Here is a 72,089-nt window from a genome sequence, read left to right on the forward strand (position 1 = left end):
TGGAAAGGACAAATGAGTTTATATGGCTATGAGTCTCCAAAAAGAGCCGGGAGGTTATCAGAGGGGTTGCCCTTATGCACACCTCAGCAGAGTCCCAGAGACAGATAAAGTAGATACAACCCCGGGTATTGGTTCTTCTGAGGGCTACAGAGAACCACAAATTCTATGGTTGTGGCAGATGGAGTTCAGTGCCATGTCAGTTGGCCCTACTTTGGAGTTTGTGTTTCTGTGTGATGGAGCTGGACTCAGAAGTGACCTTTGGTCACAAGCCTTTCATGTTACTTTTACCAGAACTGTAGTTGGTGCTGGGGTTTAATATATACCCAGGAGACCTGAATCTCTGAACTGACCATGTGATAGCCAGGCCCAGAGCCTCAGCAGACTTCAGCTCCTACACTCTGGTTTATTGGACTTACCCCACTCATGGAGGTGAAGAAGGTCAACCACCACACCAGGATGCCAAGAGTGCCTACAACTGAAAACAGGAGGATTGCATCCAGCATCCATGTGGAATCTAAGCCCCATCTTGCTATAGATGTGGAGTGGATACAACCATCCCAAGGTCCACAGGGTGGGGGAATAGAATATGGATTAGAGTGGACTTACTGATATTCTATTCATGAAATATTGTGATTAGTAATTGAAGAAAATGTGGCATTGGTGTGGAGAAAATGGCCATGGTGGCTGCTGGGGGTGGGGAATGGGAGGAAGAGATGAGGTTTGGAGGTGTTTTTGGGACTTGGAGTTGTCCTGGGTTATGCTGCAGGGACAGTTACCAGACAATGTATGTCCTCCCATGGCCCACTGGGTGGAGTTAGGGCTATGATGTGGACTTTTGACCATGAGGTGCAGCGGTGCTCAGAGATGTATTCACCAAATGCAATGAATGTCCCATGATGATGGAGAAAATTGTTGCTATGGGGGGAGGAGTGGGGTGAGGGAGTTGGGGGGATGTATGGGGACCTCATATTTTTTGAATGTAATATTAAAAAATAAATAAAGAAAAAAGTTTTAAAAAATAGTATGAATGCAGTCATGCTATCATAGATATGCTTTCTTAATACATAGAGGTCCATACAATAGACAACAAAATATTAAACTCCCCTCCTGTGCAGTCCTGATTCTTTCTAAATAAATAGGCAAAATTCTATGGAGCAGAGAAGTAGATGTGGATGAAGAGATTGAGCTCCCACCCATTACATGGGAGGTCTTAGGTTCAGTTCCTTGTGCCTCCTGGAGAAGATGAGCAAGGCAGCAAGCTGGCATGATGGGCAGGTGGGGTGAGCTGACACAAGATGATGCAACAAGGAGACACAAAGAGGAAAGACAATGAGAGAAACAACAAAACAGGGAGCTGAGGTGACTCAAGTGGTTGAGCGCCTTTCTCCTACATAGGAGATCCCAGGTTCAGTTTCCAGTGCCTGCTAAAGTGAAGATAAGCAGAAAGCACACAACAAATGGACACAGAGAGCAGGCAAGTGCAGAATAATGATGGGGGATAAATAAATAAAAATAAATCTTAAAAAAATCAGTGGAGCATATAGGTGTTGGAAACTGAGGCACAGTGGTCTCACAAGGAGAGATGTGCTGTCTCCATGCTAGTGCTGTCTCCATGGCTACACTTGCAACCTAAGGAATGTGGTAATTAAGAGTTCCTGGCAAATGGGATGAAGCTGTTAAAGGCTGAAAGAAAAGATGAGCACATACCTTTTGTAGTGAATAGAACACTTAGACTCTGTACCTTGAGGTAAGATTTTTAAAAATTCCTTAGACTATGGGTAATGCTGCTTGATGTCACATAGGCTATGTGTTTTTGCTTATTGTCATGTAGGCTACGTGTTCCTGCTTGTCAGGTACACTGGGGTATTTAGAGAGCCCCTTGTAAACATTAAAGTTGTCTGAGGAGTTATTACTCACAGACCACCTAATCTCAGCTCTCTCACTTGTTCCTTCCCCCTTTTCTCTTTCTTTCATTCCTGATACCCTTCAGGTCCAAATCTCCAACATCTGGTGCCCAACGTGGGGCCTGAAGAAGTTAGTGAGTCTTCCAAATCAGTACTGGGAACCGCAGAAAAGACCTCGTTGAGGGTCGTGTGATGTCCAAAGCAGTGTGACTCAAGTCTTCTTTTAGGTAAGTAACATTTTCTGCAAAGTCATCAGGGTAATGGGAAATCAAACTGAACGTGTGGAAGAACATTCACAAGTGTTAGAAATCTTATTGAAAGCTAGTGAGGTGCCTGTAAAAAGTTGTGAGTTAAAAGAACTGTTTGCTTTAATACAAAAGCATTGTGGTTGGTTTTGGTCTCGGGGATATAATGTCTTAAATTCAAAACAGTGGAAATGTGTAACAAAGGCTTTATGAAGAGCATATCAGAAAGGGGAATCCATTCCTTTAGCTGTGAGGGTTTTGTGCCAGCAAATTGCTGCCACCTTAGATCCTTTACAATCAGGTAAAGATGAAGAAGAAGAAATTCTATTTTCAAAACCCATAGGCAAAAAGAAAATGGAGGGCCATTTGAAAGAACTAAATTCTGAACCAAAAGGTGGAGGAGAATCTCCTGGCTTTAATGTCTAATTCCAGTACTAATCCTTTTATAGATAAAAAGACAACTGTCTGCTCTAATGAAATATCCAATCTCCATATATCTCATCCAGGTGCTTATCCTAGCTTATATTCAGTCCAACCTGCTGGGCCTGATGAGCCACTGCTTATGGCTGCCCCAACCTCAGTCCCTGGAATTTTTTCAGATATGGCAGACACTATACCCTATGTTAAAAAGATAGTTGTTTCCAACCCCACTCCTCAAACACCCTTGATGAGCTGTTTATTGCAAGGATCTCGACAAGGGGATCTGGAGGCCATGCAATTTTTATCAGGTTTTCTGGTTATATCACAACCAATTTCATCAGATGCTAATAATCCTCAGGGAGGTGCTGAGTCCCATCATGAACCAATACCTTTTAAACTATTGAAAGACTTAAAACAGGCTTGCATGCAGTATGGGGTTAATTCTCCATATACGTTTGGCTTAGTTCAGGAGTTCAGGGCATGGCTCAGGCAGATAGACTGATTCCTTGGGACTGGGAAATGTTAGCCCATACTGTTCTTAGCCCTGCTGAATTTCTGCAATTTAAAACTTGGTGGACCAATGAGGCTAATATGACTGCCCGGTGAAATGCTAATCAAGACCCTCCAGTGCTTATATCGACAGAACAGGTATTGGGAAGAGGAGCTTGGGCAGGAGTGAGCAGACAAATGCAGTATGATGATGTAGCAATAGTTCAAGTTAGAATGTCCTGCTTAGCAGCTTGGAGAAAAATTTCAGCCCCGGGGAAACCTGTACAACCCTTTGCTAAAGTTATCCAAGGAGTAAATGAGCCATATGTAGAGTTTGTAGCTAGGCAATCAGATATTATTCAAAAAACTATAGAAATTTTGTGCTGGAGACTTGATTTTGTTAACTCTTACATTTGAACAAGCAAACAGTGAATGCCAAAAAGCTATTAGACCCATTAAGGCAGGGAGAGGGTCAATACAAGACTATATTAAAGCTTGCCAGGACATAGGGTCCACCACCCACCAGATGGCAATATTAGCAGCAGCAATAAGAGGCAATCAGAGACCGCAGATTAAAAGAGAAAGTTGTTTTAAATGTGGGAAATCTGGTCATTTTCAAAGGGATTGCAGAACAAATTTCGCTCAGCCACAAAATAATGGAGGAGGAAAACCCCCCTCTAAACTGTGCCCTATATGTCAAAAGGGCTTTCATTAGGCTAATGAATGTAAATCTAGATTTTCATAAAATTGGCTCGCCCATTTCACCATCGGGAAACTGCTTTGCGGGCCTAACTCAAGGCCCTCAGACAAACAATATGAGCCTACAGGAAAGATATCCAGTCAGCAATGGCCAGCAGCATGCAGCCCAGTTTCTGAATTAAGGGCTGCTACTTGAGGGAACACTGCTGTTGATTTACCTTCTACAGAAACTAAACTTATTACTCCTGCTATGGGTATGCAGACTATATTTACAGGCGTAAAAGGCCCATTACCTCCTGAAACTGTTGGCTTAATTGTAGGTAAGAGTAGTTTAACTATGAAAGGACTGCTTGTACAAACTGGCATTATAGACAGTGGTTATAAGGAAGAAATTAAGGTTATGGTGCAAGCTGTTAATCAAGTAGAAGTTACTTTGGGGCAACATATAGCTCAATTATTACTCCTACCCTATTACAAACCATGCACTCTTCCTTCTGCTAGAAATGGGGGATTTGGGTCTACGGGGAATGAAATTTATTGGCAAACTTTTGTAGGCGATGATTGGCCTGAAGTTACTATTACTATTGATGGAAACGTGTTTTTGGGATTAATAGACACAGGAGCTGATGTGTCCATCATTGCTAAATGATATTGGCCTCAATCATGGACGTTACAAAAAGTCCCAACAGTCTTTACTGCCATTGGCGCTATGACAGATATTTATCAGAGTACCTCTATTTTTGATGTATTAGGACCTGGTGGGCAAAAATCTATGCTACAACCTTATGTGGCTGATATTGGACTTAATTTATGGGGCTGTGATTTACTTAGTCAGTGGGGAGCTTTTGTTCACATTCCTACATTATCTGAGCAGGTAAAAGCTTTATTTATGGATATGCAGTATAACCCTAACATATGTCAAAAAGGGGATCATAAAGGACTTGGATCTGTTACACTGAGACAGGATTCAGAGATGCAAAATTTAACATAGGGACCTTTGCAATAAAGGGCATTACTATTCCCATAACGTGGCTTACAGAAGCACCAGTGTGGGTTGATCAATGGCCCCTGTGTGGAAAAACTCAATGCCTTTCATAGTTTAGTAAAAGAACAATTATCTCAGAAACATATTGAGCCCCCAAATAGTCCTTGGAATTCTCCAGTGTTTGTAATAAAAAAGAAATCTGGAAAATGGTGAATGGTAACTGACCTAAGAGGTGTTAATAAGGTTATGAGCCCATGGGGGCACTGCAACCAGGGGTTCCACAGCCCTCTATGGTTCCTAAGAATTGGTCTTTGATTATTATAGATTAGAAAGATTGTTTCTTTACTATTCCTTTGCATCCTTCTGATAAAGAGAAATTGGCCTTTTTTGTTCCTGCTATAAATAATCAATCCCCCATGCAGAGATATCAGTGGTGTGTGTTGCCTCAGGGCATGATGAACAGTCTTACCATGTGTCAGTTATTCATTTATCAGCCTCTACAGGTGCTAAGAAGAAGGTTTCCAAAAGCTATGATTATTCATTACATGGGTGATATATTATTTGCACATTCTTCAGATGACAAGTTACAGCAATTGTTTCAGTATGCTGAAAAGGTGTTTCCTGAGTATGGGTTACAGATTGTCCCTGAAAAAGTTCAGCAGAATGCCCCTATTGCTATCTAGGTATGCAATTGGCAAATGGATGCATATGCCCACAGAAAATACAATTGAGACGTGATAAATTAAAAATCTTAAATAAGTTTTAAAAACTTCTGGGGGATATTAATTGGACTCATCCTACTCTAGGCATTCCTAACTACATGTTGCAGTACCTATTTCAAACTTTAGAAGGAGAGCCTGTCCTCTTAAGTCTGAGAAAATTATCCTCAGAGGCAGAAAAGGAATTAAATCTCATTGAAGAATGAATTTCACAGGGACAATTGACTCAAATAGATCCTGACAAAGCCATAGACGTGGTGATTTTTTCTACCCCGCAATCTCCTACCGCCCTGTTCTGGCAAGATGGCATATTAGAATGGGTATTTATCCCCAATAATAAACAAAAAAGATTGCAAACATATTTACAAAAACTTATTAATATTATTGCTAAAGGACGATTACGGCTCATGCAACTTAAAGGGACTGATCCTTATTGAATAATATGTAGTCTCTCTAAAGATTAAATTAAACATCTTTATGCTACAAACACACAATGGCAAGTTGCCATTAGTGATTTTCAGGGAATTATTGATAATCATTACCCCACTTCTAAGCTGTTAACATTCTTATGGAGAACAACTTAGATTTTACCAAAAATAGTTGTCATTTCCAATTGAAAATGCACTTACCATTTTCACAGATGGTAGTAGCAATGGCAAAGCTGCTTATGTCACTCCTTTTACAGAAAAGGTTTGGCAAACACAGCATACTTCTGCACAACATACAGAATTATCAGCTGTTCTCATGGTCCAACAAACTTTTAAAGAGCCTCTCAATATTATTTCTGACTCTGAGTATGTTTGCTTAATTGTTGCTCAAATTGAAACTGCTAATATCTGTAACTGATGAGCTTTCTCAAATGTTCCTGCAATTGCAGGCACTCATTCATCAATGACTAAATTCTCTGTATATTACCCATATTCAATCACATTCTGCTTTACCTGGCCCCTTATCCACATATAATGTGCAAGGAGATATTCTGGTAGGGTCTATACAGGATGCTGCCAAATATCATGCTCTAACTCATATTAATACTAAGGGATTGCAACATAAATTTCCATCTTTAACAAAATTACAAGCACAAGATATTATAAAACATTGTTCTATCTGTGGCCCTCTCGTATTATCACCATTTGATAAAGGCGCTAATCCCCAAGGGCTAGCTCCAAATCAGATCTGGCAAATGGATGTCACACATGTTCCAACATTTTGTAAATTGCAATATGTTCAAGTTTGTATTGATACTTATTCTCACTTTGTCTGGGCTACAGTGCACAGTGGGAAAAGATTTTGTCATGTTCATTCACATTTGTGGTCTGCATTTGCAGTTATGGGATGCCTTACAAAAATCAAAACTGATAATGGTCCAGCTTATTCTGGCAAACAGTTTGCAACATTTTGCTCTAAATATTCCATTGCTCATGTCACAGGAATTCTTTATAATCCTACAGGTCAAGCCATAGTTGAACAGTCGCATCATACCCTTAAGCAAATGTTATTAAAACAAAAAGGGGGAGATGATGGCATTATAGTACCAAAGGACCAATTAGCAAAAGCTTTATTCACTTTAAATTTCCTTAATGTATATGATTCAATAACACCTGCTGAACAGCATTATGCATTGAATAAGAATAAAGAAAAGGTATTGTGTGACCCAGCTAAATATCAGCCAATATATTGGGAAGATGTACTAATTAATGCTTGGCAAAAGGGAAAGGTTAAAGTATGGGGGTGAGGATATGCTCTTGTCATTACAGAAGATGGGGGACAAGTTTGGCTGCCAGCTCAATGGATTAAACCATGGATAGAGAAGAAGAAAGAGAATTTTGATGATGATTTCTCCTCTTCTGGTCATGTTAATGGTAACTCTGTGTCCTGCAGGTGAAAATCACACTTATTGGGCATATATTCCTAACCCACCTCTAGTACGTGCTCTAACATGGAGAGACCCATCATTTCCTGTATTTTTGAATAAAACACATGTGTTTCCTGGGCCTAGAGATGACAGACTATGCTTAAAACCTGATGAAGTGGTGGCAGATTTGGCCCAGTGGTTAGGGCGTCTGTCTACCACAAGGGAGGTCTGTGGTTCAAACCCTGGGCCTCCTTGACCCATGTGCAGCTGGCCCATGTGCAGTGCTGATGCGTTCAAGGAGTGCTGTGCCATGCAGGGGTGCCCCCCTTGTAGGGGAGCCCCATGCACAAGGAGTGCACCCTGTAAGGAGAGCCACCCAGTGCAAAAGGAAGTGCAGCCTGCCCAGGAATGGTGCCACACACACGGAGAAGTGATGCAACAAGATGACCCAACAAAAAAACACAGATTCCCATGCCGCTGACAACAATAGAAGCAGACAAAGAAAGAACACGCAGCAAATAGACACAGAGAACAGACAACTGGGATGGGGGGGCAGGGAAGGGGAGAGAACTAAAAAAAAAAAAACCTGATGAAGGAAATATATAATCTTATCTGTCCTTTTGATCATAGACCATTATGTATTGGAAAAAGTCCCCCTTGCATGCAAACAAAAAATTGGACTATGGTTACCATGAAAAATAATGGTACAAAATTATTAATAACTTTGTTTCCTTCATATAATCCTTCAGTAACTAAAAAGCAAAATTATAATTGTCCACCCCAAAAACCTGAAAAGAAAAAGGGATGGCAAGAATTCTATATAGAAAGAAGATCTGTCATTTTTAATGATTCCTATGGAATAGTGTGGGAAAGTGCTCCTATGGGGACCCCCAAAAAATATAACAGCAGATTTATATGGTATGGACTTAACAACAAGGGTCAATGAGTTAGTGATATGCAATATCCTTTTTCAGAACCTCTATTCTTGGGTGAACAAGTGGTATATACTAGCAATTTTACTATTTGGAAATGTAAAGGAAAATGGTTACCAACTCCTTGGATTAATGACACCTATAATCTTAATATACAAAAATCTTGTGGAAAGTGTTTCTTGGAATTGCCCCTACTTATGAATGGATTGGTAATTACAGTCAAACGGGTCAATATCTACAATTAAATCAAACCTATCAATTGAAAGCATATGTCAGGGATCCTTTCATATTCATTACTGGAAAAGTAACCATAAAAGATAATGCCTTGTTTTATAAGAATGGTGCCTTGTATACATGTCTGTCAGAAAGTGTGTTGCAGGATGGAGACACTGTCACGATAGCCAGAAGACGACGAGGTATATGGATTCTCATCTGAATGAACTAAATATGGCAGTCATCACCTGAAAGTCAACTATTGCTCCACATGGCTCAAGAAATCATGAAATGGACAAAAAGATTTATTGGACTCCTAATAATTAGTATAATGGGACTAATTGGAATTATCACTCCTGCAACCACTGCTGTCACCTTGCATGAGACTATTCAGACTCAACAATACGTGCATGATTGGCATAAAAATGCTAGTGATTTGTGGCATAGCAAAGAGCACATTGATGAACAGTTAAATAATTGGGTTAATGATTTAGAATCAGCTTTTTTTTGCATATTGGAGATCAATTGTATAATTTAAACTTAAGGGGATTGAAATGTGATTGGAATGAAAACAACTTTTGTATTATGCCTCTTGCCTATAATTAATCTGATATAGAATGGGGGAAAATTAAGAATCATTTGCTAGGCCATAAAAGTAATCTCTCTCTGGAAATAATGGAATTACAAAGAAAAATATTAGAAATGTCTCAAAATCAAATTCATATAGCCAATGCTAAGGATATTTTCTCAGATATGATTTCACATATTACAAAATTTAACCCAATTAATTGGTGGCAATCACAGCATTTCTTATCAGCTTTAGGAATAGGGCTAATCGTATTTGTTCTATTCCTCATGATTCTTTTCTGTGCCAGACAGTGCTTTTGAAGAAAATTGTAAAGTGTAACAGCCATGGGACATGCAAATAACCTGGTGCTAGCAAAAGCACTTCAATAATTTCCCCAAGTCAAAGAGCTTGGCTGGCAGTCAATGACGGGTAAGATTCTCAGAGGAGGGCAACCTAAGACAGGCACTGTCACCTCGACAAAAACAAAAAGAAGGGGGAGATGTTGGAAACTGAGGCACAGTGGCCTCACAAGGAAAGACATGCTGTCTCCATGCTAGTGCCATCTCCAGGCTATGCTTGCAACCTAAGGAATGTGGTAATTAAGAGTTCCCAGCAAATGGCAAATGGGATGAAGCTGTTAAAGGCTGAAGGAAAAGATGAGCACATACCTTTTGTAGTGACTAGAACACTTAGATTTTGTACCTTGAGATAAGATTTTTAAAAATTCCTTAGACTATGAGTAATGCTGCTTGATGTCATGTAGGCTATGTGTTACTGCTTGTTGGCACATAGGCTACATATTCCTGCTTGTTGGCATGTACACTGGGGTATATAGAGAGCCCCTTGTAAACAATAAAGTTGTCTGAGGAGTTATTACTCACAGACCCCCTAATCCCAGCTCTCTCGCTTGTTGCTTCACCCTTTTCTCTTTCTTTCATTCCCGATACCCTTTGGTCCAAATCTCCAACATATAGGCAGTGTGTAATAATAGAAAACAGGGTAATATGCCAAGCACTCAATCTTAATGTCTGTGCTTCGGACCCTTATTTCTGTGAAAATGAAACTTAGCTGAACTATAATTAATGCATAAAAGAGTTACCTCCTGAAAACTTGTTTCTCAAAAGTGGTTGCCAAACTCTCTAAGCTAAAATCAGCAAATGAATTTACTACTTTTCCCCTAAGAGGGGACAAGACTCCCGGGAATGTCTCCCTGGCACCAAGGGATTATTACCAAGTACCAACAGCAATGCATGTAGAAATAGACCTTGATCAAAAGGTGGAAGCATTAAATAAAAGACAGTTTTTTTGGCTAAGAGATTTCAAAGTTAGTAGGGAGGTCATTCCAGAAATTATGCTTATGCAGGTCTCAGGCAGATTTCACTAACTACCACAGTAAACAAAACCTTGAAAACTTTTTTAAACTTTATTTTTAAAGAAGTTTTAGATTATAGAAAAGTTACATAAAAAATATAGAAGATTCCAATATACCTCACCCCCACCATCTCTCACATTTTCCCCTATTAATAACATCTTACATTAGTGTGGTACAGTTGTTAAGAAAGTGCAATTGCAATATCATGCAGAACAATTCCAATGCCTTAAAAATACCATGTTCCACCAATTCTTCCCTCCTGCTCCTCTCAGGACCAAGGGTAACTGGTTGAGGCATGACTCCTGGGGATGATCCTCTTTGCCCTGCAGGGATTAATACCAAGTGCCAACCAGCAATGCTGGGCTTTGTAGACTAACTCTTCACTCACTGCTATAAAGCATGAACTTAACACATAGAAAATATTATACCTGGATTAATTTCAGGTATTTTAACTTTATAGTATTAAATGCAATGAATCCTTTCTCCTTATTTTCCATTATTCTGAACCTAAATTTAAAGTAGCTGTGCTAGATCTTTGGATTCCACTACTGCCACAGAAAAATTAAATGGAATTACTTGGTTTTAAAGTGCTTAGTAATAACATCAGTATAAAACTAAGAAGTACTATGAAAAGTGAATCACCAACATTTAACTGTTGGCACTTAGATTTTGCCCCTGTTGTGGTCTAAAAGCCAATTTCACTGAATCATATTCGTGAAAATGGAATTAACACTCCTAATATCTTTTCAATCTATTAATATGATTCTGGGCAGAGATAAAATAGCCAGTGAACCAAAGCCTACAAGTGTTCCAGAAACAGCTTTTACCTGCACCCACGCAGAAGGCCAGGGAGGTAGTAAAAGAGTAACTTGATCACACAGCTGTAGCTCTGTAGCACAATACAGAAGAATGCAATTTTAAAATGCATTAAGGCAAGCGGACTTGGCCCAGTGGTTAGGGCATCAGTCTACCCACATGGGAGGTCCGCCATTCAAACCCTGGGCTTCTCTGACCCATGTGGAGCTGGCCCATGTGCAGTGCTGACATGTGCAAGGAGTGCCCTGCCACGCAGGGGTGTCCTCCGCATAGGGGAGCCCCACGCGCCAGATGTGTGCCCCGTAAAGAGAGCTGCCTAGCACGAAAGAAAGTGCAGCCTGCCCAGCAATGGCGCTGCACACATGGAGAGCTGACACACAAGATGACTCAACAAAAAGAAACACAGATTCCCATGCCGCTGACAACAACAGAGGTGGACAAAGAAAAATGTGCAGTAAATAGACACAGAGAACAGACAACTGGGGGGGGGGGCAGAGAGGAGAGAAATAAATAAATAAATCTTAAAAAATATAAAATAAAATGCATTAAAGTTGCTCTTGTAAATGCCTCAAATGTATATGCCAGAGTTGTTGCTCATACTGTTATAGACCAGCGATACTGACCAGACTCAGACTTTGAATATAGTTCCAATTGAGAGCTTTATTAGCCGTACGGCGACTGTCTCATTCCTCTGCAGAGGAGAGAGCAGCCCCGAGTCTCAGGGAAGGGGTGGTTTTATAGCTTTTTAGGAAGGTGGGCATCTACTAATAAGCGAGCAAGCAAGCAGCACAGAAGCGGAACGCTGTGGTTGGCTGAAGATAACGTATCTATGTTTTTTTTTTCTTTTTGAAAGGCTTCTTCTTGTAAGCAGTCCCATATATTTATTGGCACTCTCTTTACAGGCTGTCTTGTTATTTATTGGCACTCTCCTTACAGTCCATCCTAAGTTATTTATTGGCACTCTCTTTACAGATCATCTTAAGTCATTTATCTATTTGAAGGCACTTGCAATTCCCACCTCCCAATGTAGTTCTATTCCTATTTTCCCAATGTGGCCTTACCTTTACATTTCTCCCTTTCTTTCATGATAATTCAAATCTTTGAATTTCTTCGTGAGTAGGCACTAAGTAGGGGGCATTTAAAATTATATATTTAACAGTTTGGAATTTTTTATATGGATTATATATGGGCCACAGGTAAGCAGTACAAGGTACAAGGTGGATAAACAGGGGTCATATTTGGTGACCTGGTTCTGGTACTTTTAACAAGTTGAAGAGCTCCCTGCCTTTAAGCCGCAGATAGTTATAAACCTGGGGGATTATATTTATTAGGACACAGAAATTGTTGGAGTTGGGGAGAATACAAGGGGTTAGACCTGAGACGCAGGCAAACTGAGTTCCTGGAGGAGCGGCAATCAATATTCAGGATTTGTTTGAATTTGTCCGGTTTGTAGTTGCATGGTGTTTACAGGAATCAGCAGAAGTTTAGAAGTTTTTATTTTGAACAGCAGGATCTTGGGGCAGGGTCCCCTGCAGTCATCTTGGGGCCACCGGCACTCATGTGGATTTTTAGTCAGGCTCCAGATCTATCCATTAATTTTGTTTTACCTTTAAAGAGTTTACACCTTTAATCTTACAGGGATGCTGAAGGGAGATGATTTCTTTTCTGTAACTGCTTTCTGCTGGCCAAGGGCTGTAGTCATTGCCTAACAGGGTGTAAAACTCTTATTTTATTTTAACTGGAGGAAGATGGATCTGGCATTCTGTACGAAGTTGGATGAAGTTTTCATATGGTTAATAAGATGTTTACTCTGAAAGAAACAAACTTAATTAGAGACTTAGAATACTCATTCTTAAAAGAGGACACTGGGTTACAGAGGTAGACAAGGTTAGGTGCTTATAGATGGCACCCTTTTTAAAAGCCGGTGGGAACAATATATATATATATATATTTTTAAATTTATTTATTTTCAGAGAGAAATTGCAACAGATACTTAGCTTTGTTTGAAGACACATTTCAAGCTGTTTAATGATTGGCACTTGTACTCTGTCAGATGTTCCTGGTGAACTGGCACCCTTTGGGCAATTGGTTTCATTCAGGATTAGTATACCAAGTTGGAAATTTTCTTCATTTTTAGCTGTGGGAGTGATTAGAACTACAGAATAAAGGTTTTTATATTTTGGTTTTAATTGTATAATTTCTGGTAATTTTGACTTGTTTAATAGGTGACTCATTATTAATAAGCAAGCTTCATTTTTGCTATGCAGTACAGTAGAATTGTAAGTTGACTGAACCTGGTTGAGACTGCCATTTTTTTTTTTTTAATTTTTTTATTTTTTATTGACTTTGTAATAATATTACATTAAAAATATATATGTGAGGTCCCATTCAACCCCACCCCCCCACCCCCCTTCTCCCCCCCCCAACAACACTCGTTCCCATCATCATGACACATCCATTGGATTTGGTAAGTACATCTTTGGGCACCTCTGCACCTCATATACATTGGTTCACATCATGGCCCATACTCTCCTCTATTCCATCAAGTAGGCCCTGTGAGGATTTACAATGTCCGGTGATTACCTCTGAAGCACCATCCAGGGCAGCTCCATGTCCCGAAGACGCCTCCACCTCTCATCTCTTCCTGCCTTTCCCCATACCCTTTGTCCATTATGTCCACTTTTCCCAATCCAATGCCACCTCTTCTATGTGGACACTGGATTGGTTGTGTCCATTGCACCTTTATGTCAAGAGGAGGCTCAGATTCCACATGGATGCTGGATGCAATCCTCCCATTTTCAGTTGTAATCACTCTAGGCTCCATGGTGTGGTGGTTGTCCTTCTTCACCTCCATCTTAGCTGAGTGTGGTAAGTCCAATAAATCAGATTGTAGGTGCTGGAGTCTGTTGAGGCTCAGGATCTGGCTTTCACATTGTCAGTCCAGAGATTCAAATCCCCTAAATATATCTTAAACCCCAACATTAACTGCACCTCCAGCACATTAGCATGAAAGTCTTATGAAGGGAGATCCCATCTAAGTCCAGATTCATCACACATAAACACCATTTCCAAAGAGGGGCCATCTGCCCTGGTGAGACTGCCATTTTATTTCATAGACATGTTTATTAACTGTTTAGAAAATGAATTTATTAGGAATCTAAAATGTTTAATATGCTTTTGCACTTGATCTAAAATAGAAAATATAACGTTATAATTATTAGGCATATATTTAGTATAGGATAAAAGTACAGCACTTAATATTAATTAATGTATTACTTAGTGCAAAGGATTCAGAGTTGCACTTCATAGTTTTAAGTTTTAGGTTTGTAATACTTTACATGTTATCCCTCTATGAGAGCAGGCTATAATGCTAATTGTGTTTAAGTTTTACTTACAGTATTCTGGTATCATGGTTCCACTTAACATGTTCTTTACATAGCGAGTAAGTCGCAGCATCGTTGATCCTAGAGAGTTTCCAGTATATTACTGGCCAGGTGCATAGTGCTCTCTGGCACTATGGAACAGTGCCAGTCTGGAGGCAATATCTGTTGTACACTTGGTTGTACCAAGTTATCACTGGCTGCTGCAGGAGCTTGAAACTGCAAAGTAGTTTCCATCGACTTCAGGAGCAAAACCAGAGGCTGATAAAGCAAATCTTTCTAATTGAGGAGTCAGTGACCAGCCTAGCCAATAACTCACATGGAGAGCCAACCTGTAATGTATTCAAGGCCTGGTTTGAATGCACAAAAGAGTTAGACAATGTTAAAGTTTATTACTTGTTTTTATATATTTTTAAACACTTTAATGCAACACATTATATATTAAATGACTGTTTACCTATACAATTTTACTATGAAGATAATGGTAAGTATTTTACTTTAGTAATAGAGGGAAAAACTATTTTTCATTGTTAAAATGAAAACAGAAGATTCTCCATAGAATCAAGATAATTTTTTATTACTATTTATTTAAATATGTACCTTTTGGTGACTTTCAGACACATTTTATTATCACGAAGTTATTCTTTGCAACTAATATCAATCCAAGATTTTAGTTAACAATGACTTTTAGAGCTATAATTATTTAAACATTTTCAGCTTGAAAGATGTTCTACAAACTTTTTATAATTGACCATAACCACACTGATCAGTTACTTTATATTTTAATAAACTTATTAAATTACAATTATTAACCAAAGAAATTTACTTTATTTATTTAAGAGAGCACATGCATAATCTTTTTTAGCTTAATTTTATTAACGTAAATTTATAATTTTTATTATTCAAAAGACCCTGTACATACAATATTAATTTATTTAATGGGTACTTCATAAACCAAGGGAGATTACACTCAAGCTAAACAAAATTGAAACCACTATAGTTTATGCAAGGAATGGTTTTTTTTTTCTTTATAGGAAGCGAAAACTTCTTTTTTGTTTAAGTTATGAAAATGAATAATTTTCAAAAGCATACAGATTACCAGGTTTTAAAACACATTATATAATTGTTTAATTTGTTTAATTATAATCTCGGAAAGATTTTTCCATAGTTTTAATGGACTTTTTTACTTGTTGGAAACTGAGGTATGGTGGTTTCACAAAGGGAGACGTGCTGTTTTCATGGCTATGCTTTTAACATAGGAATGCAGGCATAAATAACAGGATAGAGCTGTCCGGGGCAGGGAGAAATACTAGTAAACACACTTTGTAGTTTGAAAGGAATACTGAATCTTTGTACTTTGAGACAGGTTTTTAAATTTACGAGTCTTGTTATTGTGTAGTTACACTGTTTGTTATCTTTATAGTTTGAGTATATATAATGCCACATGTAGAAAATAAAGTTGTTTGAGGAGTTATTACTCGCAGATTCCTTGATCCCAGCTCTTTAGTTTTTTTTGTTTCTTCACCCCCTTTTTTCTTTTTTACATTCCTGATACACTTTGGGTCCAAATCTCTAACATTTACTTACTGAAATTTGTTAACAGAACTATTACTTACTTTTATTTTATGGCTGTTAAAGGTTTAAACTGGGAAATTACAGGGCAAACTGATTTTTAATTTTTTAGCTTAATAGATAGGTTTAATATGTTACACTTAGTCCTGCCCTTAAAACTCTTGCAGAGAGGAGGCTCCTTTTAATAGTTTTTATAATTAGATTTTATAAGACTTTTTTCATCTTGCCCAGTTTAATTTGGGCTCCAAGAATATTTATTCACATATATAACTGTGCATTTAATATTTTAATAATTTGAACAGAGCCTTTAAGAATTCTCACTTGTTAACTTGATACTATCATCCTGATGTATGAAGACATACACCGAGCAAACAGGCAGACACAAATAAGAGTTAGATACAGGAACACAATTTATTGATGTTACTTATAATTTGCATTATTTTATATACTGTTTAGCTTAATTTGGGATTTAGAACTATTTATTATTTATATAACTGCCTATTTAACTCCAATAACCTGAGCAGATAGGCAGACATGAAGAGTTTGTTACAAAAACATAACTTTAGTTACTTAAAACTTTCATCTTTTTCAAAAAAGTGTGACTGCAAAACATTTTAAAGATTCCTGAAACTTTTTAAATTTGCACTATGACTATGCAGTTTTGCACAAGAATTTTGTTTTTTACTAATGGTTTATAACTAAAATGTTTCTAATGCTTTAGCACTATTTTTTTTTGTTTCAGAACTTTACATTTTACTTTGAACCCAGCAGAATTTTGGATAAGTAATAAGACTAATTTCATGTATATTTACCGAGGCTATTTGAAGCTTCAGGGAGACAGACTGGTTTCTCTCATGAATTACTACTCTTAGGAATACTGACAGTTAAAGCAGGAGATTTTTTTATTCTTCCCAGTCCTTGGAGATAAAAAAATTCCAGTGGTCATTTAATTCTTAGTTGCAGTTTTTATTAATTTTTTTAAACTTGTTAATTTTATAACACTTTTAAACACTTTTCATTTGACTTATAGCATATTAAATGAACTTAACTATTACTTTCATTAATTTTTTAAGGTAAAGGAACAAATCTCTTGCAGTTAGTTTGAAGCTATTTTTCAGGATTTGATTTTTAGAAAGCAGGTTTGAACATTATTTTCCTTTAAAAGAGATAAGACCCTTTCTTTTTTAAACACTGAGGAGATGATGAGATTAAAGCACAAGAAGCTAATTTCAAAAAACAGACTTTCTTTGTATACTGATTATTCATGAAATTTTTACTAAAACAAACTAATGATTTGAAAGAATTTGAGAAAGAACAAAATTTTTAACTTTGCATCAGTATACTACTTGACACTAAACCTTTTAAAACTTTATAGACAGACCTATCAAATCTTACTCAAGTTTAATCACAAAAATTTCTCTTCCACAAACCTTCTACACTTTCAGTATTCATTTAGGTTTTGTCCCACACTTTATTCTTTCCTAACAATCAATCATTTTTATCTTAGGACAAAATCATCTCCTGTTTCCTTAACAATAAAAACACACACATTCCATATATCCCACATACTAAGTTACCAGGCAAACTCTTCACAACATATAATTGCCATCAACACTAAATAAGTTTGTTAAAACAATGAACCATTCTTCACTTTAAATACTTAGCAGCATGTAATACCAGAAACAGTTTTTTAGAAGCAAGGTGGCAGGGGAGGCTGGCCACCAACAAATTTCCCTGTTATAAAATTACCTTTTATTAGTAGTATTATTAATTCAGGTTTTGTTTAATAAAGACTTTTTGGAATTAGCCATTTAAATGCCTTAATTTAAACAATGCTTCGTTAAACTTTTTATAATTATTTATAATTTTAAGACAAATTTTATCTTCATAGAACACATTCCCTTACTTAAAGTTATTACAATACCTTGTACAACTTGCCACATGCATCAGAGTTCCAAGAGTTCATGAAATCAGCCATCTTATTTTAGGACAAAACACATCCTTCCAGAAAAAACTCATTAAATTTCAGTCAGCATTTCCACAAACTTTTAACTTTTTTAATATTCATTTAAGTTTTACATCCTTCATTTTATCCTGTGAAGAAAAATATTCATTTTAATTTAGACAAGAACTATTTTTTAATGAAAAGACATAGTAATTTTGTTAAGACTTAGAATTTTTGTTATTGTAGAAATCCCATTAACATTCAAACTTATGTATTAATATAAGAGCTTATTTTATATTTGGCCATTTGAATAGAGCTCTTTTTTAAAAAAATTTTATTCATTAATTTATATCACCATCCGGAGGTACCAAAATATACACTGACATTGAACAGGCAAACACAAAACAATTACAACACATTAGCAGAAACGTACAGTTTACAAATGACTCATAATTTTTCACAAATTACACAGAACAGAAATACAAAAAGACAAACAAGACAGACGAAAAGACAAACCAGACAACCTGAACCCAAGTCAAGAGCGACATCTCGCTCTGACCAGTGGGTGGGATCTATGTGCTGCGTCCAGCAGATCCACTTCCCCACAATCCACAGACTCTGCAGAGGTTTTCCAGAAAACAGATTCACCGAGGGACGTCCCGTTTGCTGATCCTGGGCCCAGGAACTCCTGACGCTCTCCAGATAGAATTTAGGTGGAGACAAGTTCCAGGGCCTGGCGGCGTTCGGGGCGGAGGAACGTCCCTCCCAGGCCTTCCCCTAGACTGCCAGTCCCACCCGGAATGTACCTGTCTCCCTGAGTCTGAGGAGATCAGCCCTGCTGGAGTGGGGGATCTCATTGATCCATCTCGCTGGGGTCTCCAAATGTTATAGACCAACGATATTGGCCAGACTCAGGCTTTGAATATAGTTCCAATCCAGAGCTTTATTAGCCGGGCGGCGACTGTCTCATTCCTCTGCAGAGGAGAGAGCAGCCCCGAGTCTCAGGGAAGGGGTGGTTTTATAGCTTTTTAGGAAGGTGGGCATCTACTAATAAGCGAGCAAACAAGCAGCACAGAAGCGGAAGGCTGCGGTTGGCTGAAGATAACGTATCTATGTTTTTTTTTCTTTTTGAAAGGCTTCTTCTTGTAAGCAGTCCCATATATTTATTGGCACTCTCCTTACAGGCCGTCCTGTTATTTATTGGCACTCTCCTTGCAGTCCATTCTAAGTTATTTATTGGTGCTCTTTTTACAGACCGTCTTAAGTCATTTATCTAATTGAAGGCACTTGCAATTCCCACCTCCCAATGTAGTTCGATTCCTATTTTCCCAATGTGACTTTACCCTTACAATACGGAAATTTAAATAGGATAGGAAGTACCTTTTTTAAGAAAAGGAAACAAAAATATTTACAGCTTTTGTCAGTTTTTAAAAATTTGTTATTGGTTATGAGTTCTTTGTTCATTTACAGTAAGCATTCAGCATTCAATTTGTGTTTTAATTAAGCATCCCCCAAATTAAATACAATCCAGGCCCCACAAACTCTGGATCGACCATTGCATAAGCAGAGAGAGAAAAAAAATCCTAAAAACGGAAAACTTCACCATGAAAAGCGTGATTATATCTGGACTCTAAAATAGTTTTGTGAAAAATATATCCACAAATCTATATATTTTATGCTAATGATAAAAGCCTTTTGTTAATAAGAGGAGTAGTTGTTTTAAAAAGGAGACAAAAAAATAAGTAAGAAAATAATTAAAACCCAATCCACCTTTCCCCGGACCAAACTATCCCCCGAGAGACAGGCTGTTGAACTATCCCCCACCTGCCAACACTGGTTACACCCACGCCTGGTGCGTCCTGCCAGCTGTGGGGGTCAAGAAAACAGACAAACGCACAAGGGGAGCTCCTGGGTTTCCAAAGGCAGAGGAAGAACAACCCGACCCGCCCCGAAGTCCTTCCCTCCCCCTCCCGCCCCCACCCGCCCAAAACGCAAAAAGCGCGATTACTTTCAGTTTTGCTTCTCTCCACCGTCTCCTCGAGGGGCTGACTGTGCCGTCCCGCTTGCTCTGGGGCTTCGGAGAAGATAGTCGGGGTCTCGAGGTGCCCCGCGCAGAAGAGCGCAAGGAGTGAGCAGGCGCAGTTGAGGAATCGTCTTTCCGCCCCGGTCTCATCGTCCGGTCAGGTAAATTCTTTTCTAAACTCTGTCTTCCACGGGTCAGGTAAATTCTTTTCTAAACTCTGCCTTCCATGCAAATGTCCCTTGGCTGACCAGTGGCTCAACTTCGGAGGCGCAGTTTCCACCGCGCAGTGGGGGCAGCGCAGCCAGAGCGAGGCGCGGGCGCGCGGTGGCCTGCCCCGCGGGCGCTGGTCCAGCGTCTGGGTCAGGACCAGAGGCGGCTGCGGGGCCGCAGCGCCCGCAGGGTAGCCCCGGGCTACGCTACTTCTCCTGGGGCATCCCCCCAGGGCTGCAGCGGGTGGTCCCTGGAAAGAGCCTGGGATGGCAGAGGAGGCAGCTGCCCTCCTCTTCAGAAGGGGTGGCCGAAGTCCTTTCTCGGATTGAGGGAAATGTTTCTATATCCATGGATATTTTTTTCGGGCTCTTAATGGGGATTTACCTGATGATGTTGATCGTAAAGCAGAAGAGTTAAAGGAAGGAGAGCTACAGCAGGAACCTGTCTGAGAGTGATGGATGTGAGAGAGAGTTAGTGAGAAAGAAAGGGAGGGGCAGAGAGAGTGTGGGCAGACTGGAGTCAGCTGCCTGCGTTCAAATACTGGATTGCTGCTTTACTAACTTTGTGACTGGCAAAATGCTTATCCTATCCTGCCACAGTTTCATCTTCTGAAAAAAAAAACAACAATGTGCTGGGCATATTTGTATTAATTACCTCATAGGGCCATTACAAGTACTAAATGAAATAATATTTATAAAACGCTTAAAATCATATTACTATGCCTGTATTTCTTACTTTTTGACAATATCTAATCAGTTACTCATAAATTTAATCTGGGAGCCCTCCTTGGATGTGACACAGATTTGTGTTCAAATCTTGCTTCTGACTGAAACCTTTAATCATGTGCCCTATCTATGCTTCCTTTATTTTATCTCCTAAGAAAGGATAAAATTTTTTCAATATTAGAATTCTTGTCAGGATCAATAAGATAATGTTCTTAAGGCATCTGTGTCATTTTTTAGAGAAATGAGTCAGTGGACATTAGTAGCATTCTATGTGCCCTCATCCATATAACCAGGCATTGTGGGCACAGTGGCCTAAGAGTGTATCATCTTCCAATATTTTCACTTAGAACTGCACAAAAAGTAAAAAGTTGATATACACATGTGTATTGGGTTGAACAGCAGCCTCCAAAAATATACTGCCTACTCCTAAGTGCGGGTAACTAAAAATGTGACCTTATTTGTATGTACAAAGAGTCTTCGCAAACATAGCTAAGTTAAGGATTTTGAAGGCGGGTTCTATATACAATGACAAATACCCTGATGGGAGATTGTCAGGGAGATTTTTCCAAGACAGAAGAGAAGACACACTCAGAAGAGAAGACCATGTGATTGGAGTTATGCAGCCTCCAGCCAGGGAGTGTGTGGAGCCAACAGAGCTGGAAGAGGTAGGGAAGGATTCTCTCCTAGAGCCTTTAGAGGGGGTGTGGCCCTAATGACTCAGGGATTTGAAACATCTGTCATCCAGAATGTGGGAGAAGAATCTATTTTTGTTTCAATCCAGGTAGCTCACTTTGTGGTAATTTGTTGCAGTAGTCTTGGAAAATGAATACAACAGACCACACTCAGGATGCTGATAAGTGCCTTGGATACCCAAAGCTAGAGATGAGCTGGGAATCTCCTATTGCACTCACAGGCTCTTCTGGGTTTGCAGGTCACCTGGCAGCTGTACTCACCATGAAGTCGCCCATTTGTCTGGTGGAAAACAAGAATGAACATCTGCTGGTGAACAAGCAGGCTGTTCAGATTCTTGAGCACATTTCCCAGCCTGTGGTGGTGGTGGCCATTGTAGGGCTGTATCGCACAGGCAAATCCTACCTGATGAACCGGCTGGCAAGACAGAACCATGGTGAGTGTTGGCCCAGAACAGGGGCCAGTAGCTTTATCCCAGCCGTGTCTTAGTTTCTTAAGCCTCCGCCAGCTACACTGGAAGGAAGAACCGGACCTCTCGTGATAAACAAAACTTCCAATTCTAATTCTCACCAGCAAATTGTCTTCCTTACCATAATCCCTTCTGTACTGGGAAAAAATTTAGTAAGTATTGTTCAAACCTGAAAGTCAAACATCATGCATGAAGCTTTGTTAATCAGCACACCAATGCCTTACCAGGCAGCGCTTTTCATATTTCAGGAGGAGTGATGAGAACTAGAGCAGTGGGCACATTGGGGGGTGCTTTGTAACAAATAAGAACAGATGGGAGTGTTGTGCTCCTCCCTGGGAAGGCTGCCCACTTTCTCGGGAACTGTCACAGAAACCTTAGAATGTCCTGCCTGGGGAGTGTTTTGTTCCTTCCTGATGAGGCTGGCCACTTCCTCGGGAATTGATGTAGTACTCATAAGTTGGATCTATAGTTCATTGATTAGGAGCTCCATGAAAGGTGTAGTCCTTGAGCAGGCTAGGTGAATTCCCACCCTGGGAGAGGGTGATCTGTACAGGTTTACCTATTGCTTTCAATTGAGACTGTGGTATGGGCTGCTGATTCCGGGCTTCCCAGCTGTGAGCTAGATGTTGCTGAGTTTGTATGCAAAACTGTTCTATTTATCTGTCATTTTGTGACTCTGTTCAATATTGCTTTAATCTTTTGACTGGTTATGTTATTCTTGTTTCTCACTCTAATTATCAGTATAGACTTATTCAACTAGATATGCATATATATATTTATATTGCATCCAATTGGGACTCTGGCTGGAGGTGGGCCAGGTATATTGGTGTGTCCCCCAGTTTGGTGAACTTATATCTATACTATATATATCATAAAGGATTATGATGAAGCAATTGAACCCCTGTTTGTAGACAATCCTTTGCTTACTTTTTATTTTCCCAATTATTAACAGAAATTTAATAAAATAAATATATATCTGTGTTTTGCTTTCTTAGGCTTGAGTTAATTAAGTCATTATATCAATCTATATACATATCTAGAAAGCAAAGCATTAACAAAGCATTTTATTTAGCAGAACACCCTCTCATACTCTTTGTTTTAAGACTGTTAAAGAAAATCTCTCTGAATAGTGCTCAGAATCCCACACTGCTATTACTAGTTCAAGCCCTGAACTTGTGCAACATATCTCTTGCTTATTCTTATTCATTAGAAACATGCATGGTCATCTTTCACCTTAAAAATCCTTTCTGGACTCCATATTTTGTTGTGGGTAACACTCATATTTTTACCAATTTTCAGAGGGAAGATATATTTTACTCAGTGTCCTTCTTCCATTCCTTCTCTTCTCATGTCTCTCATCAATCCACTCTTTGGTGGCCTTGAAACACAACCTTCTTTCAACTTCTTCTGTGGTGAACCAATTACCTCTCTTTCCTCCATTTCAGTGGATGCATACTTTACTTTCCTCAACTCTTTGAAACAGGTGACACACATCATAGGACATTCTTGTTGATCTGTTGAAAGCATCATCTTGTTTCCTGGGGCACTTAGAATCCCACAGGCCTGATTCTGTAGCCCCTGAGCTGCGGGGCTACCTGCTGCCACAGTGTGTTGCTTTCTCCCCGCCCCTGCAGGCTTCCCACTGGGCTCCACGGTGCAGTCTGAAACCAAGGGCATCTGGATGTGGTGTGTGCCCCACCCCTCTAAGCCGGACCATACCCTGGTCCTTCTGGACACTGAGGGTCTGGGGGATGTGGAAAAGGTGAGTCAGAGGCATATACAGCAACTTATACGCTGGATTTTCTCCTTATATCTTCTTGATTGTTTAAACTGATGTGATCTGTTCCTGAAATCCTGATATGCAACTGTAGTGAAAGATGCAAATTTGCTCTCTTTGACCCTTACCTCTAGGTAAGATCAGATATTGGGATGTATTAGGTATAATCTTTTACTAATTGTCCCAGGAGTGAATGATTTGATTCCACTTCAATATAAAATTATTGAACAGCTGAGTTCTAGACCTCAGCACTTAGTACTGCAGTTATTAGGGAACATAGTAAAGGCCCTGCTCTCAAAGGGCCTTTATCCTGTTGAGGAAACCACATGTGTGCAGTCAGAATTAATAGAGTGTTCATTGGGAAAGAAGCAGGTTGGGTAGAGGGAGAAGCTGCATTCAACATAAACACGTTGGACTCCAGCGCTTCCATGGGAGGTTTTGTGGCCTGGATGGTCCGAATAGCTCCTGTAGGGATGCTGAGTTGGGACTAGAGTTTGAGGCTTCTATCCTCTTGGCACTGGTCAATCACTGAAGGGCTCCCCTCGAAGCCTTTCACACTAAGGGGGCTGACAGTTGAGGAACACCTCTCAATAGCAGTCCAACAGCTGTCCTCCAGTCCTGAAGGGGTGGGGTGGGGGGCAAGGAGCATATCACAGGTAAGACTCTTAAATGTTAGAGTAACTGGGTAGGAAGGAGAGCGGCAGCAGCGCCCACCCAGGGGATCAAGAAGGCTTCACTTCCCAGCTCCAAGCTACTGGAAGACATCTGCATTTAGGGCTGGAGCTAAGGGAGCTGGGTCTTCATTTCCTAGGTAAAGCTTATCAGCTGCACACACACAACGCTCAGGAAGGCCTTGCTCTAACTCTGACTGCACTGACATCAGAAGGCACGTGCTTGAGCTACAAAATCATTTTAGATGTACGTCTGGTATTTTAGCTGTAGTGTAAATGCAGGAAATGAATGATTTCCCTTTGTCTTTGTCTTATTTGGGAATTATTTGAAAACATATCTAAAATGCCAAAGTCTATTTTCTACTCAAAGAAAAGTTAGAAATTCTTTGTTAACATTCAAAACCACATATCAAACATAGCTATGGCCTTATCTATATATAAGTAATTATTTGTTATAGTCTCCTTCTTATCCTAATTTTTAAAAAATTAGCATTTTTGGAGAAAGAAAGTACTGAGGTGCTATTTTTCCCCATCTCCCATATATATGCTTCTATGTGTACATCCCAGTGTTTCCATTGTTCAAAGAATCAGTGCCAAATATTACACACTATGTGTAGCAGAAATGATTTGTTGATGATGGTATAGTTTAAGCAATGCTATAATTTATACAAACAAGTTTGCCTGACCTTTAAGGCCTTCATCAGCCTGTAACAGCTCACTTTCCAGTTTTGTCTTCTATATCCACCTTCTGCTGCAGTCAGACTCTTAACTCTGTGCTTACTGCCAAGTACCCCGACATGACAACATGTCGTATTTTGCTTACGTAGGCCTTTCCCCCGTAGGATCTCTTCATTTTTTCAAGTGCATATTCTGCAAATGATTTAACACCCAGCTTGAGGATTCCAGGAACCTACATATCATACCCTCTTTGTCCAATTTTAAAAGCTTCTGTTTTTCCTTAATAGAATCATCATTTTTAACTTAATATTACAGCTCCAGATTCCTCTATTTACCTTCATTACTGAAATTTAAGCTGCTTGCAGATATTGTCATCTGTGTTGCCTTGATTTTTTTCTGCCTGTTTTCCACTGCTTTGAAACAGTAATTTCCAGAGTAACAATTGCCATTATTTCTTTAGATTCCTGACCTTAAGAGCACTGGAAGATATCAAATTTATAAATAAATTATTGAATGTAACTGGATAAAATTTGAATCCCCAGTTGTGCCTACCATAGTATATTTCTTGGAGCTTATGACCAATAAATGTGTGTTGAATGAATATGTGAAAAGATCTACCATTGAATACCTAACTGGACCCCAAGGATTGTACTAGTTTTATTTATATATATTATTTTCCTTTATCTCACGGAGGAAAAAAAAAAATACTATGAGCATTAGAACCCTCTTACAGATGAGGAAACTGAGATTACAAGAAATGTTGTTGTCATGGTCCCAGCTGAGATTCACATCATGTCAGTCTTCGTAGCCTATGTCTTTGCCCATCTGCTATGTTAGCTGAAATATCTGACCGATGGAATAAATGTCTGGATGGGTTCCTAAGGAATGGCCTCCTAAGTCCCCTGCACTAATGTATGCCCCAGGGTGACCCTAAGAACGACTCGTGGATCTTCGCGCTGGCCGTACTTCTGAGCAGCGCCTTTGTCTACAACAGCATGAGCACCATCAACCACCAGGCCCTGGAGCAGCTGCAGTATCCTTCAGAACCCCGCCCAAGGTCACTGGTTTACGGGCATGGAGGCTGGGTGAGAGTCTTCTCTACCATGTCGTTGCCTTTGGTAAATGGAGGTGGCACAAGGCAAAAGAGAGAGTTTGTATTTTCTAAGGGAAATGTGGGCATTTTGGGGTGGGAGCTTCTTTTCCTTAGCCAAATCCTAGCTACGTGACAGAGCTCACAGAACTGATCAAGACCAAGTCCTCAACCACACCCGAAGAAGTCGATGGTTCCACAGACTTTGTGAGTTTCTTTCCAGATTTTATCTGGACTGTACGGGATTTCACCCTGGAGCTAAAGTTGAAAGGTCACCCCATCACAGAAGATGAGTACCTGGAGAATGCCTTAAAGCTGATTCCAGGTCAGATCATGATCTAGTAATGGATTTCCAGGAGGGGGTGGGATCTACTGAACAGGGTCAGTCACCTCTGGGATTTCATTTGCCTTTGTATGTGATGTTAGATTGAGTTCAACAGACATGGTGACTGGGAGGTGTCTTGAAACACTCTAGGGACTGGAGGTGAAGCTCACCCAAGAGGAGAAGAGCCTCATGTACAACATTATTCAAAACCAGTTTGTGCTTCTCTTGATTGGTACCTCAAGTACCTCAAGTACCCAATTACAGTGGGTGCTACAACTTTCTAAAGACCAGAAACTTGTTTTTAATTTGGTGCCTACATTTGTTTGAGGAAAACAGCTAACCAGATACTTGTTACATTTAAAATCATGATGGAAAGCATTATCTAATTAAAAAATATATTCCACTCATTTAATCTTATTCTTCTCAAGAACACGTAAAACTTTCTAGTGCCTGATTAGTTCATCTTGTACAAAAATGACTTTATGCTCTAAGAAATCTTGAAGAAATATGTCTTTTCAATCTATGCCCTTATAACATTTCTACTAATCATCATACTATTTATTTTTCCATCTCAGTCATACTTTCTTTTCTTTACAACATGTTTATATATGCAGTATTTTTCAAGGTAAATCCTTTTATTAGGTTGCAGTTATACAGATTGTTATCTGATGAAACTATGAGAGAAATATCAATTAGTATATCATCATTCTTTCTTTCTTTGTTTCATTCATGCTTTCTTAAAACCTTTATTGAGAAATTGGCTAAGCACAGCAATGGCCCTATCAATTCAAAATAGTCCTTGCCCTCTAAGAGTCAAATTCAATTTGGTTACACTTAGTCATCAGAGGATTTTGCTAAAAGTTGGTAGCACTATACAAATTGTTTTTAGTTTTCCTGACTTAATCGGTATGTCATCTGCTTCTTTCTAAAATTGTCCCATTATCTTTGTTTGTGGCTTTTCTCTTTATTTGGTCCCACACTCAATTTCTATATAGGTTTGAGTAGACTAAAAATATATATTTGATGTCCCTTGCATCCAGCCATTTATTCAATAAACATCTATATTGGACACGGTGTTTACTTCTGAGGGTAACAACCATAGATTTTTTGTTGTTGTTCTTGTTGTTTTTTCACTTAGAAGGGATGCTGCCTCAAATTTCTCTCCAGAGTTATGTCGTTGGTATAAGTTTGATTTGCAGAGAAGTATTGAGTGTTGATATTAAAGAAGTTCTATAAACATAAAAGTATTCAAAGATGAAAAATCGCTAACCATAAGAATCTTCAACTCCCTTACCCAATGTGCCCATTGTAATCCCTGTTTTTTCCTTCCCTCAGGCACAAAGCCCAAAATCCAAATATCCAATTTGCCCAGGGAGTGCATCAGGCATTTCTTTCCAAAACGGAAGTGCTTCGTCTTCGACCGGCCAACAAATGACAAAGAGCTCCTAGCCCGTATTGACAATGTGTCAGAAGACCAGCTGGATCCTAATTTCCAGGAGCAAACAAACCTTTTCTGTTCTTATATCTTCACCCATGCCAGAGCCAAGACCCTCAGAGAGGGAATCATGGTCAATGGGCCTCGTGAGTCTCCTTTTTGCCTCTCTGTCCAGCCTAGTAGGTGTTGAATATATTATGTAATGAGGTTCTCAGTGGGTTTGTTTGATTCTATATAAATGTATGGGTGTATAAGGTATGGGTATGAAGAAATGTGGATATTTTTATATGTATCTCTTTTTGGTGAGTTTAAAAATCCCTCTTCAAAATTGTAAATTTTGAAGGCTTTCATGTATTAAACAGAAAAAAAAAACCAATTTGGGTAAAATCTGGGTATAAAAACAGAATGCTGTTCACTCAGGGCTCTCCTATATGATGAGTTTTCCTTGCAAGGAGATTACGAAGATATTTTTGGGTATTGAAAGCAGTCTGGAAGTAAATATTACCATTAAGTCTTTGGAAATACATTAGATTCTTAAAATGAGGCATACATAAAATCTGATGTACGCCCATCATGTCTACATGTATAATCTGCTGTCTCTTCAATTTCTTTCCATGGAAAATTATTTTTATGCTATGTCTAAAGTATGTTAGATGAAGGTGCATATTTAATTTATTAAATATGTGACCTGAAAAACCATAAAATAAGAGTTAATAGGAAAGTAAAGGTGATGATCATAAAAGGAGGTAGGGTCTGATTTGTGTGTGTGTGTGCATATGTGAATTTAGAAATGTAGTCTCAGAATCCTAGAACCTTTGAAAGAGAATTTTTAATTTATCTGCTGAATTTTGTACCTTATCCAGGACTGGGGATGCTGGTGGTGACCTACGTGGATACCATCAACAGTGGAGCGGTGCCTTGTTTGGAGAACGCGGTGACAATGCTGGCCCAGCGTGAGAACTCGGTGGCTGTGCAGAAGGCAGCCGACCACTACACCGAGCAGATGGCCCAGCGAGTAAAGCTCCCCACAGACACGCTCCAGGAGCTGCTGGATGTGCACATGGGCTGTGAGAGGGAAGCCACTGCCGTCTTCATGGAGCACTCCTTCAAGGATGATGAACAGGAGTTCCAGAAAAAGCTTGTGGTACTTTGCCTTACTATGTAAACTTTGTGACTCTTTCCCTAAAGGAATTAAGCCTAGAGCTACCCTTATAGACTTTCTGGGTCATCTCTCACTCAAGGATAAAGTAGTCTGGATTCTACTTATAGTGGAATATATTTCCCTTTTTTTTTTTTTACCCTCTTTAAAGTTTGGACACTTTATCCAGTAATTTATATGATCACTGAAACAAAATAAGTACAGACCTCATCTTTAAGTGAACACGTTGATGGATTCAAAGCCTACATAGAACACTCACAAATGAACCCTGAGCTTGTTGCTTTTTTTGTGCACACTCTGTGAATTTTAGGAACCAAAATTTTTCTTTTCAGATGCACATTCCAGGTCATCCTGTAACTTCCATTGCTTTTGTTTGATCATTGTGCCATTGAAGATAGAATCACCTAATGCTGCAGCAGCTAGGAACCACAAAGATCATGTGATGCAACCCCATGCATGTCACAGAAGAGAAGCCTGAGACCGAGGGGCATTAAGAGGGTTTTTAATTTGGGAAAGAACCAAGTCTCCTGATTCAGATCTGTTCTGTGTCCTACCCCACTAGAATGTTTTTCTCGGGAAGACCGCAGTTCAATCTACTCTTCCACTAGTTTCTTTGAAATTTGATTTCCCCAGTACCTGTCTTCTGGTGACTTTCCTTTCCTTTTCCCTTGCAGGAAATCATAAAGAATAAAAAGGAGGCTTTCTTGCTGCAAAATGAACAAGCATCTCTTACATACTGCCAGGTTAGACTGAATCAGCTTTCAGAGGCCCTGATGGAAAGTATTGCAGCAGGAGTTTTCTGTGTTCCTGGAGGGCACAAGTGCTACATAGAAGCAAAGAGAAGGATTGAACAGGGGTATTGGCAAGTGCCCAGGAAAGGAGTGAAGGTGAGGAACAGCAGAGCATGGGGAAGCTGACAGAGTGGATCAGGGGGTCTCTGGAAAATCTGAGAGCCCAGGCCCTGTTGTGAGGAGTCAGAGATCATGATACTTTTAGCTTCTAATGTCCAGTATTTGCTCTTTATTCCTGATGAGAGTAGAAATGTTCATCACCTATGAGAGAGTATGCATATCAGAAATCCAGGAAAGATAGACAGAAAGTATCTATTTCTTCATCAAACTAAGTGGCAAGCTTGTGCCAGGTCCTAGGATATATGGTTTAAAGTGAAAGTCTTTATACTTCTGATCAAAAGTGAGAGTCAATTGTAGGCAATTGCATACAGAATATAATGCTCAGAGTCCTGTGATCCTGGCTGGCACAGAGGATGATAAGAAATGTAATAATAGTAATACAACTAAGATACATTGAAAACGTATTGCCTATGCAGCTGATAATAGTGTAAAGCTTTTCTCCCTAAGCATTTAAATTAAACCCTCCATGGTACCAAAACATCTATCCTTATTTTCCACATTTTAGAGATGTGATGTGGGAGACACAGGCCAGTTAAATAGTTACATAAATTTACAAATCTATCAGTGGCAGGGGAGGGGCAGCATTTCACACTGTAAAGGTATCTTACAAAACCTTATGGGGAAAGCAGTGTAGATTTTCAAGTATTTGTACACGTTGTTCAGGTCAAGATGTTATCTGAAGTGCAAAGTACCGTGTATACTTCAAAATATATACAATAGCACATAATTTTACTAGCTGGGCACTACAGCAAGTATTACAGTATACCAAAGGGAAAGCATTTGGAGAGACAGACAAGAAGGAAATATGAGAATCTCTGTTCACACTAAGGAGCTTAGACCCCTTGTTGGAGGTTCATGGAATATTAAGCAGAAAGAAAAAAGACCTATACAGACTTGATTGTGCAGAATTAATCTCCATGGTGGAATTTTATGTTCTTTGCTCTTGTTGGTTTCTCAGGCAAAAGAGGTTCTTCAGAGCTTCCTGCAGGCACAGGTGGCAATAGAGAAATCCATCCTGCAGGCAGATAGAGCCCTCACTGATGGAGAGAAAGCCATTGCAGGTACAGGCACAAGTCCTGGGGGGGGGGGGGGGGCGGGTTCCTGCAGTGTCCTCTGGCAGCTCTAACAGGAAGACATTCCCAAACAATGAGGCGCTCTCCTAATCACACACTGTGCTCAATCTGAAAACTACAAGGGAGGTGTGGTTGTACATCCAGCTAGACACAGATTTTCCCACCACAGCTGAACTCTGCTCTGGGTGGTGTGAACACTGGGTGAATTCTGAGATTTCCCACTCTACTTTCAATCTGGTTTGGTCTCTGATATTAGGAGGGTTGAACTCACGCTTGACCTGTTATTTCATTACCATTCTAATACTTCCATGGGATAGCGGAGCGGGCCATGAAAGAGGCAGCTGAGAAGGAACAGGAGCTGCTGAGGCAGAAACAGATGGAGCAGCAGCAGGAGATGGAGGCCAAAGAGAGGAGCATGCAGGAAAATATAGCCCAGCTGAGAGAGAAGCTGGAGAAGGAAAGGAACAACGAATTGAGAGAGCTGGAAAGAATGCTGGAGCATAAGATGAAGGTAAGTCTGTCTGGGACCTAGGTTGTCCTGAATGTCATTGTCCTGGTACTTTGGGAAGGGAAGGGAAGCTGAATGCAAAACCATCTAGAAGAGCGCCATTCCAGTTCAATGCCATTGCGCACTCAACTCCGGAGCCCTCCTGCCTCTTCAACAGCCCTTTGAGTTCTCGTTCACACTGAGACTGGAGAGTCCAGAATGACTTTGGAAAATACAAAGAGGGTCTGAGCTGCTATTTACAGTGATTCTAAAGTGACTCCTGAGGGCTGATTAAGCGTATTTCATCGCAAAGTGTGTTCAAAATAAACATCAATCAGTTTGTTTTCCCAAGGTCCCTGCCAATTATCAGGAACCCTACTACCACCCAAAGACTCTGAGTTAGAACTATCAAATGTGTCCAGTCTTAGAAACACAGTGAACTGACAGCTTATAACATTGTTGTATTTTGTCCAAATATGGATAGCCTGCCCAAGTCACTATACCACAGTGGAATTGTTCTCTTCTCCCATCAGAAAGTGTATATGTCAGATTTCTAGATCAGCTTATAAATTTGTTATTTCTAAAATATGAATGGGCATACCATCCTGATTGGGATTGAGAATTGGTGCATTTGTACCTATGGGTCCCTCTCAAGTGGCATTTTTCCACTGGAATATCTCACATGCCTGACTTGGCACCCTTGCAAAAAACTAATAATGGTGGGTGACTATTAATAAGGTTGTAAACTATGCTTCCTTTTACTGTCAATGTCCAAACCAAATGATAATCCTGTTGCAAATAGTCTCCTCACATTATCAAAGTAAAGGAGAGACAGTTTTACAAAGTTCTAAATACGTATTTTGAAAAAATGAGGATTTCTAAAATTTTACATCCCTCACCATTTTTTTAGGTCCAAGAGGATCTGCTTAAAGAAGGATTTAGGAAGAAATCAGAGGAGATGCATGCACAGATAAATCGTTTGCAAAATGTTATTGATTCTGCTAAAAATGATAATACTCCTTGGATTGTACGATGTTTGGACAGAATTGGCTCTGAGTTAACTTCAATCATCACTGCTCCAGTCCAATTAATGGACCACGTTGTAAAAGGCATTAGCTCAATATTTAAAAAGAATTAGGTGTTCTTTGTAGGAAAGTATAGAACGTGGATATATTCTTGTCTTGTTTTTGGCATATATGATTTTCCCTTTCATTCTTTCAAGTTTTAAGTGTAAAAAGTGACTACTTATCAGTAGGATGTAAGTACCTGGCACATTAGATAGAATAAATGTTTGTATTATGAGTTAGTTTAAAGGAGAGGCCAACAAAGGTTTAGAACTGGGGTCAGCAATTTCTAGCTTGTGGGCCAAATCTTACCTGCTACCTATTTTTTCTTTGTTTGTAAAGATTTATTGGAATATACCAAGTTCATATGTTTATTTCTGCCTTTGAGTCACAAGGGCAGCATTGAGCAGTTACAATGAAAACTGCATGTCTAACAAAATCTAAGATATTTACTATCTAGCTCTTGAGAGAAGATGTTTTTTTGACACCACTTTAGAAGATAGGGTGGAGAAATAGACTAAATTTGCTATAGCAGTTAAACACTTGAAATAAACTTATTAAAAATGCTAGTGATAGTCACAAAAAGAATCATACAAAGTGTATACATTGAAGTCAATTCACTCTTAATTTAATGTGTCTCAAATGAATAGATATAAAGGTTTTTTAAAAAAAATGAAGTTAGACTCCATGAAAGTTTAAATTCAAATGCTTTACCTACTTTTAAAAATTGCCAGAGGAATATAGAAGAGGAGTAATGAAGATGGACCACATTTACCTTTTATAAAAACCTATTGTAGAGCTGCAGTAATTAGATCAGTGAAATACTGGGGCACAACATACAAACAGAGCCATGGAACAGGTGATGTATTCTGGATGTAGACCCAAATACTTATTGAGCTTGTCCAATTCAAAAGTATCATTTCGGATCAGTGGTAAAAGATGCCTGTTTGATAACCTCTCAGATAACAGCTATGTAGAGAAAGCAGAGTATAGGTCTTTAATATAACTTTAAAACAGCGATTTAAATTCACAGCTGAACATAGTCTTTCACATGAAGAATGAAACCATATTGGTAGATATTAGACAGCTAAAAAAAGTCTGGACAGTGATGTTCATAGCAGCATTATTCACAATTGCTAAAATATGGAAACAGCCCAAGTATCCATCAATTGATGAATGGGTAAACAAAATGTGGTATATACATACAATGGAATACTATTCAGCTGGAAGAAGGAATCAGGGTGCATATGACATGGATGAACCTTGAGGATGTTATGTAGAGTGAAATAAGTCAGACACAAAAGGACAAATATTGTATGGTCTTTCTACTATGAACTAAATGAGTAAACTCATGAAGGTAAACTAGGAAATCGAATGTAGGTTGAAAATGGAAGCTGATACTTGATGTACGTAAAATTTTTAATAAGGTTTATTGCAAATGTGTGGAAATGAATAGAGTTGATGGTAATGCACTATAATGATTTTAACTAACACTGCTGATTTCTAAATATGATTGTGGCTGAAAGGGGTAGTCTGTGGAGGTAATATTTCAATTGAAAGGGAGCTAGAGAATAATGTGGAGAATGTATAATATAGTGATTTTGGTGGTGTGTGAAGATTGTGGATAAGGGTATTAATATAAGGATGATATTCCTTTACAAAGTGTTAACTATATAGTGATACATGGGAAAATTATAACTAATGTATCTTTATGGATTGTAGTAAATTGTAATATTTTTGTTACAGTGTCAAAGAAAATAGGTCAATTCTAAGGGACAACAAGGGGGTGGATAAAGGGGTATGGACTTTTTCCTTTTAGAGTAATGAAAACATTTTAAAATTGACTAAGGGATGACAGTACAACTCTGTGATGAATATGAGAGCCACTGAGTGTATACTTTGAATGGATTGTACATGGAACTGTATAACATGGAACTGTATAACACAATGAATCCTGTGGTGAAGAGTGGACTATAATTAACAGAACATGAGAACATCTCTCACTAACTATAACAAGTATAAATACTAATTCAAGGTGTCATTACCTGGGTGGTTTAGGGGAAACAAACAGCAAATGTAAGATACTGACTATAGTTAGTAGTAATGTTTTGAGGATGATCTTTCATAGTTTGAACAATTGTTTCCCAACAATGTTGTGAACTTACAAAACAAACATACCTATCATCATACAGGGCTCCCCCACATTCCCCCACCACCAACACATTCATAAATGCCTGGACAAATAATCGCTCATTTCTTCAGGAGGTATTCATTTTCATGTCGTGAGGGCCAAATACAAAAACAGTAAAGCACAGGAAATTCTACAGGGGTGATTGATGGAATGAATGAACAAATATATAATGGTTGGATGAACTAATAATTGTAACATTTTCTTTATCATTTAGAGCAGGGGCTCTTAACAACAGGTCCATGAGCTTAACTTTGAATTAAAAAAAAAAAACATTTTTCTTGTGGGGATGTGTTCGTGCAGTGTGACATATTTATTAAATAATACACAGTGTTGTGTGGACTTACGAAGGGGTCCGTGGTTTTCACCTGACTGGCAAAGGGGCCCTAGAGTAAAAAAGATTAAGAATCCCTGATTTAGAGGGTTGATAAATCTCTCTCTCCTTTATTGGCAGAAAGATATTCGCAATATTCACTAGGATCATAACATCCATAGGATATTGCATGATATACTCTTTGATTCCTCATTGGTGTGATTTACGATTCCCTTTTTCTAATCATTCTGAGTGGGCATGCATTTTATTAATAGTTTTCAAATAAGAAATGTTATTTTCTCTTTTGTTCTGTGTTTTCAAATTTATTAATTTTCTTTTTTACCTCCATGATTTTCCTTCTTCTTCATATATGGCATTTATTTTCTTCTTCCTTTTTTTGTTTACTTGGACATAAACTTGGATCAGTGATTTTAATCCTTTCTTTTCTTATTAACTCTTAAAAGTTTAAATTTTCCTCTAATCATTTCTCTAACCATATTCTTCAAATATTGATAGGCTTTATATAAAAAAATTTTCGAATTTGCCTTTAGTGTTTTACTTTTACCTTGAGTTACTTAGATTTGATTGCTTAATTTTCAATAACTTTTAATCAGTTTTGATATAATGTTTTTATGGAAAACATTCTTTATACTTTTTTCCTAAAATTTATTGAGATTTGCTTTTTGTTCCACCATGTCTTTTCTTCATTTGTTTGTGTTGACTACTATAAATATTGCCTAGTTCAAATATGTTTAAATCATGGTATTAACATTTTTATGTCCATATATATTTAATTTTCCTGTCAATTATTGACAGAGAAGTGTTACAGTCTTAGATATAATTACGGTTTTATCTATTTCTAACTTTTGTCAATTTTTGTTTCATGTTTTATGAAGTTCTACACATTCAGAACTGTTAGAGCATCCTGATGAAAACCCACTATTGTCTTTAGGAAATGTCCACCTTTATCTGATGACTGTTTTACTTAGTGTCTTTTTTTCTTTTGCATGGTACTAATAAAGCCATCTCTCTTATGCTCCCTGTTTGCATTATATTTTCCCCATCTTTCATATTCCAACCTGTCTTTGTGTGTGTATTTAAAACGTGTCCCTTGTAAATAACATCTATTAGAGTGTTGAATTTGTATTCAGTCTGACAATTGCAGCTTTGAATTGGTATGTTTAATTCATTTGCATTTAAGGCAATTATTGATATTAAGGGGTTAAAGTATATCATCTTGGTATTTGGTTGTTTTGTTGTTGTTGTTTTTGAGGATTCATGTTCTTGGTTCTTCTGAATGCTGGTGCCCTGCTATCAATTTCCCTTTACTGTACTCCATAATCATAAAGAGATAATTGGCTAAAAAATCTGTTTATTCTTAATGTACGTGTAATAGTTGATACATTTCCATAATCAAAGACCTTTTCAAGTTGGAGCAGATATCCATCAGCCTTATCTGCAAAAGAGGGAATGGACAATGTGGTCTCACTGGATAAACTAAGTATCATAATTTTGGATGCCTTGCTATGCTGGTGCACCATGTTTGCCTTCATAAACTGACAGTAACTTTTGCTATCTTGCGGATTCTCATTTTTTTTCATAGAATGACCAGTAGTTCTCATCATTCCTCATCCATTTTTAAAAGCTTCATTTCATTGTGGCATAATTTATGTCATATTAAGTATTAATTGCATTTGAATGTTCCCATTAAAAGTGTATAGTTTGGGGAGCAGATTTGGCTCAACTGATAGAGCATCCACCTACCATATGGGAGGTCCAGGGTTTAAACCCAGGGCCTCTTGACCTGTGTGGTGAACTGGCCCACACACAGTGCTGATGTGTACAAGGAGTGCCATGCCATGCAGGGGTGTCCCCCACATAGGGAAGCCCCACTCACAAGTAGTGCGCCCTGCAAGGCAAGCTGCACCACGCAAAAAAAGAGCAGCGTGCCCAGGAGTGGCCCTGCACACATGGAAAGCTAACTCTGCAAGATGATGCAACAAAAAAGAGACAGAGATTCCGGGAGCCGCTGACAAGAATACAAACAGACATAGAAGAACACACAGCGAATAGACATAGAGCAGACAACGGGGCGGGGGGTGGGGGGAATGGGAGAAAAAATAATGCTTAAAAACAAAAGTGTATAGTTTGATTAGGTTTTAGAAACAATATATATTCCAGTAATACTTTCCTATCAAAATAAAGACCATTTCCATCACTCAGGAAAGTTCACATGCCCTTTCCCAGTCAAACTAAATCTCCCAAAAAACAAATGCTAATTTGTTTTGTTTCACCAGTGATTAATTCTGCCTGTTTAAAATTTCATATAATGGAATTATACAGTTAAGTTCTATGTCTGCATATGTTATTCAGAGTAGTTATCTTGAATTTTATCCATGCTGTTGTGTGTATGATTATTTTGCTCCTTTTCATTGTTGAGTAAAATGTCATTATACGTGTACATAAAACAATGTGTTCTCCTATCGATTTATTTGGGCTTTCTCTAGTTTCTGACTTATAAAACTAAGCTGTATGCTCCCCCAGTGTCTTATTTTTTCTTTTACCTTCAAAGAAGCTTTAGCTTACAGAAAAGTCACATAGAAAATATAGGGAATTCCCTTATACCCAATGCCCTCAGCCTTTCCCACTCTCTCCGTTTTACATGTGGATGGTACGTTTATTTCAATTGATATACAAATATTGAAGCATTGCTAGTAACTATGCAGGAAGAAATTGGCACTTTACATGTAAGATAACAGATCTTACAGTGATAAAAGACAATGTATAAAAATTATTAAAAAAATTTTTTTTTTATTTTGTCATTTTAAAATTTTTATTTGGTTATATTTTTGGCTTCATTTTTGGAATTCTGGATCACTGAAGGGTCTCACAACTGTGGCAGGGGAGGGTCACCTGTGTGGGGTGTTTGGTGATGGGGGGCTGTGAGGGCAGGGATGTACCTGGGACATGCCTTTACGGAATATGAATATGTTCAAATGGTCATGGAGTGTTCTGTCAGTGGGTGGAGATGCACACGATAACCAAAAGAATATTGAATTCCCATCCTGGGGAGTCCTGCTGCATTCTCCAATAGAATGGCAAGAATCTCCCGACTACATGGGCAGTGCCTAGTGAAGGAAGACAGACCATTACACGAGGACCTTGATATTGATGATTGTACCTATGAACCTTTTCTTGGGAAATTGAAACTGAGCCTAGTAATACATATTGCCTAAGAGTTACCTCCTGAAAGCCACTTTGCTCAAAGGTGGCCTCTCTCTAAGCCAAACTCAGCATATAACTCAGTACCTAACCGCCCCCCCCATGCCTCCAGGGATGAACCTCCCTGGCACCGAGGGATTATTACCAAGCACCAGCTAGTAAGTAATGCATCTGGAAAAAGACCTGGACCAAAAGGGGGAAATATTAATACAAATGAGTTTTTATGGCTAGAGATATCAAAGTGAGTCAGGAGGTCACACTTGTCTCAGTAGGATCTCATTGACTGCCACAGTAAAAAGCACCCAATCTCTCAAACAGCAGGGCTCCTAAGGGCTCTAGAGACATCTGGACACTGTAAGCAGGGTAGACCAGCTCAGGAATTTAGCACCCTGTCAGTGGGCCTTACTTTGGAATTTATACTCCCCAGTGTAACAAAATTAGACTCATTTATAATTTCCTTACACATGGCTCTTCTGCCCCTTTTATTTCAACCTATAAGTAGAACTACAATTGTTAAATATATGTCCCAGAAACTTAAATCTTTGGTCTGTTCTTGTGCCAGTTGAGCCCTGAATCTTGCAGAGTTGAAACACCTACTCTCCACTTCATTGGACTCACCCAGAACAACGAACAAGGGGAGGATGATGACTACATTATGTGATTATTGGTCATTTCTATATTATTTTCTTTTCTGAAGTGTTTACATTTTGCCCATCTTTAAATTTGTTTTTCTTTTGATTGTGGAGTTGTTGGACATTTTCATATGTTCTAAATAGGATAGTTTTAAATATTTGTGCAGTTATTCAGATTTTAGTTTCTTTTTTCATTTTTTGTGAGATGTGTTTTAAAAGGATTTGCTATATTTTGTATGTTTTCAATTATATTGCTACAGAATTATCCACACTATCCCTGTCATTAGACTTTTAAAAAAAGATTTATTTATTTATTTATTTACGCCCCCCCGCCCCGTTGTCTGTTCTCTGTGTCTATTTGCTGCATCTTCTTTGTCCTCTTCTGTTGTTGTTAGTGGTATGGGAATCTGTGTTTCTTTTCATTGCGTCATCTTGCTGTGTCAGCTCTCCATGTGTGCAGCGCCATTCTTGGGCAGGCTGCACTTTCTTTCGCGCTGGGCGGCTCTCCTTAACGGGGCTCACACCTTGCGCATGGGGCTTCCCTACGCGGGGGACACCCCTGCATAGCAGGGCACTCCTTGCGCACATCAGCACTGCGCATGGGCCAGCTCCACACGGGTCAAGGAGGCCCGGGGTTTGAGCCGCAGACCTCCCATGTGGTAGACGCACGCCCTAACCACTGGGCCAAGTCCGCTGTCTGCCATTAGACCTTATGTCTATAGAAACTGTCATTATGACCCTTTTAAAAGTTCCCAATATACTATATGATGTATGGGATATATAGCTATATATAATATCAATGATCTTTCTCATATTTTATTTCAGTCTGTTGTATTCCTGTTTATTTTCTTGAGAGAGCAATTTTCTGAGCAGAAGTTTTTGCTGCTGTTTTTTTTTTCTAATTTTTCAGTGGTTCCGGGGATTGAACCTGGGACCTCCTCTGTGGGAGACAGGCACACAACTACCGAGCTACATCTGCTCCCTGAGCAGACGTTTTTATACTCCATTTATCTACCTTTTTTTTTTTTTTACAGTTACTTATCTGTTTCCTTTATAGAAAACTTTACCTATCCCAGGGACTCCAATCTTTACTATATCTTAAATCTAAATGTTTTAGCCCTTAAATTTAGGCTTAAGATATACCTAATATAATTTTTTGTGTAATATGTGGTAAGCATTGCATTCCTTTTTTCGTTTGGTTAGCCAATAGATCCAGCATCATTTGCTTGTGAGTTTTATTTCCCCAGGAAGTGCTTTGACATCTCTTTTTTTTTTTTTTTTTTAAATTATTTGATGTACAGGTGTGAATCTATTGCTGGACAATCTAATACAGGGGTTCTTAACCAAGGGTCTGTGGAAAGATTTCAGGGGATCTGTTGAGCTTGAATTAACTTTGAATAATACTAAAAGTTAATTAAAGGCATGCTGATGTTGTGTGTCATAAAACTATCTGCTGCTACAATCCAAGAAGTAGTCCAGTATTTTTACCTGACTGGCAAAGGGGTCCATGGAACAAAAAAGGTTAAGAACCCCTGATCTAATATTTTCCAGTGATCTAGCCATGTAACCTCTTTCCTTCCAAACTCTTTGGCTTACTGTGACTTTATAATAACTCTTTAAGTCATGGAGGGTATTTACTCTAACTTTGTTCTATTAAAAATTATTTGGGGAAGTCAAGTTTCTTACCTTTTACAAATAAGTTTTAAAAAGAGTTTCTTGCCTCTTTTAGAAAACAATGTGATGAGATTATGGCTGGAGTTATTTGGGAATTAGCAATCAATTTGGGGGAAATTGGCATCTTAAGAATTTTCCAATCTATGAAATAGTACATATCATCATTCATTTAGGTATTCATTAAATTCTCCCAGCAAAGTTTTGAGTATTCAGTATAGCAATCTTACAGGTTGTTAAATTCACCCATGAATTTTCTGTTCTTGTTCATGCTATTGAAAATAGAATTAGTATAATTTAGTTTCAAACTATTTGCAGCAAATATATATATATCAAAATAGAGATTTTTAATAGGGTGTTCATTGACATTGAATCCTAGACACACTTCATATTTCCTATAAGTATTTGTAAATGTTTTAGATTTTCCACGGAATTAATCATGTTATTTGCATATATATTCCATTTAACTTGTTCTCCATTTTTTATACTGTTTATTTGCCTGGTCTTTTGCATTGACTGTGGCCTCCAGGAAAATGTTAAATAGAAATGGTGATTATTCTCAAGCATTCTGTATTGGCATTTACATAATTTAAGAATAATCTAGGAACTGGATAGCACAGTAAACCAAGAGGTGGATGAGAATTCTGGTTGATGGTAAGATGCAAGAGTGTCCTTTGTGAGCTACAACAAATGTATATCACTACTGCAGGGTGTTGGGAATGTAGAGAAGCATGGGAAAAATCCAGCTGGAGTGACCCATGGACTGTGGTTAGTAGTAATAATATAATATTCTTGCATCTATGCAAAAGATGTACTGTGTTGATACTGAGGCAGTATGGAACATGTGAGCCAAATGCAGACTATGGACATGGTAACAATCAGATGATATTATTTTATCTGTAGCAAATGACACATTGTGGTGTGTTGATGGAGGGGTATTGTTTGGGAATTCTGCACATGTGCGTGATTGTTTTATAAGTTTACAACGTCATAAAAAATATATTTAAAAAATAATAATAGGGTGGGTTGGGAGAAAAACACACCAAATGTAGGATAAGAACTATGAATCTGACAATGTTCTTTCATAGTTTGTAACAAACGTCTCATGACAATGCAAAGTGTTGGTGGAGGATTGATGTATGGGACCCCTGTATGATGTTATGCATATTTGCTTTGTAAGTTCGTGAATTTTACTATACTCTTAATTGTTTACGTATGTACATATATAAATGATATAAAGATAATAGGATTGGTTAGGGGAAAAATACTTTTTTAGTAGTAATATTTTGACAATGCTCTTTAATCAGTTAAAAAGGTTTAAAAATGCAAGTTATTGGTGGTAGGATGAGATGTTACATACGTTTCTTTGATGTTATATATGTTTGTTTTGTAAGTTCACAACTATTATACATTTATTGTTTAGGTATGTTTATGTATGAGTGATATATTTCAATAAATTAAAAAAGAATCAATGAAAAAAAAAAACCGAAATGGTGAGAGTCCAGATTTTTTTTGCTTTTCACGTAGGGGAGAAATTCCATGTTTAACCATTAATTATGGCATTAGCAATAGGTTTTTATTTATGGTCTTTTTCAGGTTGAGGAAGGTATCTTCTCTTTCTACTTTGCTCAGAGCATTTTCTTTAAAAAATCATGAATGAATGTTATATTTTGTTTAAAGCTTTTCCTGAAAAATTTTAAAGGGTCACATGGTTTTCCTCCATTAATCTGATTATATGATGAATTGCAATTTTTATTTTGTGTTCTGTGGTAAATCCCATTGGTCATGTAAAACCCTTACTTATTGCTTTACTTATAAATATTAATATTTAATAAGGACTTTTCTACCAAATTTAATGAGACAATTGACTATAAATTTTGTTTCTTTTAATGTCCATATTTTTTGTTATGTGTTATTGTGTCTCATAAACTTAGTTCCCTTCTCTACTTTTCAAAAGATATGTGCACTGCCCTTCTATTTAAGCCTATAATTAGTACTAGAATTGGTAGGTTTATGCCTGAGAGACTTAAATCTTTAGGCTGCCCATGTGCTAGCTGGGCCCTGAATCTCATCAGAGTTGCAACACCTACTCTCCAGTTCAATGGACTCACCCAGGGCAATGAATAGGGAGGTGATGATGGACAAACAACATACCAAGGAACCAAGAGAGTCTACAACTGCAAGCGAGAAAGTCCCATCCATTGGCTCTATGGGATCACAGCTCCCTCTCAATTAGAGGTGAAAGGGACATCACCATACCAGAATCCTCAGGATTAGGGAATGAACTATGGACTAAAGTAGACTACTGGTATTCTACTATAGACTTATGGTAACTCTAGCAGTGGAAGAAATCATATCGTTGATGTGGAGGTAGTGGCCACTGGAGGTTCTGAGGGCAGGGAGAAGGAAAAACAGAAGTAATACTGGGGCATTTTGGGACTTGGGAATTGCCCTGAATGACATTGCAATGACAGATACAGGCCATTACAAATCTTGTCCTAACCTGCAGAATTCTGTGACAGAGTGTAAATTACAATGTAAACTTTATTCCACATTCAGTGGCAATGCTCCAAAATGTGTTCAACAGTCACAATGAGTGTACCTCACAAATGAAGGATGTTGTTAATGTGGGAAAATGTGGGAGATGTGGGGAGCGTAGCAAATGGGAATCTCCTATATTATGTGAAATTTGTATAATCTAAGTACCTTTAAAAAAATAAAAAAATTATGTGTAGATCGGTAATCTCTTTCCCTCCATGTACATTATAATTTACCAGTGTGCCCAGTGTTTTGTTGTGCTTGCATAGGTGTGTGTGAAGTTATTTTCAGTATGAATACAATATCTTTAAAACTATACATATTTTCAGATTCTGAATTTCTTTCCATATCAGTTTTCTTAAGTTGTGTTTTACAAGAATTTGCTATATCTTCCAATGCTTTCAATTCTCTCTACATTAAAATCATCTGTGCTCTCCACATCATTACACCTTAATGTCTATAAGATCAGTAAGGATGACCCTTTCAAAATTCCTAATATTAATGATTTGTACTTGGACTCTATTTTTGCCTCAATCTCATTCTCTCTATACCTCTGTCTCTTATGTTTGTCCCTCTTTCTTAGTTATGCTCGAGTTTCTCAATTTTATTAATATTTTTGATGGCTCATTACTTGTTTTTTGTCTATTTTTTTCCTGATCATTGATTTTTGCTTGTATTTTATTATTTCTAAACTTCACCTATTTGGGGTTTAATAAGCTCTGCTTTTTATAGCTTCTTCAAGTGGAAATTTAGATAATTTACTTTATAGCTGTCTTCTTTTCTAGTAGAAACTTTTATTTTGAAGAGAAGATAGTTTCATTTCTCCTCACAAACTGACCCACATCCCCTTCAGCATGCAGTTCTATGCTCTGTTCACTGGTGAGTTTGTCACCAAGCCCTCATTGTTACGTGGTTTGATATGTTGCAAGTAAAAATAAATCTGCTCTTCATCTAGCATTTCTCTCCTATTGTCATACCTTTTACTCTGCACCTTTTCCATGGTATATATTCTCAGAAGAATCTTCTAAAGACACTTTTTTTCTCCTCCTCATTTACTACTCTCTCGTACCTGTTTGAATCAGGCTTTTGGCACCCCCACTCCCAAAACTGTGGTCCAAAATGTTCATTTGTAGTTTATTAAATACCTCTTGTATCAGTAAGCCTTTCCTGTGTTAAAAAAAAATTGTCAATATTTAGTTGGAGTTATGTATTAATACAGGATTCTGGAGGTTAGCTATGTGACCTAGTCTCAGTTCTGACGTGCTTCTTGTTACTCATGTGACTGCAAAAACCTGGTGGATTGCCTGGGGCTGTTTAGTCTAGGAGGGGTCACACATCTGTTTATTGGTAAGCTCTCAGCATGGGTACCTTGGTTCTCCTTGGCTTCTATGGCAGCTTATTCACATGGCAGCCGTATGCCAGGAGGGCAAGAGCAGAAGCTGTGTGGGGTCCTCAGGTCTGGATCAGAACTTCAAAAAGAGCCAATTCTATTGACGAAATGTAAGAAACAAAGATTAGTTTAGTTTTCACATAAAGGAAGAAAATAATGATTAATGTAACCTGGCAGCCTACTGCCTCAGTCTCCCACTCCCAGGTTAAACAACAACAAAGGAAACAAAGGATACCAGCTTAAGCCAGTCCTATAGGCAGTAAAAAAAAACCAACAAGATGCCCAAGAAAGAGCTAAGCCAATACCAATTCAGCACTACATTCCATTCCTTATTTGGCAAAGGGGAGCAGGTAAAACAAAAATGGTTGGGATGTGATGAGGGAAGCAGTTAATCACAAACTTTCACATGGGAAAGTTAGATCTTCTCGGATAGGCTGTAACTTCTGAAGTATTCAATCTATGGAGAAACAGAGAAAGGGCTTGCGTGCTAGGCTTGGGGGTATAAATTGTGTCATTTTTCTTTGTTTGGGGTGCCAGCCATGTTTTCTGGTTGTGCGCTCCTTCTTGCAAGATTGAGAATAAATTCTTTTCTTCTCCACAATCGAGTGAGCCTTATTTCTTCCAGAAGAATATTTCTTTCTAAGATGAAACCAATCAAAATTCCAGAACAGATTCAAAGGATTGGGAAGGAGTTTCTACCTCTTGATGAAAGGTGGCCCTGTATTATCAACCACAAGCTTATATGACAAAATCTCATCTTATCTGACTGGTTAGCATGATATGACAGTATCAGCTAACACTCCTTCTCTCCTTTTCTTTAAAACAGATTTTTTTAATGTATAATTGATACATTATACACGTTTGTTGCACATATTTTAAATGTCTTTATTAATTTCTATACTTTGTATTTTCTTAATTTTGATATCTTAATTCATCTACAAGACATATAAGATAACAACCATATATATATTGCCCCAAACATTTCTTTTATCCCTTTGAAATCTCCTCCTCATGATTTTCCCTCTCATCCTTCTCTCTTTTTCTGTCACTGTAGATGAGTTCACATTTTCTAGGATTTTATAAATGGAATTACATAATAGGTATTTCTTGTTTTATTTGGATTCCTTCCCACAGGATAGGTTTTTAAATTTCTTTTTCCTTTGGAAAATTTTCTGCATTATTTCATCAAATCTTCTGCCCACCAGAAGATTCCTTAAATGACCAGCCTGATGGTAGAAAGTTCAAAAGCGCTGAATGCCATATACTTGTTCTTGAATAAACGGAAGGGAGGTGCTGCAACTCTGCATACACTTCCAGCCATTATGTTTCTTAAATGACCTAACAAAAAACTTTTTCAGTAGGGAAAATATTCCCCTAGGTCAGTTAAAGCCTACTTGAAACAGTATTTCCTGTAAACACAATGCAAATAGCAACTGAAAGCAATGAAGTGCTGCTTATATTCAGACTCTTTTCTAAGAAGTCAGCTCCATCTCTGCACTAGCAAAGGAGTATCTGCTTTTTAAAATCCAAGTCCAAAGTATGTTATTAGGGCAACGATCCTGCAAGGTCTCAGTTATTCCCTGAAAACCATGCAAATATAACAGGAAAATACTGGAAATCTTTCACTGGCCTGCTGTCCCCATTGGAAGCCTGTGCAGATGAAGATGATATGACTGAATTAGAAAAATAAGTCCTTTTATTCAATAGTTAATCTTATCAAAGTGAATAAATCCATCAAGAACTAGTATAGCAGTGAAAATTATGAAAGTAGGTAATAAAATGTGGGGGAAATAGCTTGAATTTGAATGTGGGAACCTGGCTTGAAGTTGAAGCGTTTCCATAATGCAGATAAGAAGTGTGGGCTTAAGAACACCAGCCTTGACTAGATGGAATGCTGTCTGGTCAGCAAGAAAATAGTTTGCAGGTGGAGATGTTTGAACTTTCTGTAGCTTGCTCCCTAGCACCGCAGGTGCTACAGCTTTAATAACAAGCAGCCTTGAAAATAAACATAGATAACTACTGCGTTGTAATTTCTAAGAAATATGATGTGGAAACTATGGTCGAGGTTCTCAGTTCCAGAAACCATTGAGTCCCCTGGTCCCATCTTTATTTTCTTCTTGTGTCTTTCTTTCTGTCCTTTTATTTCTTCAGTTTTGCATCACTTCCCCTTCGTGCAAACCTACTGCTGAGCTGGTCTCAGCAATAAAGGACCTACCAGGTATACTGGCCCAAGTCTAAGTCATTTATTATATCTCATGTGTGAAGACAGAATATTCTGGACACCAGATACATTGCATGAGATTGACAATGGGATAAGCACTAGAGATGAACAAAGATTATGTGTGTAATAGTCAGGGAAAGAGAAGTCTAGGGAAACAGAACTGAAGGAGATACCCAGAAATAGTTTGAGATTTTCTAAAAGGTCTCATGCAACAGTGGGGATGCATGAGTCCAAATTCTGCAGGATAGGCTGCCTGCCAGGAGCTTTGATGAAGTTCCTCAATGAGTTCCCCAGGAGATGCTGTCTGTCTGAAGAACAGATGGTTATTCTCTCTCTGAATGCTGAAATCATTTCTCCTTCAATGCCTTTCAACTGATTGGATAAGACATCACTCACTGCTGACAGCAATCTCCTCATCCAGTTGTTCATAGTATTCTCTTATGATCCTTTTAATTCTTTGGGGTCAGGATTAATATGCCCACTGTCATTTCTGATTTTATTTATTTTCTCTTTTTTTGTCAGTCTAGCTAAGTGTCAATTTTATTGATCTTCTCAAAGAACCACCTTTTGATTTTGTTAATTCTATTTGTTTTTGTTCTGATTTCATTTATTTCTGCTCTAATCATTATTTCTTTCCTTCTACTTGCTTTGAGATTAGTTTGTTGTTCTTTTTCAAGTTAGATCTTTGATTTTAGCTCTTTCTTCTTTTTAAATGTAAGCATTTAAGGCTATAAATTTCCCTCTCAGTGCTGACTTCACTGGATCCTGTGTTATGTTTTGTTCTCATGTTCATTCATCTTGAGATATTTACTGATTTCCCATGCAGTTTCTTCTTTGATTCACTCTTATACAAGAGTGTGCTGTAAAATTTTCAGTTCTCCACCAATTACTGATTTCCAGCTTCATTTCACTAGTGTCAGAAAAAGTGCTTCACATAATTTCAATCTCTTAAAATTTATTGAGACTTCTTTTGTGACCCGACATGTGGTTCCATCCTGGAGAATGATCCATGAACACTTGACAAGAATGCATTTCCTGATGCTTTGTGGTGCAATGTGCTCTGTATGTCTTTAAAAAAAAAAGATTTATTTATTTCTCTCCCCCACCCCTCCATTGTCTGCTCTCTCTGTCCATTCACTGTGTGTTCTTCTGTATCTGCTTGTATTCTCATTAGGCGCATCCAGGAACTGATCCTGGGAACTTCTGGAGTGGGAGAGAGGTGATCATTCTCTTGCACCACCTCAGCTCCCTGGCCTGCTGCATTTCTCATTGTCTCTCCTCTGTGTCTCTTTTTGTTGTGTCATCTTACTGCGTCAGCTCTCTGTGTGGGCCAGTACTCCTGCATGGGGCAGCACTTCACATGGCAAGCACTCTGCGTGGGCCAGCTCGCCATACAGGTCAGCTCACCTTCACCGGGGGCCCTGGTATCGAACTCTGGACCTTCTATACGGTAGATGGGAGCTCAAATGCTTGAACCACATCCATTTCCCTCTATATGTCTTTTATTTATTTATTTTTTTAAAGATTTATTTATTTATTTCTCTCCCCTCCCCCCCCACCCCGGTTGTCTGTTCTCTGTGTCTATTTGCTGCGACTTGTTTCTTTGTCTGTTTTTGTTGTTGTCAGTGGCACAGGAATCTGTGTCTCTTTTCTTGTTGCGTTGTCTTGTTGTGTCATCTCTCTGTGTGGGTGGCGCCATACTTAGACAGGCTGCACTTTCTTTCACACTGGGCAGCTCTCCTTACGGGACGCACTCCTTGCGTGTGGGGATCCCCTATGTGGGGGACGCCCCTGCATGGCAGGGCACTCCTTGCGCGCATCAGCACTGTGCATGGGCCAGCTCCACACAGGTCGAGGAGGCCCGGGGTTTGAACCGAGGACCTCCCATGTGGTAGACGGACGCCCCATGTGGTAGACGGACGCCCTAACCACTGGGCCAAGTCCACTGCCCTATATGTCTTTTAGTTCTACTTCATTTATCATATTCTTCAGGTTCTCTGCTTCCTTATTGATCCTCTGTCTATATATTCTAGCTATCTGTTGATGAGAGTGGTGTATTGAATTCTCCAACTATTATTGTGGAGATGTCTATTTCTCCCTTCAGTTTTGCCACATTTTACCTCATGTATTTTGTGGTTCTGTGGTAGGTGCATAAATATTTGTGATTGTTATTTCTCCTTGGTGGTATATGCATGGAGTATCTTTTCCAACCTTTCACTTGCAAACCTCTTTGTGTCTTTGGGTCAAAGAGGACTCTGCGCTAAATGAAAATGCTGTGTTATTAATCAAGGTCCTTTTCCCATCTCTTTCACAAGAACTTAAAGTATAGTGCTTGTTTTAGAAGCCCCACTTGCCAAGGTTTTCACTGACTTAGAATGTTCTCAAAGTCCTTTCTCTGAAAAAGGACTGAAATACATTCCTGCTGTGACCTCTTCCTGCCTTACATCCTATACCTGTGTGTGTGTGGAAACCCAACCCCCAAAACCATACTGTTGAGGTGGAAACAGTCTGTAAACTCCTGGGTAACTGCCAACTCATGTTTTAGACTTCAGGTTATATTGGATAAAATTCAAATAAATGGTTTTATTAAGAACAACAGAAACATTTTCAGTTTCTGCTTATCTGTGAATCTTTTTAACTGTCCCCCATTTTATTTTGCTTTTATACATATATATATATTTAATTATAGAAATTGTGAGTTTACAAAACAGTCATGCATAATGTTTAGAATTCCCATATATCAACCCTCCACCAACACCTCACATTGTTGTGGAACATTTGTTACCGGTTATGAAAGAACTCCATCAGACATTGGATTGTGCATGTCCACACAATCTATAACCTGTAAATAACTAAGAAACAAGATAAAATTTTAAGCAGAGAAAAACAGTCAAGCACTGCTACTGTAATAATTTAATTTTGCCTGATACTTCAGACCATGAGAAGCAATGGATACAGAGGTAAAACATGAACCCATAACAGCTACATTTTAATTACTGGTATTGCAGTTTCCTCATTAAAGTGAAGATTAAAGGAAACTGTAAGAGGGCATAAATGTTATTGGAAGTAATTCATAAATAGCGGATCTATGGTGTTTTAGCTGTGAATGAAATTTTAAGTTGAACTTAACCAAGTGCAGGTGTTCCATGCTGTTCAGGAGAGGTTTTCAAAATCTGATAGACATAAGAATATCTGAAGAGATTATTTAAAACCCAGACTCCCCGGCCCAGGAATCTCTCTGTTTCAAAAGTGCTATAGGTGGCTCTGATATCCCTATGGGAAACAAAGGGAAACAAAGGCTCTCCAGGCAACTGCAAGTGCTCTCTGCTGGCACAGGGTGAATAGTCAGGTGACTGGGGCTGCATCCCCATATCCAATGTAACAGTTTACTCATTGCAATCATTGTAGATGATTTAACAAACATTGAAAGTTTATTTTACTAAGATATACGCTTATATTTTCAGGGTGACCTTCCTCCCAGAATTTCATGTCCAGGAAAAAGTAGCTAGAGACAAAGAACTGTAAAAAATAATAGAGGCAAAATAAAATCAAATAGAACAGATCAAGATTCCTGGAGAAGGCACAGAGGAAAGGAACCTTTCTCCTGGAGGGGAAACAATTGTACAAAAGTGCAATCTTGAAAATTGTACTCCATATCTAGGGCAAGAATCAGAAGAAGAGCTGGAAAAATTTGATCAGTTAAACATGGGCAAAAAATTACAAGCCATAATAAGAAATAGGAATATATAGCCCAGTCAAGGGAACACACTTGAACTTCAGAGGAGACACAAAAATTGGAACAACTAATCAATGAAGTGCAAACAAATCTCATGAGTCCATTCAAGGAGATGAAGGAAACTATGGCTAAAGAGGTAAAGTATATTAAGAAGACAATGTGTGAGTATGAAAAAGAATTTGAAAGTATAAAAAGAAGCATAACAGAAATGATGTGGATGAAAGACACATTAAAAGAGATTAAAAATAAATTAGAGTCATATAACACTGTTTGAACAGGCAGAAGAAAGAATAAGCAAACTAAAAGACATACCAACTGAAATTTTAGAGATAGAACAACAGATAGAGAAAAGAAAGGAAAACACTGAGAAATTCTCAGGGATTTGAGTGACAGCACAAAGCACACAAACATATGCATCATGGGTGTCTCAGAAGGAGGAGAGAAGGGAAAGGGAAAGAAAAAATATTTGAGGAACTAATGACCAAAACTTTCCCAACTCTTACAAAAGCCTTAAAGATCCATGTCCAAGAAGGGCAGCATACTCCAAACAGAATAAATCCTAATAAATCTTCTCCAAAATACATACTAATCAAAATGTCAGATACCAAAGATAAAGAGAAAATTCTGAAAGCAGCAAGAGAAAAATAATTAATCACATACAAGGGATCTGCAATGGGACTAAGTTCTAATTTCTCACCAGAAACCATGGAGACAAGAAGGCAATGGTATGATATATTTAATGTACTGAAAGAGAAAAACTGCCAGCCCCCAAATTCTTTATTCAGTAAAACTATCCTTCAAAAATGAGGGAGATTCAACAAATTGTGCTGGGAGAAATAGATATCCATAACCAAAGAAAGAATACCCTTCTCTCACACCTTATACAAAAATTAACTCAAAATAGATCAAAGATCTAAATATAAAAGGTAGAACCATAAAATTTGTAAAAGAAAATGTAGGGAAATATAATCAAAAAATGGTGGCAGGTGATAGTTTCTTAAATCTTACACAGAAAACATAAGCAATGAAAGAAAAATAGATAAATGGGACCTCCACAAACTTAAATATTTTGGGCATGCAAAAGATTTTGTCAAGAAAGTGAAAAGGTGACCAACTCAATGGGAAAAAATATTTGGAAACCACCTATCTGATAAGGGTTTGATTTCCATGCTATATAAAGAGATTGTGCAAGTCCACAATAAAAGAGCAAGAAATCCAATTCTTAAAATGGGCAAAAGACTTGAACAGACATTTTTCAATGAGAAAATACAAATGGCCTAAAAGTACATGATAAAATGTTCAATTTCACTAGCTATTAGGGAAATGCAGATCAAAACTACAATGAGATATCATTTCATACCTCATAGAATAACCATTATCAAAAAAATAAAAACACAAAACCACAAGTTCTGAAGAAGTAGTGGAGAAATAGAAATACTCCTTCACCACTGATGGAAATGTAGAATGATGCAACTTCTGTGGAAGACAGTTTGGTGGTTCCTCAGAAGCTAAATATAGAACTGTTGTATGTTCCAACAATCCCTCTATTAGGAATATATCCAGAATAACTGAAAACAGTTATGAAAAAGACATTTGCACACCAATATTCATAGCAGTGTTATTCACAATTCCCAAATGATGGAAACAACTGATGAATGGATAAACAAAATGTGGCACATATATATGATGAAATACTACACTGCTATAAGAAGAAATGAAACTGAACACTTAGAGTAATATGGATGAACCTTGAGGACATAATGCTGAGTGAAATAAGCCAGACACCAAAAGACAAATTTATTTGGTTTCACTAATATGAACTAAATATGAAGAATAGATACATAGAATTAAAACCTAGAGTATAGGTTACTAGTAAAGAGTATAACGGTTGAGAAGGGGTACCAATGCCTAATGTATAAAGAATTTTTTATAAGGTTGATTGTAAAAGTGTGGAAATGGATAGAGTTGATGGTAACACATTATAGTGAGTATAACTAACACAGCTGGTTTATAAATGGGATTGTGGCTGAAAGGGGTGATCTAGGATGTAAACGAAATTGAAAGAAAGCTAGAGAATAATCTAGGGACTGAATAACATAGTGAACCTTGATGGGGATGAGGATTGTGGTTATTAGAACAAATACAAGAATGTTCTTTGATGAACTAGAACAAATTATGTCACTGTTACAAGATGGTAAGAATATGGTAATTAGCATGGGAAAATACAATTAATGTAACATGATCATAAGTAACATTAATATTGTAACATTCATGCATCAGTATCAAAGAAGGTACTCTATCAATGCTAAGGGTCAATAATAAGGAAGTGTGGCAGTTTGATATTTTTTATGAACCCCAAACATAGATATTGGATTATGTTTGTAAACTGGTCTGTTCCTCTGGGCATATTAGATTATATTGGATTCAGATGTTTCACTTTTGTTTGATTAAATAATGATTAAGGGTTTGACTGAGCCACGTCAATAGGATGTTGAGTCCCCGCTGGTTTATTGAGTGTCTTTGAGCCCATCACCACCTTTGTCCTCCCACAGAATAGGAGGAGGCTTGTGTTCCTTCAACCTCTCAGGGCAGCTTCAGGCAGTTTTGACCTGCACAAACTTGACCATTGGGCACCTGTGGCTCCACCTCCATCCCCAATAGGACAAGAAATGGACTGTGTTTGCCCAGCATCTCTGAGTAACTGCAGGTGCTTTTGGCCCACATAGTCTGGACTGGTAGGTACTTGTGGACCCACCCTCACCCCCCAATAGGAAAGAAGGGAGCTGGTGTTTCCACAGTGTTTTTTGGACAATGGCAGACATTTGACCTGTATGGACCAGACCATGGGATGCCCATGAATCCACCCCCACCCCCAAAAGTATAGGAGAGGTCCTCTCTGGACAACAGTGGTTACTTTTGACCAACAGAGCCTGAACTGTTGGGTACCTGTGGATCCAACCCCATGCCTTAAGAGGATAGAAGGGGCTGGTGTTTCCTCGGCCTCTCCAGGCAACAGCAGGTATTCTTGGACTAAAGATGTTGAACTGTTGAGCACTCATAGAACCACCCCCACCACCCAATAGGATAGGAGTGGGCTGGTACTTCCTCAGCCTCTCCAGGCAACAGCGAGTACTTTCAGCCTGCAAGACTGAACTGTTGAGCATTGGTGGCTCCATTCCCATCCCCTAAAGGGCAGAAGGGAGAGTACTCCCTCAGTCTCTCAGGGCAACTGCAGGCATATTTGGCACATAGATATTAGATTTTTGGGCATTCCAGAGAGTTCATTCCCACTCCTAGCAAAGAGAGAATCTGGTGCTACATCAGTTTACCCAAGCAACTGTGGTCATTTTGGACCAACATAGCATAGACTGCTGACTACAACTAAGACTCCATCCCTGTCTAAGGTAGGGGAGAAAGGGGTGTGAAGTTTCATCAGTGTCTCCAGGCAACTACAGACAGCCTTGTTGAGCCCAACTTGGATTATTAAACATGGCTGCAGCTCTGTCCCTACCCCTGACAGAGAAGAAAGGTGGGAGAAACTTCATCAATTCCTGGAGCAATGTGGGCAGCTTGAACCTCCATAGCTTACAGCTTACTACGTCCTTGGCTCCTACTGCACAACCAGCAAGGGAGAAAAGGTAAGAAATCCCTAAACTAAAGGGAGAAACTGCACCCAGAATAAATATGTCTAGTAAGCCAGATGCAGAAACACCAACAACAAAAAAAATACAATCCATACCAAGAAACAAGAAGAGATGGCTCAATTAAAGGAACAAGATAAGCCTGCAGATGACATAAAGGAGTTGAGACAACTAATCTTAGATGTTCAAACAAATCTTAATAAAGTCAATGAGATGCCTAAAGAGATTAAGGATATTAAGAAGACATTGAATGAGCACAAAGAAGAATTTGAAAACATACATAGAAAAATAGCAGACCTTATCAGAATGAAAGGTGCAATAAATGAAATTAAAAATACACTGGAGGCATATAACAGCAGATCTGAGGAAGCAGAAGAAAGGATCGATGAGCTAGAAGACATGGCCTCCGAAAGTGAACAAACAAAAGAACAGATGAAGAAAAGAATGAAAAAAATTGAACAGGGAGGACTTGGTCCTGCGGGAGCTGGACTGCAAGGCCAAAGCCAGCTACGACGAGCTGATGAGCCCCGAGGGCTGAGGGGCCCATGGATGGCAGCCTGCTCCCCAATGTCTCCAACATCCTGAGCCCAGCCCGCAGATCTTCATGTGCGTCCTCTGCAACAAGGTCTTCCCCAGCCCCCACATCCCGCAGATCCACCTCAGCACCCACTTACACGAGCAGGATGACCTGCGCAGCAAGCCCGCGGCCAACATCAATGTGCCCACCTGCTCGCTGTGCGGTAAGATGTTCTCCTGCATGTACACGCTGAAACCCCACGAGCGGACTCACTCGGGGGAGAAGCCTACACGTGCACGCAGTGTGGCAAGAGCTTCCAGTACTTGCACAACCTGAGCCCGCTCCCCCGGAATGCACACACGCAAGAAGCCCCATGCATGCAAGTGGTGTGAGCGCAGGTTGAAACAGTCTGGAGACCTGTACAGACACATCCGCAAGTTCTGCTGTGAGTTGGTAAACTCCTTGTCAGTTAAGAGCAAAGCACTGAGCTTACCTGCTGTCAGAGACTGGCCCTTAGAAGATAGCTCCCAAGAACTTTGGAAATAACTTTATATTTATATATATATGTTTATTTTGAAAGTTTGCAGTCTTTACTATACACTTATTGTTTGTGTGTGCTCATGTATGAATGATATACTTCAATTAAAAAAAACTTAAAAAAAAAGGGAACAGAAAGCATCTGGAGTTTGTTGATAAGGAGAAGTACTTGGGGTAATCAATGTTTTTGAGGATTATTCTACCAGGTAAATGGTGACAAAGCATGGTGTAGTGAAACAGATCGCCTAGGTTTCAAGTCTTTCAACCCTTTTGAACTTCATGTTCATCATTTGCTAAATCAGGATAAAGAGCCCTAACTTGCTATGTTTTGTCAACTGCTCTGGTGTCAGTTATATTAACAGCTCAGCAATTAGTTTTCTCTCAATGAAAGATGAATGTTGCTTGAATTTTATTTTTGGTATGGAAATCAGATTTTGAAAAGTGGTAATGCCCTCTGTTTCATCACTGCCATCATCAGAGATAATGATGGTATAAGCACTGTGAGTATTGCCAAAGGTAGCCTACCTTTTGTGTCATAGGAAACTGGAGAAGTCCCTATATTCAGAAATATACACATACTATGATTAATCCTGAATTTGAGAGGGGACATTATAATCTTATTTCTACTGAGGGGCTCTTCTGGATTTGCAAGTTTCCATGGCATCTGTACAACCATGTTGGTCCCCTTATAGCAGCTGTTAGTCAATCACAAAGTCTTAAAGATTCTTTGCTAGATTTCTCAGCTTGTTATAGTTGTGGCTGTCTTAAGTCCACATTGTGCTGGAAAATCCTGCTTAATGAACCAACTGGAGACCTTTGGTGAGTGAAGTTCTGAGACAGGGCCTACTTGCTTCTTTCCAGGAATAATTCACCTTCTCATTACTCCAGGATTACATGAAGGGAGTCCTCTAATCTTTTATGAAACACATATTCTTGTTCTAATACTCATCAGCAAAATTGCTTACCTTCTTCTGTGCTTGTATTTTTAATATATTCTTACTATTTATACTTCCTATGAAAAGAAAATCTTCTATATTAGACCTCGCAATCCAATCTTTTCTAACTTGCTCAAGGCATGAGCACTTGTAATGGTCTCTTCTCTCTTGCATCATGTTTTCCTTTCTCTATTGGATATTTCTATTAGTGAGCAAATATATCCAAATCTATCATCCTAAAAACAATTGCTGGAATGCACATCTCATTATGACTACCATCCCTTTCTTTCACTTCTCTTCAAGGCAAAAATATATTGTCTGTATTGTCTTTTTCCATAAATCACGATAAAGGCCTATGAATTTCACCCTCCCTGCAGTGGCTATATCCCTCTTCCCCAGTTTTGCCGCCTGTGGCAATGTAGACTGGAGCCCTGACTCCTGGCTCAGTTGCTGGTGCCACATAAGGGTGGGACATAAATAACTACTATTCCAGATAACTGGGAGTCATTCTGAAGGTGATCATTGTTTCAGCCCCCTCAGGCAAAGACAATAGGGTAAGCTTAAAGGCAGTAACCATTCTCAAAACTGTGGAAAACAGTTAAAGGGCTGCATTAACAAGGCAAGTGCTGAACCAAGAAAAGGCAGTTTCAAAAGTCATAGAAGAAGCTCCTTGCACCTGCCTGGTCACTCTCTCACCCCCTCCACAACACAGGAAAGAACCAGCTTGTGCTATCATTGTCGGTCCCTGGCTCTGTTCCAGAGGGAGCAGAGAGGCCCCTGTGTGCATACTTAGGTCCATGTATGTCAGTGCCAATCTGTCAGGTGGAAGTCTGAGAGACTGAACACACAAGGAATGTGTTTCAGGCCTGCCTGCCTAGAATTTGTCCTGACCATAGAGAAGTGGCTTGCAGAGAGCAGGGACAGTGTGAAAAACAATTAAGTAGACTTGACCTGAGGCAAAGAACTAAAGTTTGGGATGATGGATTCCTCTAGGTTCTTCACTAAGATATAGATGTGGGCTCCTGTAGGCAGACAGAGGGTTTGGGGTTATTGGGCTACCTTTATTATGCCATTTTTCACTTTTCCCCTTCCTAATGTTGTGTTGCTTCTCTGGTTGGTTACCCCACCTGTTAGTTCTCAGGGGGTCAAAGGTTGGGTCTTTTGAAGGTATCTAGGGCTTCCCCCTAACCCCGAACAGGATCTTGTTCCAAATGGGATTTTGTGGCCAGGGTCTCAGGGGGCTTTCTGGCTTTATTCTTGGCTGCAGACTTTTCCTCAGGGGGTTCACAGGTGGGGTTTCATAGTCATGTGTCTTGAAGCCATGCTTTCTGCCAGGACCAAGCTGCGACTCATTTTCCCATTCCCTAAAATAACCTGTCTCAGGATTACCTGCATAAAGTCAATAGAAAGAGCACCCAGAAAGGAGAAATGGTCTATTTCAAAGGGAATAGATAGGGCATTCACTCAAACTTCTATGGACTATAAATGGGGAATTCTTGGGGTCTCTAGTGAGCACAGGCCCAGGGGAAGAAGCAGGCTCCCTGGCTCCAGCTCCATGCAGGCTCAGGTAAGACAGGTAAGGTAAAATGGACTTGTACTTCCCATTTTCCTTGAGCTGATTTGCCTGATAGGAGGGCTAAGCTCTGAAGAAGATCATTGGCCTATTTAAATAGAGCCAATTTTCAAAGAGGGAAAGATGTTTTTATTCTTTGTTTTTTTTAATTGGCTCATGGTACTCAAGAAAACCTCTTTCATATCATTAGCTGAATATAAATTTAAAGGACAGCCTATGGACTAAATATCAGAGTTAACACTTTAAAACATGAAAATGTACGATATGCAACAAAAAATTACAAGCCAAATAAAGAAACAAGAAATAATGACTCATCCAAAAGAACACAATAAAAATTCAAAAACTATCAACTAAGGGAATCAGACTTTGGAATTATAAAGCAGAGACTTTAAAGTAATGAGCTTCAATATGCTCTAGAAGATAAAGGAAATCATGGAGAAAGAACTAAGGAATATGAAGAAACAGTGAATAAACAATATGGGAATCTCTCCAGAGACATACTGGAGTGGAAGTACACAATACGGAAATGGAAATGTCCTTAGATGGTTTGAACAGCAGGTTGATGTGGCAGAAGAAGGAATCAGGGAACTCAAATGTGGCATGACTGAAATGATTCAGGCCAAGGAGAAGAAAGAGAAAAGAATGAAAAATAATGAATAAAGCCTAAAAGATTTCTGGGACACCATCAAGTGTTCCAATATATGCAGTATGGGAGTTGCAGAAGGAAATGAAAGAGAGACAGGACAGGAGAAATATTCAAAGAAATGATGAAATAATGGCAGAAAACTTCCAAAATTTAACGAAAGACATGAAAATGCACATTCAAGAATCCCAATGAATCTCAAACAGGATAAATTTTTTAAAAGAGAGAGAGAGAGAGCCATGTCCAGACACATAGTAATTAAATTGTTCAATGTCAAATACAAGGAGAAAGTTATGAAAGCTGCAAAAGAAAAGCAATGAGCTATGTACATGGGAATCTCAATAAGACTAAATGATAATTTCTCATGAGAAACCATTGGAGGCAAGAAGGCAGTGGGGCAAATATTTAAAGTGTTGAAAGAAACAACTGTGAACCAAGAATTTTATACCTGGCATGAAATCAATAATAGAGAGAAAAATGGAAAATTCACAAATATGTGGAAATTGAACAATGTACTCTTACTCAATAGGTCAAGAAAAAATCACAAGAGAAATTAGGAAATATCTTAGGTGAATGAAAATTAAAACACAGTGCCAGGAGGAAATTTATAACTGTAAATGCTTACATAACAAAAGAAGAAAGATCTCAAATCAGAAACCTAAGGTCAAAGAAAAAAAAAAAAAGAATCTAGAAAGAGAAGATAAAGTAAACCCAAAGAAAGAAGAAAATAACAAAGGTTAGAGCAGAGATAAATAGGAGAATTAAAAACAATAGGGAGGCGGGGCAAGATTGTGGCTGAGTGAGTGCACCTTATAGTCTCTCCTGCAAAGAAGCAGCTGGGCAGCGTTGGAAATTCTTCAGGACCAGGCTATTTTGGGATTTTGCAGGGCAGGAGGTGTCTGGACATCAATTTGGTGGGAAGGTGACAGAGAAGATTCATGTAAAAGGTAGAATTGAGGCTCTCTTACACGGAGTTAGGGGCTGCACGCAGGACGCTCCTCCCTGGGGCAGGCGGAGTGGCAGTGGTGATTACTGGAGACTGCGGTGCTGTGGAATTCATAAGCCCTGAGCGGGCTATTCAGGGGCTTGCAGGGCAGGAGGTCTTTGGAAACTGATTCGGTGAGACAGAGACGGAGTTTATGCGAGGCATGTAATTTTGGATTTCTGACACGGATATCAGCGCTTCGGGCTAGAGCCCCACCCCCTAGGCCTGGCCGCCAATTTGCAGCAGTCCTTAAATCGATTGCAATAAAGAGGTGCCCCCAGCAGGCTGTTTCGGGGGCTTGCAGGGAGGGAGGTGACTGGAAGCCGATTAGGAGAAACAGACGGAGGAGTCTTTTGCGAGGCGGGGAATTTTGGATTTCTGACACGGAGTTCAGTGCTTCTGGCTAGAGCCCCGCCCCCTAGGCCTGGCTGCCAATCTGCAGTGGTCCTTAAATTGGACGCAATAAAGAGGCGCCCCCAGCAGGCTGTTTCAGGGGCTTGCAGGGCGGGAGGTGTCCTGAAGTCGAATTGGTGATACAGTGACAGAAGAGACACTTGTGAGAGGGGGAATTTTGGGTTTCTAACACAGAGGTCAGAGTTTGCGGATGTGACCCCCCTCATAAGGCTGGCACCCAGCTGCCGGGATCCCTGAAGGCTGTGTTGCACTGCGGTGCTCTCAGACTCTCTGTTAACTGGATTTGAGGTTGCCAGGTCTGTGTCCCCTAAACCCTGGTGGTCCACAACCCAGAGACTCACACCTCTTGAGTGTGCAATATCACTGACTTCCCCCTGAATCCACCATGCCCGGAGGTCCATCTGAGGTCCTTGATTGTCCCAGCCCTCGACGTTTGCGGTTTTTTTGTTTGTTTGTATTTTGTTTACTCGTTCCTATTTCTCTTTTTTCTTTTTTTTTCTTTTCTTTTTTATTGTCATGGTTGCTAATATTGCATTATCTCTTAGTCTTTTCTTCTCTTTTTCTTTTTTTTCCTTTTCCCTCTTTTTCTTCTTATTTTATTTTATCTTAATTATACAATGGGTGCTGCAGGAAACACCTCACATTTGTTGGGTTTCCTCATCCTCCATTGCCTCATTTCTGTGTGAATTGATTTTGGCCACCTACAATATCCCTTTTCCCCCACATCTTGATATCCTCCATCATATACTGTCTCTCCTATTTACCACCTCCCTTTCTTTGGTCCCCAAATTGTCTAACTTTTAATTTCTAATACCTTTGTTTTGTTTTCTGTCTTTTATCCACTGTCGATACTATTGTCTTTCTTTACTCTTTCCCTCCTTCGTGAAAACACTGGCTTTTTAATTCTTACTATATTCTTCCCATATTCAGTCGACTGCCTCATTATAGGTACTCTACTTACTGCTATAGCTCTACACAACTTACATGAGTCTAATACCCATCCTCCCAGATCTCATATTGTTGCTCTGGTAACATTTATTACCAATACTACTTTACACATTTTCCTTTTATACACAATTGCCTATCCCTGGCCCTAATATTTTCCTTCAAAGAGAACTCAGCCAGCAACAAGAAATTAGAATAAGAAGAACAAAGTGACAAAGAGAAGATATAACACTTATGCAAGAACAACAGCTAATTAATCCCCAAGACTAGACAAAGAAACTAAGGAAATGATTAAACTCATCAAGATAAAATGATGACCAGGCTGCAACAAAAAACTACAAATGAAACCAGTAATCAGGAAAACATGGCTGAATCCAATGAACAAACTAAAAACCAGGAAGGGCAGCAGAACTTTGCACAAGAAATCAAAGATCTCAGAACATATATCAGAGACAAACTTAATGAAGTAAAGGAAGAGTTTAACAATATGAAGAAAACACTTGGAGAGGAAATTGCAGACATACACAAAAAGATAACAGATATGATGGGAATGAACACCACAGTTCAAGAAATCAAAAATACACTCGCAGTAAATAGCAGCAGATTAGAAGAGGCAGAGGAGAGAATTAGCTATGTGGAAGACAGTACATCGGAAATCAAACAGATAGTAGAATTGATCGATAAAAAGATAGAAAAAATCCAACTAGGACTTAGGGACATGAATGACAATGCAAAATGCACAAACATATGTATTATAAGCATCCCAGAAGGAGAAGAGAAGGGAAAGGGGTCAGAAGGGGTGTTGCAGGAAATAATGGCTGAAAACTTCCCAAATCTACTGAGAGACAGATGTATGTATGTCCAAGAAGCACAACGCACCCCAAACATCATAAACCCCAACAGGCCCACCCCAAGACATATACTTGTCTAATTATCCAATGTACAGGACAAAGAGAAAATTCTAAAAGCAGCAAGAGAAAAGAAAACCATCACATACAAGGGAGGCTTCATGAGATTAAGTGCTGATTTCTCATCTGAAACCATGGAGGCAAGAAGGCAGTGGTATGATGTAGTCAAGGTACTAAAAGAAAAATATTTCCAACCAAGAATACTCTACCCAGCTAAACTAGCATTCTAAAATGATGGCGAGTTCAAAATACTCACAGATAAACAGAAATTGAAAGAGTATGCCAATAAGAACCCGGCCCTTCAAGAAATACTAAAGGGAGTTCTCCATGAAGAAAGGAAAAAACAGGAGAGGCAGAGTTGGAGGAGAGTGTAACAGCAACAAAAAAGACAAAAAGAGAAGGAAAACAAACAAACAAAATATGACAAACTCAAGTCCAAACAAAATATGGCTAACATAAATAATTCTTTGAAAGTAATAACACTGAATGTCAATGGATTAAACTCATCTACCAAAAGATTCAGACTGGGACATCGGATAAGGAAATATGACCTATCTATATGCTGTCTACAAGAGACACATCTTAGACCCAGAGATTCATGGAGGCTGAAAGTGAATGGTTGGAAAACAATCTTACAAGCAAACAATAACCAAAAAAAGGCAGGAGTAGTTATATTAATATCAGACAAAATAGACTTTAAATGCGAAACAATTGTGAGAGACAAAGAAGGATACTGCATATTAGTGAAAGGGACAATCTGTCAAGAAGAATGAACAATCATAAATATTCATGCTCCTAACAAAGGTGCCTCTAAATATGTGAGGCAAAAACTGGAAAAACTAAGTGAAAGAATAGATGCATCTACAATTTTAGTGGGGGACTTTAATACACCACTATCAACTTTGGACAGAACATCTCAAAAGAGAATCACTAAAGAAACAAAATATTTGAACAGTATATTAGAGGAGCTGGATCTAATAGACATATACAGATCATTACACCCAAATACAGTAGGATATACATTTTTCTCAAGTGCACATGGATCATTCTCCAAGATAGACCATATGCTAGGCCACAAAGAGAGGCTTAATGAATTCAGAAAAATCAAAATCATACAAAATAATATCTCTGACCACAGTGGAGTGAAGCTGGAAATCTGCAAGGGCCAGAGGTCCAGATTTCACACCAAGATATGGGAATTAAACAGCACACTCTTAGATAAACAGTGGGTCAAAGAGGAAATCTCAAAAGAAATCAATAACTACCTTGAAACAAATGATAATGATAACACAACATACCAAACCTTATGGGATGCAGCAAAAGCAGTACCGAGAGGGAAATTTATAGTCATAAATTCATACATCAAAAAAAGAAGAAAGAGTAAAAATTGAAGAACTAACTGCACATTTGGAGGAATTAGTAAAAAAACAACAAAATAATCCCACAGGAAAAAGAAAGAAAGAAAGAACAAAGATAAGAGCAGAACTAAATGAAATAGAAACTAAGAAAGCACTTGAAAAGATAAACAAGACCAAGAGCTGGTTCTTTGAGAAGATCAATAAAACTGACAAACCCTTAGCGAGACTAACAAAGAAAAAAAGAGAGAAGATGCAAATACACAAAATAAGAAATGAGAAAGGAGATATCACCACTGACCCCACAGAAATAAAGACTATCATAAGAGGATACTTTGAAAAACTACATTCCAACAAAAACGACAATTCAGAGGAAATGGACAAATTCCTAGAAACACATAAGCAGCCTATATTGATGAAAGAAGAAATTGATGATCTCAACAAACCAATCACACCTAAAGAGATAGATTCAGTCATTAAAAACCTCCCAGCTAAGAAGAGCGAGGGCCAAACAGCTTCACAGGTGAATTCTACAAAACATTCCGGAAAGAACTAACACCAATCCTGCTGAAACTCTTCCAAAAAATCTAAACAGAAGGAACATAGCCTAACTCGTTCTATGATGCCAATATTACCCTAGTATCAAAGCCAAACAAAGACACCACAAGAAAGGAAAATTATAGACCAATTTCTCTAATGAACCTAGACTCAAAAATACTTAACAAAATACTTGCTAATCGTATTCAACAACACATTAAATGAATTATATACCATGACCAAGTGGCATTCATTCCAGCTATGCAAGGATGGTTCAACATAAGAAAATCAATCAATGTAATACACCATATAAACAGATTGAAGGAAAAAAATCACATGATTATATCTATAGATGCAGAAAAAGCATTTGACAAAATACAGCACCCTTTCTTGGTATAAACACTCCAAAAGATCAGAATACAAGGAAATATTTTGAACATGATAAAGAGTATATATGAAAACCCACAGCCAACATCATTTACAGGGAGAAATCCTAAAATCCTTCCTCTAAATTCAGGAAAAAGACAAGGATGCCCACTCACTCCCCTTCTATTTAACATTGTCTTAGAAGTACTTGCTTGAGCACTGAGGCAAGAACTAGATATAAAAGGCATTCAAATTGGAAAGGAAGAAGTCAAAATTTCATTATTTGCAGATGACATGATCCTATACATAGAAAACCCTGAGAGGTCTACAACAAAGCTTCTAGAACTCATAAATGAGTTTAGCAAAGTCGCAGGTTATAAGATCAATGTGCAAAAATCAGTAGCATTTCTGTTCACCAATAATGAGCAAGATCAGGAGGAAATCAAGAAACAAATACTATTCACAATAGTAAATTAAAAAAATCAAATATTTAGGAATAAATTTAACTAAAGATGTAAAAAACTTATACACCGAGAACTACACAAGACTGTTCAAGGAAATCAAAGAAGACCTAAATAAATGGAAGAATATTCCTTGTTCATGGATAGGAAGACTAAATATTATTAAGATGTCTATCCTACCAAAACTGATCTACACATTCAATGCAATCCCAATAAAAATCAACACAGCCTTCTTTAAGGAACTAGAAAAACTAGCTATGAAATTTATTTGGAAAAGAAAGAGGCCCCAAATAGCCAAAGATATATTGAAAAAGAAAAATGAAATTGGAGGAATCACACTACCTGACTTCAAAACATACTACAAAGCTACAGTAGTGAAAACAGCATGATATTTGCATAAGGAGAAGCACACTGACCAATGGAATCGAATTGAAAGTTCTGATATAGAACCTCATATACATAGCCATATAATACTTCATAAAACCACCAAACCCTCCCAACTGGGAGAGAATGGCCTATTCAACAAATGGTGCCTGGAGAACTGGATATCCATATGTAGAAGAATGAAAGAAGATTACCATCTCACACCTTAAACAAAGATCAACTCAAGATGGATCAAAGACGTAAATATAAGTGCCAAGACCATAAAGACTTTGGAAAGCAGTGTAGGGAAACATCTACAAGAACTTGTAATACGAAATGGCTTCATGAATATCACACCAAAAGCACGAGCAGCAGAAGAACAAATAGATAAATGGGACTTCCTCAAAATTAAAGCCTTCTGCACCTCAAAGGAGTTTGTCAAGAAAGTAAAAAGGGAGCCTACACAATGGGAGAAAATATTTGGCAACCATATATCTGATAAGAGACTTATAACTTGCATATATACAGAATTCCTATATCTTGAAAATAAAAAGATAAGCAACCCATTTAAAAAATGGGAAAAAGATTTAAACAGACACTTCTCCAAAGAAGAAATACAAATGGCTATAAAGCACATGAAAAAATGCTCCAAATCTTTAGCTATCAGGGAAATGCAAATCAAAACTACAATGAGATACCACCTTACTCCCATAAGATTGGGAGCTATGAAAAAAAAAACAGAAGACTACAAATGCTGGAGAGGATGTGAAGAAATGGGAACACTCATCCACTGCTGGTGGAAATGCAGAAGGATCCAACCATTCTGGAGGACAGTTTGGCGGTTTCTCAAAAAACTAACCATAGATTTGCCATATGACCCAGCAATTCCACTGCTGGGTATATACCCTGCAGAACGGAAAACAAGGACACAAACTGATATATGCCCACCAATGTTCATAGCAGCATTGTTCACTATCGCCAAAAGTTGGAATCAACCCAAATGCCCATCAACATATGAGTGGATCAATAAAATGTGGTATATACATACAATGGAATACTACTTGGCTTTAAGAACAAATACACTACAAACACACGTGATAACATGGATGAATCTTGAGAACCTTATGTTGAGTGAAGCGACCTAGGCATTGAAGGACAAATACTACATGACCTCAATGATATGAAATAAGTAAACTAAGCTGCCTCAGAGAGCTAGTGACTTGAAGATAGGCTTACAGGAAATCGGGGGGTAGAGGAAGGATGTAAGCTGACATCTACATGGGTGAAATCTATGATAAGCTGGAGGTAAGTATATGTACAAGGAAGGGATAAAATGGGGGCATAGGTTTACCTTTGGGTGGGGCTTTGTGGGATTGAGGGGGGCTAGGGATGGGCGGATGGGTAATATTGCCCAAGAAATTGGGGGGAGGGTGGGGCAACATACGAACATAGGACATTGTCCGGTGTTGGTTGAGAGTATAATGCTGAGGAAACCTTTTCAAAATATAATTAGGAATGTTACCTGTTTAAGATACTTAAGGGGAAAATCTGATGTAGGACAGACTCCTAGGGAATATGTGAATGCTCATTTTGCCAGAGTGGGTTACACCATTGGGTAGAGACCCATATAATGAGAGTGAAGGTATACCTACATCCTGGGGAGGACTAATGCCAACAAATAGAGGGAACTGTATCTCTCAAGAGAAATGGTGGCTCCCAGGGCATTAGGGCAGTTGAGCAAGTCAAGCCCTCAACACTGTTGCAAGTATCTCTGAACATGGCTCCTCAAGAAATGAAGATTGACTGTCACTGTGGACCCAAGGGGAGGGGAAATAGATATTGAATAGATGGAACCAACGTAACTGTGAGGGCAATAGAAGTGTTTCACAAGAGTACACAAGGATGGATATAAAACATGTAATATTACACCAAAAACATATAGGGGCCGACAGACTAATAATGTAAACCATAATGTAAAACATAGAACAACTGAAAATTTAGAAAACTGTATAGCCTAAAGTATAAACCACAATGTAAACACAAATGTTACCTTGTTTGAAACCTATTGTCTCAATATCTGTACATCAGTTTCAGTAAATATGATATGAATAAGTTAAAAGGTTATCGCTGTGGAAGGGAAAATGTTTTATATTGGATATGTGGGGGTACTGTATATTGTATATATAAATTCCTATGATCTATAGCTCTTATAAAGAGAAGCTCAATAATTAGGAAAAAAGAAAAGAAAAAGATAGGATGTAGAATTTTTCCAAATCAATATGTATTCTATATCAAACCTTTAAACTCATCGCTATATTCCATTTTACTATTAAGGGAACCTGGCATTATATTGGGCTTCACTTTTCAGGAAGTTTTGGATCACAGAGTGGTTCAACAATGGCAGCGGAGGAATACTGGTATGGGTTGTTATTGACAGGGGACATATGGTTGACAGGGAGTTATACAGGGCATGTGTCCAGGGTGCATGGAAATGTTTGGATATACTCATAGTGGAAACAATTAAAAACAACAGCTGGGTGGGTACTGGGTTCCTGGCCAGGGTGGGGCTCTGTTGTGGTCCCTAGGGGAGTGGCGGCAGTCCCCTGGGTGCAACGGCAAGGACCAGGAAGGAATGAGGGTCCAATAGTGAGCCCCTGATACTAATGACTATGCTTGTGAGCCTATACACCTGAAATAAGAACAAGGCCTAGAGCAGCACTGTGCCTAAGAGTTCCCTCCTGACAGCCTCCATGTTACTCAAATGTGGCCAGTCTTGAAGCCAAACTCAGCATGTAAAGGCACTGCCGTCCCCCCAGCATGGACATGACACCTGGGGATAAGCCTCCCTGGCACCGAGGGATCACTACCAAGTACCAACTGATGACGTAACTAGAAAATTACAGGTTCAATGCGGACTAGCAGAATATCCCTGTCTACATATAATAACAGGAGTTAAAAATGCTTTTTGACCTAAATTAAGGGGGAAATGGAAAGGACAAATGAGTTTATATGGCTATGAGTCTCTAAAAAAGAGTCTGGAGGTTGTCAGAAGGATTGCCCTTATGCACACCTGAGCAGAGTCTCAGAGACAGATAAAGTAGATACAACCCCCAGGTATTGGTTCTTTTGAGGGCTAAAGAGACCCACAGGTTTTATGGTCATGGCAGATGGGGTTCACTGCCATGTCAGTTGGCCCTTCTCTGGAGTTGGTGTTTCTGCATGATGGAGTTGGACTCAGATGTGATCCCTTTTCACAAGCCTTTCCTGCTATTTTACTGGAATTGTAGTTGGTGCTGGGGTTTAAGATATGTCTAGGGGATCTGAATCTCTGGACTGACAATATGATAGCCAGGCCCTGAGCCTCAACAGACTTCAGCTCCTACACTCTGGTTTATTGGACTTACCCCACTCAGTTAACATGGAGTTGAAGAATTTCAACCAACACACCATGGAGCCTAGAGTGCCTAAAACTGAAAGCAGGAGGATTGCATCCAGTATCCATGTGGAATCTAAGCCCTGTCTTGACATAGATGTGGAATGGACACAACCAAGCCAAGGTCCACAGGAAGGGGGATTACAGTAAGGATTAGAGTGGACTTAATGATATTCTATTTATGAACTATTGTGGTTAGTAATCGAGAAAATGTGGCATTGGTGTGGAAAAAGTGGCCATGGTGGCTGCTGGGTGCGGGGAATGGGAGGAGGAGATGAGATGTGGAGGCATTTTTGGGACTTGGTGTTGTCCTAGGTAGTGCTGCAGGGACAATTACTGGACATTATAGATTCTCCCATGGCCCACTGGATGGAACATGGGAGAGTATGGGCTATGATGTGGACCATTGACCATGTGGTGCAGCGATGCCCAGAGATGCACCCACCAAATGCAATGGATGTGTCATGATGATGGGGGAGAGTGTTGCTGTGGGGGGAGTGATGGGGTGGGAGGGTGGGGGTGAATGGGGACCTCATATTTTTTTAATGTAATATTTTTAAAAAACTGAATAATATATAAAAAAACCAATAGAGCAAATAAACAAAGCCAAAGTTGGCTCTTCGAAAAGATCAATAAAATTGACAAACTGCTAGCTAGAGTAACAAAGAAAAAAGAGAGAGGACACAAATAAATAAAATAAGAAATGAAAAAGGTGACATTATTACTGACTCCACAGACATAAAAAGGACTCTAAGAGAATAGTATGAACAGCTGTATGCCAGCAAACTGGATAATATAGATGAAATGTACAAATTCCTAGAAACACACAAATTACCTACACTGAATCAAGAAGAAATACAAGATTTCAGCAAACCAATACCTAGTAAAGAGATTTAATCAGTAATTCTAAAACTTCCAATGGAATTAAAAAAAAAAAAAGGGAAGTCCAGGACCAGAGGATTCCAATTAATTTTACCAAACATTCCAGGTAGAATTAACACCTATCCTTTAAAGTCTTCTGAAAAACTGAATAGGACTGAACATTTCCTATCTCATTGTATAAGACCACTATAACCTCCATACCAAAGCCAGATAAAGATATCAAGAACAAAGGAAACTACAGCTCAATACTGCTTATGAATATTAATACAAAACTCCTCAACAAAATACTAACAATCTGCACTCTTCCTCTAGAAACTGCAGGAAGAGAGGTAGGACATGATTGGCCAGCCCAGGTATCCAGAGAGGAGAAGCCTAGCCAAGCACTTGTGGTCTGAAAGGGAGGCCCAGGATTTTGTTGTTTGTTTGTTTGGTTGTTTTAAGTTTTGGGTTTTAGTTTGTTTGTTTTCACTTTTCTTCTCTTTCATTTTAAATGTCCTTTTCTTGATTTTCTTCATTTCTTTTTCTTCCCACTGTTCTTGTCTTTTATTTTTTCCTTTTTATTTTATTATATATTTTACCCTCATTTTTCCTTCCTTCCTTCTCTTTTTCTTTCTTTTTTAAAAGATTTATTTAATTTATTTCTCTCCCCCCATTGTCTGCTCTCTGTGTTGACTCACTGCATGTTCTTCTGTGTCTGTTTGAACCCTCAGTGGCACCAGGAAACTGCATCTCTTTTTTGTTACATCATCTTGCTGTGTCAGCTCTCCATTTGTGAGGCACCACTCGTAGGTGGGTTGTGCTTTTTTCATGCAGGGTGGCTCTCCTTGCATGGCACACTCCTTGCATGTGGGGCACCGCCATGCAAGGGCACCCCTGAGTGGCATGGCACTCCTTGTTCACAGGAGCTCTGCCCATAGGCCAGCTCACCAGATGGGTCAGGAGGTCCTGGGTATCGAACGCTGGACCCTCCCATATGGTAGGCAGATGTTCTATCAGCTGAGTCATATTCAACTTCTCATCTCTTTTTCTTTCTTTCTCTCTCTCTCTCACTCTGTTTGGTTAGACTATTATTTTTTTCATTGGAACATGGGCAACTACAAATATTCAGAATAAGAAGAATCAAGTGTCAAAGAGGACACTTAATACAAATGCAAACAAAAATAAAACCATAGACAAGAGAGAGAAACTAACCAACAGGAAAAAAAAAAAACCATAAAGGTAAGTAAATGCTTAGACATCTGCAAAAAATTACAAGCCATAATAAGAAACAGGAATTCATGACCCAGTCTACACAAAAAATTAAAAAGCAGGAGACACAGAATGTGTAACAACTAATCAAGGATGTCCAAATATTCTAAATCAACTCAATGTGATGAGGGAAGAGATATACGATATTAAGAAGACAGCGGGTGAGCCTACAGAAGAAATAGAAAACATACATAAAAAGATAACACATTTCATGGCAATAAAAGACACAATGGAAGAAAATAAAAACACACTAGAATCACATATCAGCATATTTCCACAGGCAGAGGAAAGAATTAATGACATTGAAGATAGGACATCCAAAGCTGCATAGATAATAGAACAGCTAGACCGAAAAGAAAAGAAAAGAAAGAAAAGAAAAGAAAAGAAAAGAAAAGAGAAAGAAAGGAAGGAAGGAAGGAAGGAAGGAAGGAAGGAAGGAAGGAAGGAAGGAAGGAAGGAAGGAAGGAAGGAAGGAAGGAAGGAAGGAAGGAAGAAAGAAAGAAAGAAAGAAAGAAAGAAAGAAAGAAAGAAAGAAAGAAAGAAAGAAAGAAAGAAAGAATATAGAGCAGGGACTAAGGGAATTGAATGACAGCATAAAATGCACAAACATAGGCATTATGAGTGTCACAAGGGGAAGAGAAGGAAAATGGGTCAGAGGGAGAATCTGAGAAAATAAAGGCTGATAATTTCCCAACTCTTATGAGGGACATGGCTATATATATCCAGGCAGTATAGCATACTCCAAGCACAATACATCCTAGCAGACCTACCCCAAGACATATACTTATCATATCGTCAAACACTCAAGATGAAGACAGAATCCTGAAAACAGCAAGAGAAAAGGGATCCATCACATATAAGGGAAGTTTGATAAGATTAAGTACTGATTTCTCATTTGAAACCATGGATGTGAGAAGACAGTGTATGGCATAGTTAAGGTGCTGAAAGAAAAGAACTGCCAGCCAAGAATTCTGTATCCAGGAAAATTGTCATTCAAAAATGAGGGAGAAAATATTCACAAATAAACAGAAATTGAGAGAATTTGTTGACAAGTCCTGCCCTTCAAGAAATATTAATTGGAGTTCTTCAGGATTAAAAGGAAAAGACAGGACAGAGAGGTTTGGAGGAGAGTGTGGAAAGGAAGATTATTAGTAAGGATAACTGAAAGGGTAAAAAGAGAATCAAAGGTTAAATATGACATATATAAGCCTGAAGAAAAAATGACTGTAGAAAGTACTGCCTTTAAAGTAATAACATTGAATGTTAAAGGATTAAACTTCCAAATTAAGATAGGCAGAATGGATAAGAAAATATGACCCTTCTATATGCAGTTTATAAGTGACTCACCTTAGATGCAAGGACACAAATTGGTTGCAAGTGAAAGGCTGGAGAAAAATTTTCCATGTAAGCAATAATTAGCAAAGGGTATGGGTAACTATACTAAATTTGGACAAAATAGAGTTTAAATGCAAAATTGTTCTAAAAGATAAAGAAGGACATTATATATTTATAAAAGGTGTACTCAACCAAGAAG

The 72,089-nt window shown here is 38.7% G+C and overlaps 1 protein-coding gene and 1 long non-coding RNA gene across 5 annotated transcripts; one reads left to right on the top strand and one right to left on the bottom strand.

The window, feature by feature from the left end:
- Nucleotides 1–11,857: 11,857 nt before the first annotated feature.
- On the bottom strand, nucleotides 11,858–20,201 carry LOC131279714 (uncharacterized). 4 transcript variants are annotated; one of them, XR_009187146.2, is made up of 4 exons: nucleotides 20,123–20,201; nucleotides 18,094–18,263; nucleotides 14,613–17,086; nucleotides 11,858–13,354 (listed from the first exon to the last, which is right to left on the bottom strand). It is a non-coding gene; the product is annotated as an uncharacterized lncRNA (long non-coding RNA). The 4 variants fall into 4 exon arrangements; XR_009187145.2 differs by lacking the exon at nucleotides 11,858–13,354 and having other exon boundaries at nucleotides 13,661–14,947; XR_011649638.1 differs by lacking the exon at nucleotides 11,858–13,354 and having other exon boundaries at nucleotides 13,661–17,086.
- Nucleotides 20,127–37,870, top strand: LOC101442656 (guanylate-binding protein 6). Its single transcript, XM_004481471.4, has 11 exons — nucleotides 20,127–20,298; nucleotides 22,004–22,198; nucleotides 23,866–23,993; nucleotides 26,281–26,390; nucleotides 26,576–26,772; nucleotides 28,108–28,353; nucleotides 29,071–29,351; nucleotides 30,041–30,253; nucleotides 31,236–31,338; nucleotides 31,668–31,861; nucleotides 32,748–37,870. The coding sequence occupies exons 2-11, from the start codon at nucleotides 22,027–22,029 to the stop codon at nucleotides 32,973–32,975; spliced, it is 1,872 nt and encodes a 623-aa protein (XP_004481528.2). The 5' UTR covers nucleotides 20,127–20,298; nucleotides 22,004–22,026; the 3' UTR covers nucleotides 32,976–37,870.
- The last annotated feature ends 34,219 nt before the right edge of the window (nucleotides 37,871–72,089 follow it).

The sequence above is a fragment of the Dasypus novemcinctus genome, chromosome 9 (genome assembly GCF_030445035.2).
Source record: "Dasypus novemcinctus isolate mDasNov1 chromosome 9, mDasNov1.1.hap2, whole genome shotgun sequence".
NCBI classification, from domain to species: Eukaryota; Metazoa; Chordata; class Mammalia; order Cingulata; family Dasypodidae; genus Dasypus; species Dasypus novemcinctus.

Coding starts and splice junctions, on each gene's coding strand:
- LOC101442656 (XM_004481471.4), top strand. CDS start 22,027: ATGAAGTCGCCCATTTGTCTGGTGGAAAACAAGAATGAACATCTGCTG. Junction 23,994..26,280: donor GTCTGGGGGATGTGGAAAAG/GTGAGTCAGAGG, acceptor TGTATGCCCCAG/GGTGACCCTAAGAACGACTC. Junction 31,862..32,747: donor TGCTGGAGCATAAGATGAAG/GTAAGTCTGTCT, acceptor CCATTTTTTTAG/GTCCAAGAGGATCTGCTTAA.